This window comes from Sinohyriopsis cumingii, chromosome 1 (genome assembly GCF_028554795.1).
Source record: "Sinohyriopsis cumingii isolate HCF-2022 chromosome 1, ASM2855479v2, whole genome shotgun sequence".
Taxonomy (NCBI): Eukaryota; Metazoa; Mollusca; class Bivalvia; order Unionida; family Unionidae; genus Sinohyriopsis; species Sinohyriopsis cumingii.
Window position 1 is genome coordinate 124,771,059 of NC_142961.1, and position 72,089 is coordinate 124,843,147.

Consider the following 72,089-nt stretch of genomic DNA (forward strand, 5'->3'; position numbering starts at 1 on the left):
AGCGGATCGCGGAGAACACCACTCCGGTACAAACAAGTATGATATCGATAACGTCAACGAAGCCAGAATTCAGTGTGAACTTCCCGTCGCCGGTTCCAGTGAAGGAAATAGCGCTGGCAAAATTGCGAGTATATCACAGTTGGCCTAATATTCGAGCGGACGCATTTAACGGACAACAACCTAATAACTCGCTGGTTTTTGCGTGGACAAATAAGCCCGATGGGATCCCAGACTGGAATGAGGTTACAATACCAACTGGGTCATACCAAATGGAACAAATCAATGGAGAATTTCAGCGCAGGATAAAATCGATCACAGGAAAAGAATCAAAAATCGCTATTACGGTTCATGAACCGACGTTATCGTCGACGATTGAAATAAGCACACCGGGGTATATGGTTGATATTTATAACAGTTCAATAAGAACCATACTAGGATGGCCTAAGAATCCACCCGAGGACTTGCACACGAATGCGAAATCGTATCATGAAATTACCCCCCGGTATCTAGATAAATTATCTACTATAAAAAGCACGTTATCACCCAGTTGGTTTTTATTTCAAGACAGGAATATCATGCAGTGGTATTTTCAGCATAAGGAAACTACTGAATCGGTCGCCATATTAACATTTATTTTAAGTGATATCACTGATATGTTTGCCGAGATTGATTATTATTACCAATTACAACTAGAACAGCTACGGGAAACAAAAGAACGAAAACACGTTGAGGTGTTAAATCAACTTATATCAGACATGGAATATATCAATGAACGAGTCGTTAAAATGATATCCGATAACAGCGATGGTAGTAAACAAAAATTCCTAACCGAGTATAATATCACAGAAGCCGATTTACCCGATTTCAAGTTTCCAGGATACAACGCGCCAGAACTAAGAAAGTCTCTTAATGATTTTCTCGGTCCATCAACTTATATCCTCAAACACGATAACGGAGATGGTGGTAGGCATATTGCCCCGTACAACGTAAATATCGCATCAGTGATAGCGATCAATCTAGTGTGTGATGTTATCGAAGGGAGTTACCAGGTGGATACCAAGCAATCAAATCAAGCTCAACAGGGATATATCCTTTATTCATTTTCACCAACAGCCCCTCCGGGATTTTTGATCATTGAGAGTCCGATTAACCCGGTCTATATGCGATGCCATAATCGGTTTTTAACGAGAATTAATTTCAGACTTACCGATCAGTCAAATAACCTAATTGACCTACAAGAGGAGGAGTTAGTGATCACTCTGTTTGTAAGATCATAGCAGCGGGGGGGCGATGACATCGACGCGGTCGTCGATGTGCTTACCGGACGCTGACGACGCTGGGATCGGCGCGCAGAAGGCATTAATTAAACCAAATGACGTCCGGACGATCCCCTCGACGACGACGTCGTTTTTTTTTTACCAGGCGCTGACGACACCGGATCCGCTGAGTGCAGAAAGTAATAATTAAGCAAAATAACGATTGGACAAAATGTCGGATTCGCCCCCCCTGCTCTACTTACGGGCTATTACATCAGCAATAACTTAATACACAATGCAACTGTTAAATGAAATTAGGAGTCACGGATAATATAATGATCTTAAAAGAACTGCGTAAAACACGTTGAAAATCCAGCGTGGGTGTCAACTGTCATTGAGAAAGTTATTAAGCTATGTTCATGGCTCTATTTATAGAACTGTGTTTGTTTAGTATGATTTGTATATAATGAGTGTTGTTAACTACTCAAAACACGATACAGGTCAAATTATCGATTTATTAAATCCTCTGCTCTAAAGAAACACAAAATCAAAAGTAACAAGGTGCTCTTTGTAATAAATATATTTTCATTTCTAGTGCAAATATTGACCTGCTATCGCAAATCTTCGGTACATTCATACATTTGTGTGGTTTGGTTCTGTATGTGCTTGTATTTATAGAAATATAGTTCAGGCTTTAAACTGTATCAAGGTGAGAATGCGTAGCCTACCTTTACATTTTTTTTCTCTTTACTTGGTTTGTGAATTAATTACCCACTATCAGTGCAGTAACGGTTCATTAATTAATGGTAAATTCATTAATATGAATACAAAGGATATAACTTGCGTAGACAAAACAGTTTAAGAGGTACAAAGAGCAAAAAGGTTCAGTGTAGCAAAATAGCAAACACCTAAAAGTCGGTGAGAGAGATGAAGGGGAATTGCATCACTATCAGGCAACGAAATAAAATAATCTTATGTTATTTTAAACACAAAAGACATATGTATATAGGATAAATCATATAATGTCATTTACTGGTGATATGTGTACAAAGGGAAACAACACATTGATCTATATAGACGCAGTATATGTGTGTGACACGAGCCATTCAACCTACGTGTATGACATGTTCTATTCAACCTAAGCATGGTATGTGCCTTGCAATTTAAATGTATGGTTCGTGCCAGACAATCTAAATGTATGGTTTGTGCCATGCATTCTACATGTGTCATATGTGACATGCACTCTAAATGTGTGGTACATGCCATGCAATCTAAATGTATGTTATGTGCCATGCAATCTAAATGTAGGGTATGTGCTATGCAATCTAAATGTATGATACGTGCGTTTAATCTAAATGAAATGACATTTAGTAGTTTTTCGTAAAAGCACGCCTCCTGTATGCAGACTAATTACAACACAAAATGTAGAAGCATTGCTTTTTGTGAAGCACTGAATTAGCCATTAGCATTGACTTTTTATTTGACCTTCGTCATTAGTCGATGAACATAAAATATGGAGTTTATATCTTAGAAATACCTTACCTACCGTTGAAGGTTTTACGCTTTTTCACTAAGTTCTGACGTTGGAGATGGCTATCTGTTCTAGAGAAAATTACATATTCTCCTCCAGTTGAATGCTATGAATAATATTTGCGGAGATTGGCAAGTAGATAAATTAAATGAAAGAATGAGGAGCACAAAGAGGAATCTTACCTGAAAACTTTTACGATTTTGATAAGAACTTGTTCTTGCCTCGTGCATAAAGGAAAGAGGACGTGCTCGCATGTACGCGCATGGGGATAGTAATTAGATTCGAGTTTTACAAATACTTCATCCATACAGAAAAATTTAACCGAGACTTCTACAAAATGATGTTTCAAATATGCTTGACCTTGATCTAAAACAGTGTGAGGGTAAGGAAGCCCATACAGAAATAGTAGAACATACAGTTGCTACACTATGAAGCCGACAACAATCCGTTTCAGATTTTGCGGATTCATTAAACGTTGATTTAAACCATTATAAATATCATAAAATGTCCTGGACCATACATCGGGCAGAGCGTAACGGGTACAAGATATATCATCCGACCGATTTTTAGTCTTGGTATGACAGTATCCTCAGAAATGTATAATCCTTCTGAGAAACTCTGATCGGAATCGTATCCATAACGTTAGAATGAATAAAGAAGGCGAGACACCAATCATATCAACTTATTCACCTATACCATCCAATTAACGTACTTGACGAAATTTTGCATATAAGAAAGACACGGAAAAATGAGTCTGAGTTACAAGTTTGGTTTCTTTGTAATGCATTTGTTCATCTGAGATAGCAATAACATTTAAGAGGCATTACAGCGGGAATCATACGGTACTGTACACGGCAGATAAATCTTTTACAAACGTTTGTAACAGGAATGAACAGTATGCAAGTGATCTATATAATGTACTCAAAGGAATTAGTTGTTCCTAACCGATCGTCACCACCACCCCACCCCTCCTCGATCTGTTTAGATGTACCTTATTCTTGAGTATGTCATTTGGCTAATTAGACACTTACTAATGCAAGTATTGAGCTGTTCAAAGCATCCACGTAAATACTGAGCCATCGCTACATAGTAGTAAATAACTGTACGATCATGTTTATTTACTATCCAGAATATTGATTATTAGTTATTTTGAAGAATTTTTTCTCACTCTGTATTACATTTTCTCTGTCTCTGAAAGACATCATGCTCTCCGTGTATATACATATTTACATTGTTATGTGCAGTGTCTATATATCGTACAGGTTAACTTACGCTATCTCAGAGGAGTACGTAATATTAATTCAAATGGAATGACATAATAAGTAAATAGTATATACCAAAGGTATGTTATGAGCTTTACGGTAATGAAAAACTTCTGTAAAATTAAGGAAACCAGTATGGGTACCTGACACACATGAGACACTGCCCTAGCTATTGCAAAACTGTTGTCACCCGATAAAAGTAAATTTTATTTTCGTTGCATGGATTTCAATTTCGTCAAATGTGGATTTCTTTTTTTAAGTTTTAAGAATATTCTAGGCAGAGTGTTGTATAGCTTGGAAGACTGCCAAGTTATTTGTTACAAAAAGGAAGTTAAATGTTATGTTAAATCGTGTGTACATTCATGTACTTGTGTGATACGATTGATATGTCTATTTATATCTATTGAATTTAGGTTTAACTATCTTCCAGGTAGCCATATTCTACGGATTGAACATGGGATAAGTAAAAGGTCTGAGATGAATATTTTTCGATCGTAGGTAAGTCCTGATTTATCTCTCAACTTTTATTTAAAACGTATTTTCCTTGTATTTGGAATTACTACCACTATGTTAGGTTTCTAAATTAACAATCATTATGGAATAAATGTGAACTTTTTCATTTATATCTACTCTTAGGTCTCTATGGCCTTTCGTTCCTGTATTTGGGGAACAACTAAGAGAACTAAAAGAAGTCACGGTCATATCTGTACGAGCAGTTAAGTCCGGAAATTTAACAAGGACCAATGCAATATTACTTTTAAATACGCAGCTACGACCAAGGGCAGACCGCTCTGTTGGACTAGTGGTTAGAGCGTCCGACTCGGAAACGGGAGTTCGTGGGTTCGAACCCCGGTCGAATCATATCATACACTTACAATAATCGTACTAACAGCTGCCTCGCTAGGCGCTCAGCATTAACAGGTTAGTATTAAGACTGGTCGGCCTGGTGTCAGGATAATGTGACTGAGACGTCATGTTACATGTCTGTTGTATTATGCCCCAGTGCTATACATTTTATAAACTGCCACACTGCAAACATCGTAGCGATAGAATAGATAAATTGTGAAAGCTATGTTAAAAATTCTCTCTCTCTCTCTCACACACAAGGCAAGGGGGTGTAAAGAATATCAATTTTCGGCTAAGATAAATTTAGCCTTTTAACTATGCATTTGTGGGGGCATTCAAGTTTTATCGCTGGTCATCAATAGCGTCACAGAAGAATTGACTCAATAGTGTCAACATAATTGTGTCTGTCACAACAGTAAATTAGACGAATTAACAGTAAATTAGAATAAGTAATATCTCTATTTAAAATGTCTACACTATCGCTGTTAACTGCAGATTCATACCGAAGAGAAAAACAAACACAATTACACTTTGAGATATCCACATGATAAAAACTTTCATAGATATAAACGTCTAGGTGCGGTCATCGATGTTGCATGTGGAATATCAACCGTCTTAACTGTGGTTCTAGATGTTACTGGAATTGAAGGGACGATGACATGCATTGTCGATTTTATTGATTAGATTCTCACCGTAATGTGGACGATCACATTTATCAAATTGGATATCTAATCTTATTTCAGTTCGACAAATATTATATTCAGCAAGAGTGTTTTTCATATGGATATTTTCCTCGTAGAATTCCAAATGATATACCGAGTGACGCTGAAATATATCCACCATTTACATTATTTAGAAAGTTCTATTTTTTCACCTCACTACCGGTCATTGCAGTATAACCTTTGGCCAAGAATCATCCAGTGGCCAAATTCTATAAGAGCTATTTATTATTGGTATCTCAGGATCCAGGAAAACTCAACTGTTACTCATTTTGATATTAATATGGTTATAGTTGGATAAATTGTGTTTATTCGCTGCATCAGCTGATGATCAACAGTACTGCACTATTCTTATTCATGAAAACGGTAATAATAACGAAGATAACGAAACAGTTGAAATTATTACAGATGATAAAGATGATCGATCGGTTGATGGTCTGGTTGGAAATATAAATAATATAGTTGCTTACGAAGATGTGATAGTAGATAAAAAATCAAATGCAGCCAAATCTTTTTACGAAGTAAGCATACGAGCACTTTAATCATGTATACAAAACGACGATATACCCAAGTGATAAGGTTATTAGAGATGGCTGCACTGTTAAAATAACCGGGATTTTCGGATTCACAACATAATACTTGACATACTAGTTCATTTATCATGATTGTCCAAATATTTGATTTTGTCCAAATATTTGATTTGATTAACATAAGAACGCAATTACTTAATGATTAAAAATACAGATAAATTAATTTAGCAAATATAAAGACAAGGGGTGAATGGTTCACAACGATTTGACAATGAAACGATGGATATAGTTTACTCTGTTAGCAAACGATGTAAACATTTTACTCATGTAGTAAAATGCATTCAATCAGCGAAATTATGGGGATAAAAAAGAGGGAAGGATATACAACTTATCCTTACAGTCCTGAAAAATGCACTGGGTTTACGAACCACAAAATTAGCCCACGGCAAACAAACATGACATGTACGGAGATAAACTCCGTCATCAGTACACTGTTTCAGCTCCACGGCTGCTACAGTTCAGCTTCACATCTTCCACTGACTCCGGCCACTCGGAACACTTCTGAACACTCATAACATTAGACCCTCTAAACATTTGCCACTCCGGACACCCCGGACATTAGACACTCTGGTCATTCAAGACACAGACAGAGACAGAGACACTCTGTTCACTCCAGACACAGACAATAGTCATTCCGGACACCCGGACATTAGACAGTAGACATTCCGGACACCCCGAACATTGGACACTCGAGTCACAGACAGTAGACATTCCGGACACCCCGTACACCCAGATCACATACAGCTCTACAGCTGAAGACGTGCAAGTCCTTGAAGCAGACTACCCGCTGACAAGACTATTTCGTATTGTAAAGAAATGTACATACGGTGAGGTATTTATACACCGTCTGCGCGTTGTAGGAGTTCGGTTCGTCCCATCGTGAGCAATTCGCACGTGCTGCATGAGATAACCGAACTCACTATTTCAAAATACGACACAATATACATAAATCACCCTCGGGCATAGTGTACACAAAATATGAAACCCGAGTACATGTATTCAATAAATAAAAGAGTTTAATTCCGTGACAGTGATAATAACGAAGATAACGAACCAGTTGAAATTATTACAGATACTAATGGCGCTCGATCGGTTCGATGGTCTGGATGGAAGTATAAATAATATAGTTGCTTTCGACGATGTTAGGCTACATAAATAAGCCAATGCTGCAAAAATCTTTTTTACGAAGCAGGCATACTAGTTCATTTATCATGTATGTAAAACGACGATATACCCAAGTGATTGAGATTATTAAAGATGGCTGTACGTTTTGGTAGATTTTCTAACGGTGTTGATAGACAACCGCTGAGAAATATTCCTTTGGCCTGGTGCTCAGTTGATATGAATTACAATAGCTTTACAATTTATTGTTTCTTGGTAGACAACAACCATATGGATTTTTAATTTATGTAGCCGATCAACAAACGTTAATATCTGGTCGGTATTGATCGTATTTTTAAAACACAGATTGATTTAACTGTGATTTAATGGCCTGGCCACGTACAACTAATATAAATATAAAGTATTTTTGTTATCTTGCACGGAGTCGAGTAACAAAAGGATTTCTCATATGGCTTAGAGTTGGACAAACTTTATATATATATATATATATATATATATATATATATATATATATATATATATACATGCACAAGTTTCATCCACCGGGCTTTTTTCCATACACGGTCACCTTAAAATAGATGATCTATGCGCACAAATACATCTTGGTTGTAGGAAAAGATGAGGGCGCCCCCCCCCCCCCCCGCTGAAACACTGAGAGAGGACGAGAGAGAGAGAAATTGTTGTTTATTGACGTCTTAGAAAGTAAAAGGATATTTTACTCAGTCCAGCTCTTAACTTCCAGGAAGTTAACCTCTCTACTGGACCTGCTTGTGGAGGGATATATTTCATCAACGGCGTAGTAGTACACCGTTCCTATGTACATGAGTTTCTTGCGTATACAAAAGAGTCCTACTTCAAGTGAGCTCCAAATTGAACAACTTAAACATCACTAAAGACATGGTCATATTTATCATTCTTGAAACGAAATGTAACATTGAAAACACATCATAGCTTATAATAGTAAAATGCCTGTCGGTGCGAAGGGGTGGGGGCATTTTTACCCATTCGCCAGGCGAGGGCGCAGATGGGAGGTTTTCTCGGTTATGTTGCACCTAAAAGTTTCATAGTATTTCACATTCACCTTAGTTCAATTTTTCGCTAAACGTATTTGAGTTGGTGAGTGCATAGGTGACTGACATAAACATTGTTTTCTGTAGCAAAGTAGTGGCATTACTAAAGAACATTGTCTCCGGGTGACTTAAATCCTCGTGCCGCTACTGGTCCTAATTCGAACGCATGAGCTTACAGACTAGAGTTGAAGGAAGGAAACCAGTCAATGTTTTCGCTTCAGTTCGTCTAAACTGCCTATATATAGATACTGATATGAGAAAGAAATATAGTTAAGAAATTTAAAAAAAAACAAACAACAAAACCCCATCTATGAGCTTTATATACTTTGTTTACGTTGCAGTGACTAACGGGCTATTACATCTGCACTAACTTAAATACACAAAGCAACTGTTAAATGAAGCTATGAGTCACGGATAATATTATAATAATAAAAACTGTGTCAAACACGTAGAAAATCCAACGTGAGTGTCAACTGTCATTGAAAAGAGTTATTAAACTATGTTCACGGGTCTATTTAAAGAACTGGGTTTCGTTAGTATGATTCGTATTTAAGGAATGATGGAAACTACTCAAAAGACGAGAAAGGTCACATCATCGATTTTTTTTCAATCCTTATGCTCTAAAGAAACACAATATCAAAAGTAACAAGGTGCTCTTTGTAATAAATATATTTTCATTTGTAGTGCAAATACTGATCTGCGATCACGAATCTTCGGTACAGTCATATATTTGTCTCGTTTGGTTCTATATGTGCTTGGTTTTATAGAAATATAGTTAAGGCTTTCAATTTTATCAAGGTGAGGGTGAATAACCTAATTTATATTTTTTCTCTTTACTTGGTTTGTGAATTAATTCCACACTCTCAGTGCAGTAGCGGTTCATTCATCTTTGGTAAATTCATTAATATGAATACAAAGAATATAACTTGCGTAGACGAAAGAGTTTAAGAAGAACCCAGATATACAAAGAGCGAAAAGGTTCGGTGTAGTAAAATAACAAACACCTACAAGCTGCTGACAGAGATGAAGAGGAATGGCACCATTATCAAGCACAGAGAAAAAATATGACTTCTTATATTAAACTTACCACCCAAGACAGAAGTATATAGAATAAATCATATGCTGTCATTCACGGGTCCTAGGAGTATAAAGGAAAACAACAAATTGATATATATAGACTCAGTCTAAATGTATGACTCAAGCCATTCAACCTCTTTGTCTGACATGTTCCTTTCAACCTAAGCATGGTATATGTCATGCAATTTAAATGTATGGTACGTACTAGGCAATCTAAATGTATGGTATGTGCCATGCATTCTAAATGTATCATATGTGCCATGCAGTCTAAGTGTATGGTACATGCCGTGCAATCTAAATGTATCGTATGTGCCATGCAATCTAAATTTATTTATGTGCCGTGTAGTCTAAGTGTATGGTACATGCCATGCAATCTAAATGTATGGTATGTGCTATGCAATATAAATACATGGTATGTGCCATGCAATCTAAATGTATGGTAAGTGCCGTTTAATCTAAATGAATTGACATTTCGTAGTTTTTTCGTAAAAGCACGCATCCTGTATGCAGACCAATTACATCACAAAATGTAGAACCTTTACTTTTTGTCAAGCACTGAATTCGCCATTGGCATTGACTTTTTATTGAACTTCGTCATTAGTCGATGAACATAAAATATAAAGTTTATATCTTTGAAATATCTTACCAGCTGATGAAGCTTTTACGCTATTTCACTAAGTTCTGCGTTTGAGATGGATATGTGTTCTAGAGAAAACTACATGTTCTCCTCCAGTTGGAGAGTTGCACGTCTCATATACAATAATACATTGCTCTTCCAATATTAGACACAAGCAATACATGGTACTGTGAGATCTCGCTGTGTCTGTGTGACCTGATATTCTTTTGATGATATAAATAATATTTGCGGAGATTGGGCAGTAGATAAATTAAATGAACGAATGATCGGTTCTTCTTGCTACATAATGTTCAGTAGCTGAGGACCTATAACCACAAAGAGGAACCTTACTTGAACAAATTTACGATTTCGATAAGAACTTGTTCTTGCCTCGTACATAAAGAAAAGACGACATGTGCGCGCATATATGCGCACGGGGATAATAGTTAGAGTAGAGTTTTACAAATACTTTATCCATACAGAAACAAATTAACCGAAACGTTTAAAAAACGTTGTTTCAGATAAGCTTGACCTTGCTTTATGGACAATGTGAGGGCGAGGAAGCACATACCGAAATAGTAGAGCATACAGTTGCTACACTATGAAGTTGACAACAATCCGTTTAAGGTTTTTCGGATTCATTAAACGTTGATTTAAACATAATACATATCATAACATGTCCTGGACCGTACATCGGGCAGAGAGTAATGGGTACAAGCTATATCATCTTACCGATTTTCAGTCTTGGTATGACAGTATCCTAAGAAATGTATAACCCGACTGAGAAACTCTGAAGGCAATCTTATCCATAACGTTAGGATGAGTAAAGAAGGCGAGCCACCAATCATATTGACTTATTCATCTATACCAGCTACTTGACGTATTTGACGAATTTTGCATATAAGAAAGACACGGATAAATGAGTCTGTATTACAGGTTTGGTTTCTTTGTAATGCATTTGCTCATCAGAGATAGCAAGAACATTTAAGAGGCATTTAAACTGGAATCATACGGTACAAAAGTTTGTAACAGGAATGAATAGTACTCAAGTGCTCTATAGAATGTATGCAAGAAGGGAATAAGTTGTTTCTAACACGAGTGTCACCAAACCCCCTCTCCGATCTGTTTAGATGTACCTTGTTCTTGATTATGTCACTTGGCTAATTAGACACTCGCTAATGCTAGTATTAAGCTGTTCAAAGACATGCACGTAAATACTGAGCCATCGCTTCATAGTATAAAATAACTGTACGATCATGTCGATTTACGATCCAGAATATTGAGTATTAGTTAGTCAGAAGCATTTCTTTCTTTCTCATTCGATATTTCTTTTCCTCTGTCTCTGAAAGACATCATGTTCACCATGTGTATGCATATTTACATTGTTTTGTGTAGGGCCTATAAAACGTAAAGGTTAATCTCCGCTATCTCAGAAAATCTCAGAGGAATACGTAATATTAATTCAAATGCAATGACATAATAAGTAAATATTATATACCAAAGTTTGTTATGAGCTTTGCTTTACAGTAATACAAACTTTTTCCTGTAAAATTAAGGAAACCAGTATGGGTACCTGACACACATGACACACTGCACTAGCTATTGCAAAACTGTTGTGACCCGATAACAGTAAATTTTATTTTCATTGCATGGATTTCAATTTCGTCAAATTTATTTATCCCACTTCCATATGAAACTTCCATAATGATGAAAGGAAGGAACATACACAAAAGAATTGCTTACTTATAATATACTTTTGTCGGTAGCAATGAATAGTTTTAAGGAACATTAAACATGAATCTAAGAGTTAAATTTAGTCCGAAGATCTAGAATACACATTGTAGTAGTAAATACAAAATATACACATAGTCAGGAAGAGCATATAGTCTAGACTGCGTACTCGCACTTAATTTGCTCATCTTGAAAAATGTTAGATTGAGAAATATTGAAAACCAAGCAGGCAATTGTTTACATATTGAGATCAGACAAATATCAGACTGCATTCAAATGTTGTTCTTGAGGTTCCAGTACATTATTTAACTTTCTAAAATAAAAATAAAACTTTTCAATGAATACCTTGTTCCTTTCTAATTTATTTATTAGGAGTGCATTGATTACAATAAATCGACAACTTGACCTTTCTACCGATTTTGGAATAGTTTCCAGCAAATACAAACAAGCAAGAACCATGGACGTTGCTTGTTATTAATTTTCAGTAACAGGTGACACACGTCTTGTAGGGGTTTGATAGGTTGTAAGTTATGCAGATCGTGACTCATTGCTTTATATAACTACAACTGGAAACATATGTGCACATATCGTATGGTTAACCCAATGAACTGTCTTTCGAGAAACACGTTATCAAAGATGTTAGATCATTTTTTAATAACGTTATGAATATAGTCAGGCCCGTATAGACCTCAGGTTACACGAGTCGTAGGTTGTGAGTAAATTTTAAGTTTTCTTATTCCTTAGTTCCTAGGTGATTGTAATATGAACAAAGTATATAAAACTTAAAGATTCTTTTAATTTCTTTTGATCCAAATCTATTATTTAGCAGGTTATCTGAACATGAAACGGAAAATTTTGAAGCGTCATTAAACGTTGCTGTATAAACATAGATGTTGAAATTGGAAGAGTCGATTAAGTTAAACTATGTATTATTTCCAATGTTAACTTAATCTCATAAACGACAGCTATGACCTATTTTTAGTGATATTGGATGTCGATCTCAATTAAAGTAGGCCACTTTAACATGCATAAGAAATTCATCGAATAATTCATTCTAAAAGACCTTTATGCCATTTAAAGACGAGTACTATCAGTCTTAGTACCTTTTGACGAGACCATAATTGTGTCATCTTGACATATTTTTAAGACAACTACATCACCATAATCTAGGCTAAATAATGCGAAATAACGCGCGTCTGCTAGTCTTAGCCATATAAATTACCTTAGGGTCAAACTTGTTGCATTCTCTTGAAACGAATAGAATAGTTGTATCGTGTAACTACTTGCGTCAGTAAATATCTCACAAGAAATGCATGTTCGGTTCTCCCTACTACAGACTGTCTCATTTTAAAATCAAATGACGTAAGATCTGTTGCCGCAAAGAGAAGCTTTAATTTAAACTTGCACAATATTGTCAAAAAAGCCGACCCTGCCTCATGTATATAAATAAAAATGATCATGGCATGTACATAAAAACGGCCATTCCTACTTATTCCACTATTGGAATTTTACAGTTATTTCATCCAAAAGACTCGTAGCTTATTTCCATTCATACAGATTTAACGGAAAATTTGGAAGAGATTTTGTAAGTAAGCCCGACCTTGCTCTAGTAAACAGGAAGTAACTGAAGGCAACATCTTCAAGGTACAACATTATGGAAATGCGCAATTGTTTTCACTCCTAACATTACTTCAAGCAAATGACAAAACATCAGAAGCTTTAATCCTAACAATACACACGGCCTTCTATCACTCATTATATCATCAAATCCATTAACCACTTGCAGGGTAATTGTAGTTCAAATATCGGCTTTAACCGATAATAATTACATGGTTTTTGTTTTGCGTATAATAATAATAATAATAATAATAATAATGTCACAATAGCAAACATACATTAATAATCATCACGCATTAATTGAGAAGGAATGATTATAATTTAACAGGAAAATTAGTACATAAACTACGGCAGGGATGGTATGATTACCAAATGTTTATAACATCTTCAAAATGGTGTGAGTGTAGATTTGTAATCAGCTAATTACCTCCATCTTCTCCGCCATTTTATATTTCTCTAATTATAAGGCAATAAGGAACATTTTAATCTCTTGAAATAATTCTAAATTGTGTTTTACGTGTATTTCAACTTTAAATTAAAGGAATAATTGTTTCAGTTTCTGTATTAATGTTTTTACTATCTCATTTCTTTTTAATAATACTCAATGTAGGTGATTTATTAGAAAGAAAGGAAGAGATGGGAGGAAACACGTCAAAGAAGAATTTGGATATTCAACATCACGAGGGACTACAAACAACAGAAAACATAGAAGATGTCGAGAGAAGAAAAATGGGTTTGGTTTCATTTTATGAAGCAATCAACGTGTTATATCTAGATCAAAACGCAATGTAAATATATGACAAGGTGTAAAATATGTGGTTTATTGATTTACCAGATCACTCAACGAAAATAGATGCCCAAAAGGGACGCAACATAGTAAAACACGATAACAGATTTACAGCGAGGGCACGCTGTTTCCTAAAAATGGGTAGTTCCTTGGATGAGCTAAGCTTTGTGGAGAAAAAAAAAACGCGCGCAGTTGGTTTGTGGTAGGGGTGGGTTACAGTTATGCATCAAAATGCAATGCAAATATCTAAACATATTTCGTCAGGTATTCTTTGAAATGAAGTCAATTCACATATTTTAAAGAATAATGGTCTGCTCAGGTACTGATTGCTTTTAGTTTTTTTAGAACTGGTTTGGTAGGATCTTAAAAAGTGGACGATGAATTAATTCAGAAAATTAAAATCGTAAAGGAACTACGTACTGTGAAATGAACGATTCGATCTTGAAGCTGTTTGGTTATTGGTAAGGAAAAATAAGACCGTGAAATGAACGGTTCGATTTTGTAAATAACTTTACTTCATTTTCCAGTCATTAGAACAGTCAGTTAGAAAAGCAACAGACACAAGTTTCACAGAAACGTTCAGACAATTCGGAGAGATTTACGTTGTTAACGCACACTATTAGGTTTGCGTCATAAGTGCTAAATAGATTTACCTCTGCAAATAATTGATAACATTGATAGATTCAATGAAATATCAATATCACTCAAAGATAAATTTAGTCACTGGACGATTAAAACATATCAGTGACAATCATCAATATACACATGTGTTATGTTAATCTTCAGCCTTCAAACTTTATATGATCTGAACGACTATTTGGTAATACATATCGTAATGTTGTGTTATAATTTTGAAGTGTGCTAAATATAAAAGTACAATTTAGACACTACCCACTATTACAGCACATCTGTGTTAATCCATGATGCGAAGTTAGATATATATTGTGTTCAGTTATAACATTTAATAGCCCATGACGTATTTGTTGTGATTGAAAGTGCAATTATCATTGACATTAGTATGATATATCCTAAAGAGAAAAAAAAATAACGTATACTACTATCAAAAACAGAATGCGATAAACAGATGTGGTAGCTACAAAAGGACAGGATCAAGAGCGTGCTTTACACATCCAATAAAATTACTTTGTTTGGTTCAGTCATCAGCCAATACACGCCGGTAAATAACTTTAGGTAGGAAAAGGTAAGTATTCCCTGTACATTAAACTTTTCGAAGTAGAAATTTAGAGGAACCCCCGTTGTTACACTTCCTCACGGTACCTGATAATGCTTTCTTCACGTTTGCACGTAAAGACGCGTGACGTTCTTGCTCAGTACGAAATTCTTGGAAGGAGATATTAGTAATGGCTTCCGGTACTTTTAATTTACGTAATGGTCTGTTATCCTCATTTACCTTAGTTATGGTTTGCACTGCTTGGATGATCAGGAATCGGAAGTCAGACATGGTTGGGAGTCTAGATCCCTGGACATTGCCAATCGAAAGTTCATAGATCGGGTTGGCTATGCACAAGGCTTCCACGATTCCGGTCAAGAAAGGTGTTTCAGTATATATCCTTGGGAAAGGAACGCGGTCGATTGTTTGGACCCGTACCATACAAGGCGATTTAAACCCAAGCAATTGGTCATCGCGGACGAGACTCCGTTTCACGACTACATTAGTGCATCCTGTGTCTCGTAAAACGGTCAACTCTTGTCCATTGACAGTGCCATTTGCCGTCGGTACCCTTGCCTCTGGGAAAATACATGTGCCGATCGCTTGGATCGCATAGTCACTGATCTCTGCACGCACCACTGGCTCGTACACTGCTTTCCGCTTAGCCTGCTGGGAAACATCGAGTTTTCCATCTTCCGACTGTCTGCCTTCAATGGCTACTGCTACTCTCTGGACTGGTCCCTTCCGATTAAGACAATTGGGGGTGATATGATCCCACTCCTAGCAAGTGAAACATGTTCTTATGCCTTCCCTGTTTCAGGTTCCCTGGGATTTTGGTCCTTGACCTTATTCCCACCCTTGCCGTCTCGCGAGATGACGTTCTGTGAAGCTCCCCGAGCTTCAGCGAATAAATCCGCCTGTATGTCCAAGTCATATATATATTCGTGAAGGATTTCTCCCTCAAGAACAAATATAACTCCTTGCCACAAGTTGTCAATAGTTGGTTCCGAAGCAAGAAATCGATAAGACCCTCAAAATGTCTTAAGGACTTTGTCACATTTCACCCATCGTTGCAAGTAATTGCACGTCCTACTGACGAATTTGGTGAATGTCTCTCCTCTCGGGGTTGCTATACTAAAACTTCTTGCGAAAACCTTCCTCGGTTAGCTCGTATCTCTTCAGAATTGCGTCCTTCAGCGCGAGGTAATTCAGCAAATCGGCCACAGATAAATGCAAATAAACTCTAATGATTTACCTTTCAACAACGCGCTAAGATGCAGCGACAAATCGTCCTTTTTCCATTTTTGCACAGTGCATACATTTCGAGCCTGTTTAAATAACTATCCATGTTATGTTGTTCGTCCTCAAATGGGGGAAATTTTGGACCTCTCAGTTGAACACCATGTTCCCTTCCCTTTCAGTTTTCTATAGCTCAGAATTTCTTTGATACTCTCTCTGCCTATTTCTATCTTCTTTCTCCAAAGCTTCTAACCTCATTTGTTTTTCCCTTTCTAACTTCCTATTCTCTATTTCTTTAAGCAGTTCTAACGTCTCCCTCTCTGCTTGTTTTCTAACTCTATCTTTCCCTTCTCTAATGTTATAGTCTCCCTCTCTGCGTCCCTTTCCCATTCTATTTTTTCCTATTCGGCCTTTTTTCTCCAATTCTACCTTCTCCCTCTCTGCTTGTTTTTCTCTTTCTTCCCCTGCTCTAATTCTATTTTCTCCTTTACGGCCTGTTTTTCTAACTCTACCTTCTCCCTCTCTGCTTGTTTTTCTGACTCTTTCTTCCCCTTCTCTAATTCTATTTTCTCCTTTTCGGCCTGCTTTTCTAATTCTATCAACTCCCTCTTGGCTTCCCTTTACATCTCTAGTTTCTGCCTTTCTGTATCCCTCTCATTTAACCTCTGATCCTTTTCCCTAGCCTGTTCTTCAAGAACAAAATTTCTAAAGGACTCCCTCTCGCAGCCAAACTGTTTCCCCAGTTCTACCAGTTCTTTCATTGATGACATTTCATAAATCTGGTATGACCAACTTAAAGTGCAGTATTATACAGAAAATGCGTTATTACTATAATTTCAACAAACCGTATTTTCCTTCTTCAAAGGCAACAAAACGTGAAGTGTGTACCACAAAAAAAAGTAATGTTAAGTGTCTACTGAACCTCGCTGTCTTGTTAATAGCGTCTGAAACACACAAAAGATCATATAAGAATAACGAAACAATAATTTCAGTGCTCTTCTAATCCGAAATGATCTCACTTTTTACACCATTTGTAACAAGATAACCGGGTGGGATTTTGGATTTACAACGTAACACTTTTGATGGTGATATAAATACGTTTAATAACGAACGACTTGAATGAGCAAATAACTATCATTAATATGTGCGTGTATATGATCCAAATATTGAATCAGTTAACATAAAATGCACGGACTCTTAATATTGAAAATACAAATAAAAGACCTTACACAGTACAAGGGGTGAATGATTCACAGTGATTTCACAACGAAAAGATTGATGTGTTTTACTCAATAAGTAAAAAAATGTAGTAGTTTACTCATATAGTAAAATGTATTCACTTAAATAGTTAAATTATGTCAACAAAAGGGACAGATATACAAAATATCTTTACAGTCCCAAAAATACACTGGGTTTTACAAACCCCAAAGATTAACCCATGGCTAAAAGATTACATGTATGGAGTTATACAATCCGTCACCAGCACACTAGGCTACCGGTCACACTGAATAATCAAGACGTTAGTATTCCAGGTTGGTCAATCAAGCAGTCAGCGCCCACCAATCTCGGTCAGCAACGCCCAATCACCTGCTACTCGAAAAGCAGCACTGTTCATTCAGCTCTACTGCTGCTATGGTTCAGCTTCACAGCTGCTATGGTAGACGTCTATGGTTAGCTCTGCAGCTGGTACTACGTCGATATCTTGGATCGCTCCGGTCACTCGGGTCATTCCCACCACTCCGATAACTCTGGTCATTCTATGATCACTCGGGTCAGCTCTACAGCTGAAGGTATGCAAGTCCTTAAAGTAGACCGCTTACTGACAAGACGTTCCGTAATGTGAAGATTCAATCTTTCGGTGAGGCATTTATACGCAGACGAAACCGTCATTCATAGTCTGTGCGCTGGAAGCATTCGGTGGTTTCCTTATTATTCATTTTAATTTTACAAATAAGTTTGAGTTACATTACTTTGCTTCGTGAATCAATTCACGCAAAAAAGGAAACAAACGGCATAATAATGCTTTTCATAAGATTGAAGACTAATACATTTATGTTCACTTCCTTTTTTCAGAGTTACCAGTATGCAGTCACCCTTAGGAAAGTGTGTTGCACAAAATCGTCCCTTATGATGTGGCTGACGCTAAACAAGTTCCAGGTTTTAGCTTTGCAAAACAAAACATGAAACTCCTTTGATTGGTCATTTCGGAGTCAATAAGACTTGATCTTGAATCATTTATATTGGCTGAAATTAAAAGTGATATTTCTAAATACTGTATATCTTTTCATACCCTCCAAATGGTATGAAAACCAAATCATATGGTACCTCAAGTTCGTCTGCAACCTATTCCTTCATTTGACGAAACATTTAGTAGAATAAAAGTAGACTGTGTTTGTAATTTACCTAAGACCAAGACAGGCAAACAATACTTGCTGAGCATAATGTGTGCGTCCACAAGATTTTCCAAGGCACTTCCTCTGAGAAATATTAAAATTAAAACCAAAGATTGTTTGTACGTTTTGGCCTTCACAAATCAGTCCAGTCTGATAAATGGTCAAATCTGATGTCTGGAATTTTCCAACAAGATATTTATCAATTAGGCATCCAACAATTTAACGTTTCTGCCTTTCACTTTCAAAGTGAAACGGCGTTAAAAAGATTTCATCAAACTTTGAAGAATATGATCGGGTCTTATTGTTCCAATGCAGGAAAAGATTGGGACAAGGGTGTTCATTATCCTGTAGTTTGCTGTTAGGGAATCCGTTCAAGAATCTTTAGGTTTTAGACCTTTTGAATTAGTTTTGGTCCGGAGACTGTTAAAGATATTAAAATAGACGCTTCTTTCAAATGAAGAATTTTAGATTATTCTTCTTCATTATGTCTCTGATTGAAAATATAAGTTGATTAAGGCTTGTGAAGTAACAATAACTAATATTCAAACTACTCTGTCAAAATTGACATTATAAATGAGACAAATACACAGGAAATGAGTTTTCAGATTGGTGATAAATGTCTGGCTCTCTTGCCCATTCCTGAAATCCTCATGGGGATAAGTTGTACGGACGTTATACAATAAAAACGAAAGTAAATTACATAAATTATATCATTACCACTCCTAGGAAACTGAAAAAAATTGTCATATAAATATTTTAAATGAGTATTTTGATAGAGGTAACCGAGCTCATTATTCAATCTGTTTAGTTAACCTTGTAACACAGCGAGGACGTAAACGATGGAACGAGATTTGACAGTAGTGATTTTAGTTTAAAATCTTTGCAGATCCTTTGACTGACTCAATGATGCTTTACTGGGAGTTAATATTGGCAAATGTGATGTTTGCCGTGTTTGTGTCATATTTTTAGGACATATTGTGGTACACAGACAACTTAAACATGTAGAAGTCAAGGTCACTTCTGTCTTGAATTTCATGTTAGTATAAAGCAGCTGATGCTAATTTTAGGTATAACTGAATATTTTAGAAAATTTTGTTTAAATTTCTCGATAGTTGTCAAGCTTCTGACATATTTTTCGAGTAAGAAATTTAAGATTAATTGGTCTGAGAAGCGCCAAGAATTACGTTCGACAAATTAAAGGCCTAACTTTGATGTGCACCAGTTCCTTCAGCTCCAAATTTCAGCAAATGATTTAAATGTCTGTTGATGCAGCTTGTATACGGTTGATGGGGTATCGAATCAAGAAAAATGTGTGGCTTGGATACTGGTTTGCAACATTTTGAAGTGTACCTTGGCTCATATTCTTTTGTACTTAATACATTCGGTGATCATAACCCCGTTACTTTCATTACTAAAATGAAAAACAAAAATCAGAGATTGTTGTGACAGAGTTGGATGCTGAATAAAAACAATATTACATTAGACACATCAGGGAAAACGATACCGTGATTCTATATGCACTCTCACGTGTATGGATTTACCATATTGTTTTATTTTGTGCATATCTTGTGTCATTCATAAGACATCTGCCTATTTAACTTTGGTTATTATAGACTCATATGTATATCTAACTACTATGTACAAGAAAACTTTATTGTATATATCTATCTTATTCTTTTTGAGGGAGGTGATGTGTATATATATATATGTTGTGTATTTCAGTTTTGTCCGCGATTGAGGGTTGTGGATGTAATGCCTGCATTATATCTGTCATGATTATAAGAAGTAAACACGTTGTTTACTGTGAGTTAAAGACTGACCTTGTTTACGAGTAAATGGTTGTTTCCTTCGAAAATATATTACGTTGAAGGTATATATTGATAAACGAGTTTTTATTCCTCTCTTAATATCATTCTTTGGGAATCTATGATGAGTGTTTGCAGATGTGTTCAGTTATAATTTGAGAGTAATTATGTATTTCAGCTATTTATTGTAATTACAAAGTGGTCATTGGTCTTTTGGAATACAACAGTACCTTGGGATTAGTGAGGACCCATTCAAAGTCATTCTGAAAAATATCATTATGATTCTTTCTGATACACAGTATACCAGCATAGAAACGTTATCTATATTTCTCACTCATACATGCAGGCGTCTGTGAGTTGAACCATGTGTATATTCGTCCATTTTTATTCCAGCTTTCTGTCTCTAAATGATAACGTAAATTCTCTATATTTTATTTCTAGCAAACAATACCATAGAAGACAGGAAGAAATGCAACACATATCTACCATACCAGGAAATGCCCAAACAAGCAGGCAAGTTGGATCCTTCAAAGACAGGTAAAACTAAAATAACTCTTCATTGTGATTAAAAGATGAGACTACTTTAGTAGAAGATAACCGAGTAATTAAGGTAAAGTACGTATATGCAAAACGTAAGTTGCTTGTTTTCAAGAAACGTAATAGCTTATAACCGAATAAAGAAAAGCTAGATCGCGTAAAGAACGTTCACAAACTTGGGGTCTGTCCACATGAAGGATATTTGTCATCTATCTTTTCTTTGCAAAGATGTTAACAATCCACTTTTTCCATGTTATTGGAGGAATGGGTTGGGTTTGCGTTGGGTTTTAAGCCAGTGTAAATGGGACTACTTAATATTGCTCGTTTAATTAACTATAAGACTACATCAGGGATACTGCATGGGGATACAATATGCTGTAGGTATCACTACACTAAGTGCACCAATCACTTGCTATAATATCCTTATGTGATTGTCGAATTAATTATTAATGTTTTCTCTGATATTTCCAGGAGTAAAGAATGCTACTTGCATTCAACAGAAAGGGCATTAAGGCCTAACGAGAAAATGAAAGGTTTATCGAGTTTAGAATGTTAACATTTTGTGTAGAATGAAACCTATAGCAAATGTGATTTGATCGGGTCGGAAAACAATCACTTGAAGTAAAAATTCCAGTCATTTCATTCGAATGCATCTTTTTCCATAAGGGGCAACATAGACTGGTACACTTTTCCGTATGTTGTATCCACATGTGTCATTTGTGCACAAGCACGATAGTCTTTACAAAGTGTAAATGACAAAAAAGAACTTACGGCATTACAAATTAAATCCCAAATGTAATCTAGAAATGACAGACACAAGGCGTAATAATTTAAAGTCCTGAATAAAACTCTCTACAAGTCCAGAAAACCTCCAGAAACTGAAGGCGATGACGTGTCGGTGATAGCTTATAAAGTGTTTATGTGTCAACAGTCTTTTTTAGAATCACAGAAATGTAATTTCAGGTTTGAATTCAGTAAAAATTCCAGTGAATATCTTCATCCAAGAATTGTATCAGAACACGTTTGTCTTTTCAGAGAAAATAATCACTTGAATTCAATAATTTTATCCCAAAAAATTCCGGCCCGAAATAAAAAATAAACTGAACACAACATACAACTTGATTGTGCCAAAACTTAAAGCACGAATGACCAAGTCCTCACATTTATAAGATTATATAGTTCTCTACTTGACCTCAGGACACAATTAGCATTTTCTAAATAAACCCATTACCTAATGGAAAATAACCTTCTAGAATGATCCTGATGTTTACAAAGCAATACTCTGGATTATGTATAGTTCACTTAGGACATTCCAAAATCATGACCCATCTAATCCTATTTACTTCTATTAATAATGATACTTATTGTAAACCCATACATATAGAGAATAATTTAGCTAAGTATTAGCTGTTTACAATGTTTAAAATAAAAAGCCAACTTGGGTCCAGCATAAATAAACTCAGTTTTGGACAAGGTCAAGTTCAACATACAGTGTTAAAAAAAGCCAATTAAATATGCATAAGTAGGGAAATATATTATTTGTTAAATTTTATAAAGCTTGTTGTCTTTACTCCTTTTTGTTATTTATTATTAGATCATAGACTAATAACACAGGAAGGTTAGCATCACTTGCTTCCTAATTGTTTTTTCATGCCATTCCATTCCAGGTGCTGGGGACGATCCTGAAATAGTCCGGAAAAACGCCAATCCAGCAGGGGGTATGCAGTTTACGATTTAACTAAATCTAACGCATAAGGATATAAGTTTATGCCAAACTTTTTCAAAACGTAAGTAAAACTTTTCATTCACAAAGAAATTAAGTACAAAGTCTTCGGTAAAACCTGTATTTACTGGACGACAACATGAGAATTCTACAGCTTATTAAATGCACGGCTTATTGGATGAACATGTTTGTCGTAGCAGAAGAAAAAGAAACCCCAGTGCATTTATGTTATTACTAGGTACTTAGACGATATACGAAATTCCTATAAAAAAAAGAAACACGAATAACTTGAAACACATTTATTCAAAAACGCATACCCGGTTCCAAGGTTCGTGTACGAGTAATGCTAAAACACTAAACTAACAGGACCTGACCTCATCTTACAAGATAAAGTTATCATTTGGGTACAGTTACTGCTTAGCAACACTTTAATGGAGAACGTAATGTTTTCATAAGCGTTGCTTCTTCCTCGATTACTGATGAGTGTTTCTCAGAAAATTAAGTCTTCATGATGCGCCGTTGCTCCCTTAAAGTTTTTCCATCATCCATGTTATCGTATTCCAGATGTTGGAGACGACCCTGAAATAGTCAAGCCGGACGCCAATCATATAAGCAGTATAAATATTATGATTTATTTAAAACTAGCTCATACCATGTTTCAGGATATAAAGTATATTTACTATTGGAAAAGTAAATAGAACTTATCATTCACAATGATTTGAAATATGAAGTCAGCTTACAGTAATACATATTTGTTGCAGTACAAGTATAGAGAAAACCGTGTATTAATGTTATTTATATTCCTCTACGATGCATTACTAGACACATAAATTATAATCCAAACACCGAAACTAAACCCCACGAAATACGAATAACACGAAGAAACTATTTTCAAACAGCACACTTAGTTATAATGTTCGAGTACGGCTAACGCTAAAACACTAAACAAACTAGAACCGACTTAATCTTGCAAGGAAAACTACTTTTAGTTTGTATGGTCGTTGCAGACAAAATGTAGCTTAAACATTTTTGTTGGCAGGGTAATGTAATGATCATTGATGCTTTTCCTCAATTAGTGTTATATGTTTTTCGGAAACTTTAAATCACCACGAGGTGCCGGTGCTCCCTTAAAGTTATTCTGTTTTCCATGCTATTTATATTTAAGAAGCTGGACATGATCCCGAAAAAGCCAAGCCTGACACCAAGCCTACAAGGGGTATGAATGTTATGATTTAACTAAAACTAACACTTCATATCGTTCTCGTCCCTTTCTGTTGATATTTCATACAGATTTACAGTTAAATGCATACAGTTCAATGTCGATGAATCAATAACTTAAGTCTTGATTCTTATCACTCTGTCATTTAAACAAATGTCAGTTCACATCCGTGACTTAGATTTAATATCATGCAGCATAATCCACTGTCATACACGAAATAATTAATCACCTATAGTACAAGTCACACTGCCTATGTACTAATATACATTTATAAAAAAAAATTTAAAAATAATTTAATCGTAATATAATTATAAGAAAGTTTATTTAATCATGCTTTTTGAGTGATCTACACATTAATTGTCATACAAAAATTTGCCGGAGAAATTTGTCGATCGCCATAGACTTCTACAATGGCAGTTCGGCAACATACTGCTCAAGAAAGTCGATATTGGATTGAGCTATTACTAGTGCAGGGGGAATCAAGGTGTGATCGCGCGAACAAGAAGTCGCGCTCATCTTCATTTATCTCCTGTATGGATGTTCAACAATAAAATGGGATCAAGGAGTCACATACAATAAGTTTTATTCTTAGCTTGTACATGTGAAATTTATTCAAAATTATAATTTAGCACGATGTAAAATTTAACTAAAATACTTTTAGAATTGACAGCTGTATTTCATGTCTTTGACGTGCATGAAAGCACATATTTGAATGGAAAAAATAGGTATTACGTACGAATTGAAATAAAACACATGACATACCATACAGAAGATATATACGAAATTACATGACTGCCTCTTATTTATTGGAATCATGTGCCGATTTTGTCTTGCTGCCTGTGTTTTCCCAGGCGTTGCTTATAAATGGCGTCATTGTCGCGTATCTCTTAATGTTTGTAGTAGAGGCGCAGGCGCGTCCAGTCTTACATCAAAGCGAGCGACAAAGCGGTTTAAGCGAGATCACCACACTTTCTTGGCTGTGCTAAAATGTCGAAGTAAGTTGTCTAAGAATTTGCCGTTAAGTATTTTTTCTAGGAATTTGTATTTAAAAAAATCATCGATGGCCTTTTGATGGACAAGGCGCGAAATAATGTGAGTGAACGCCATTTAACCATATGTGTTGTCAAATTCTCAAAAATGACACCTGTAGCTGCAAAAAAATTGACTTAGAGCGCATACATGTGCTAATTGACTTGTGCTATAGAGAGAGCAGGTGTATTCATTTATATCAACTTCTCGACTTGAAATACAACATTTATAGCAAATGCACTATCAAACGTTCCTAGATATACATATGCGAATGCTTTACAACCCACGTTTGTATTGCTAGTAGGTAGACTTCAGTATAATGATGGTGTGGCTACAAGATAGTGCATACAGTGATGGAAGTAATTCGTCAGTATTTGTTTTCAAGTTTTTGTTCGTGGGCATAGACAAAATCTATACAAACTCAAATAACTGATGGTTCTTATCCATTGCGAATATCATACTATTTTTTTTAATGAACACCAGAACAGCAAGTAGTGTACAAATGGAGGATACGGTAATGTAAATATAAAATTGTTTTTAATTTATTGTTCTTGTACAATGCGCATACAACAATGGTGAAGTAATGAAACTATATAAATGTGATTTCACTCTTAATTTGTACATATTAATGCAGATATACAATCAGCTATCTATTTGATCATCACCTCTATCTCTCTCTCTCTCTCTCTCTCTCTCTCTCTCTCTCTCTCTCTCGCAGCCGACACCTCCCTTGTGCAAGTCGTCTATTTGTTCTTCCTTTCATGTATTTGTATAATAATCGAGGGTATCTTGATGTCATTTTTTAGCACAACCTTCCAAGCAACAAAATAAACGCAAGCCACGTCATGGTCATAAACATCTAAAGACAGTAGACGAACTAGAACCTCATAAGACAGGTGAAGTTGAAAACAATCTTTCGAAGACAGTAGAGGATGGACATATTTTAAAAGAAGGTAACATACAACTTGCAATAAGTCCTTCTTTCCAAGAATAGAAAATATCTGCATGAACAATCTGATGAAATTGTTTTTGTATATCAGTTGTAAAACTTTTCACGCCTTCAAAAATGTGGAAAGTCCTGGTGAAGACATCATCTGTTGAGAAATGTTGAAGTCAGAAGATACTGAAGCCTGAAAGAATCCCTGCATACATTTTTCAAATGATATGGGGGGAGCAAAGAAACCACCGCCGAGTGAAAAATTGGATTCATCTCTAAAATGATCAAAAATGGCTACCTTTGGAACTGTAGCAACTGCAGAGTTATCATCCTGCTATCCCTAACAAGCAAGGACTTCAGCAGAATCGCTCTCAAGCTGAGAAAGGAAAAAAGCTGGTTTCAGGAAACGACTATCCTGAATTAACCCGATTTTCACACTCCGACAGATACTAGTGCAGAAATCTGAATGAACAGTACCGCAACATCTACTTCATCGACTTCGAAATGACTTTTGACAGCCTTCACCGTGACTCCCTCTGGAAAATACACCGGTTTTATGGTATCCCACTGAATACTGCAAATTTCATCGAACTTCTGAACCATGACTTCCAGTGAAATGTCGTCTGCATCCACCATATCAGAGACTTCTTCCGCGTCAACACAGGTGTGAAACAAGGCTGTGACCTTGCACCGTTCCTCTTTGTCCAGCCATCGACAGGCCGACGAAAGCGACAACTGTTATATAAGATACAATGATGGGAATAAACAGGTAAAAACCAAATTAGTGAGAAAAAAGAAGTGAAGTGATTCCAGACGGAGACTCGGAGTTAGAAGGAGGAACCAGGATTATCAAATCCAACCAATCCTAGGATATGCTATAATACATGTGGAAGTCAGACAACATGGAGTCAAGACCTAGCTGGTGATTTACCGAAACAATTTCATTCGTTTTCTATTGTACGGCTCTGAATGCTGGAGGTGAACATTGGAAAATAACGCAAAACTTGAAATCGTCCAATACACGTTTCTAAAGAAGATTCATCTTATCTTCTGGCCCAACAGGACCAATAACGATGACCTCTATCAAAGGACAGAATCAATATTTATCGTCCATATTGTAAAGAAGAGAATATGTCGTTGACTGGGGTATGTATGCCGAATCTCACTGGGTGCTTCACCCAGAGCGCCTCCACTGGACCCCAAACGGGAAAAAGACACAATGACAAGGACTATTGAAAAAGAAATGCAGACATATTTCCTGCCATGGAACATCACCAAAGATTAGGCTACATACCAGCATTACTGTCGCTTTGTCAGTAATGATTTTCCCGTTAACTCCCTTGGGACTCAATACAAATTGGTTTGGCTCAGTTAGTGATGCTCGACTAGGGATAAGTGAGTGAGTACAAAGCAAATGTGAAATGACAGAAAGAGTTGCAAATGCGGTAGATTGGTAGCGATTCGAGCAATTATGAATACTGAGTCTGTCGACATGAATATATTTATAACGTGATTTCTCTTCCAAAAAGTTTTCAAGGATTTGAAAAACCGATTTTGTTATCTTTCCTGTCTTTTTTAATGATCTTTTATTCTTATTTTTTATGTTGTCCCTTTTTAGACACTGTAGTCGAATCGACTGAATCATATTGATTTCATAGATTATAATACTACACCAGTAGGTAAGCAGTCAATACAAGGAAACTGCAAGGTAGTGTACAAGATTCTAGATTCTACTATACTGAGCCAAACAGATTTATACTGAGTCCTACGGTAGTTAACTGGAAAATCATTATTAATTTTGCTCTGACTTTTTCTTCTTCTGAAAATGTTCTGATCGGTGAAGAATGTTATTTGCATCCAAGAGAAAGCAGCATAAAACTTAAAAGATATAAAATGTTTATTGGAGTCAACCTGTTGGCTTTTTTAGTATGATGAACAATGAATCGTGTAACTCGGTCAGTTCCAGAAAGCTCACTTGTCCGAATTATTCCAGTTATTTAATTCATATGCAACTATTTCAAGACATATATGCTTAATTTACATTATATGTTGTGTCCAAGTTTGTGTCTAACACCATTAATACAGTCTTGGTGAATTCAAACAGTACAACTAATGCTCTCAATTGTATCAAAAATGTAGCACAAGAGAGAAGATATATAAAGAATTCTGTTAGTGTAAATTATGCCTTTTAGATTTTTCTCGAGACAATGGGGAATATGTTTAAGTGAGTATCTGTCACTGGAATTAACTGAATGGGTTTCGATTAGTCAAGAGACTAATCCAATTCTGTCAAAATATGTTACTACAGTACAATAATGCCCTTGGAAGGAAATGAAAAAGTTGTCCATACGTGTGTGCTGAATGGCTACACATTATCTATTCGGCAATACATATTATATTGTCCTTATAACAAAGATGAGCTATTATTTTTTTTATTATTAACCTGCCAGGTATGCCACTGTCCTCTTAATGGATACGTAACAGGGATATTATGAAATGATGAAGCTATTCTATTGTCATGAGACGTGAAGTCATAAAACGGAATTGTTTTTACAACACTGCATTTAACCATTATCTTTGGGTACTTACCGGCGCTTACAGAGCAGAATAATGTCACCGCTAAACCTGATAAATCAACATTCCGGGTCCGTTTAATGTCGGAGCATAGCCATCTTGCAAATGTTTAATGATAATGTATCCTCTTGCTCCTTGGCGCTAAATCTCTGGTTTTACTTTGATATATTTGGAACTAATCTCAATAAAGAAAGATTACATTATATTGAACCACTAAATCGTATGTTTGTTTTGATTGATACATTTTGTTTTTAACGGGAAACATTACCTTAAAACATCATTGAACTTTAATTTTGTTTTATCTTTTAATTCGAGGAATTTCAGATTTAAAATAGTCAAATAGTTTAGGATGAAACATAAGTTTAATCGTCTGGCAAGTAAACGTTCATGCTAGAAAATCAAAACCTCTTTCGGCTTGATATGTGATTGAACTTCTGACTCTCACAAGTTCAAATTAGACTTGTTAAAAGAAGTCGTTTACTAATTAGCTGACAAAACCTTTCATACTTAAGCTTACGTTCTCCACGAATGCTGAAGAGTGCAAAATATCACTAGATCATTAAAGTTTTCTAGGTATTGTTTAAGTCGTGAGTGTACTTTCTAAAATTAGAGATAGATGCTTTACTACATACTGAGTGGCTCTTTTCTTCTTTTTAACAAAGTATCCGGAACATTCCTTATATTATTATCACAAAAATATGTTTACTTCGGTAACAGAATAGACACATACAAGGATACAAATATATTGAAAGTTTGCAAATTTCCTTTAAAAATAGACTTTTTAATACATGAAACGGCTCTGACAATTTAATGGATATGGAATAGGGAGATAAGGCTGGAGACGTGAAGCTATTAAGCTATGCTATTCTCATGAAAGACATGAATTTATGAAACTGAATTGTGTTTACAAGAAAACATTTAATCATTAGTTTTGGTACTTTTAATGCATAAAAGTGTCACCTCTAGACTTGGTAGGTCAACATTCCAAATCTATGTAATGTCAGAATATAGCCATCCATCTTTCCAATGGTGAAAGATAATGGATCCTTTCGATGATTGGCGATATATCTCTGGTTTTCCTTTGACACGCATTTGGAACTAATCCCAAGATAGAAAGATAACTTTATATTATACCGGCTAATTCGTATGTTTGTTTCGATTGCTAAATTTTGTCTTTGACCAAAACCATTATATTAAAACATCAAAACTCCTAACTCTAACGTAAACTATGTGTTTCCTACAAATTAATGTCACCATGTTGCTGCCCATAAACTTCTTTCAAGCTATTCCAGATGTTCCTGATCATGGAGATAATCTTCCATGTAAAACGGTCGATCCTGACTCGATACATACAGGTGGTATACCGTGTATGGTTTAGCTAAAACAATATCATGCATTCTGCATGAAATACAATGTATTTTCCTATCTATTTTCAAAATTAGGCTGAACAATTCATTTTTAAAATTTAACAATATCGGAAGTAGGAAGTCATTTGTAAATGATTTATTTCCTGGAAGCTAACAAGATAATTAAACCGCTCTTCATAAAAGCGGTAGTGAAATATTTACTATATGCAAATGTTTCTCAGAGGATAAGTAAGAAAACTGACGAAACTCTGTATTAATGCGGATCATAAAAATTCAATTATTCTGTACATATATGATATAAAAATACATCACAAGTGCGAAACTCGAATACAAATAAAGAAACATAATTAAAACAGCATACGTAACTCCAAAGTTCGGGTACGACTGAAGCTAACGCGTCAAACCAGCTAAAACTGGCTAAATGCTGCAAGTACGAAATATTTAGTTTCGTGGTATCTTTACATAAAGTATGTAACGTGAAAGGAGTACGCTTGACGATGTTTGAAATAATCGGCATGAAGAGTTACAGGCCTAACCAAACAATGACATAATACATCACACCCACAAGAAGCCAATATCCATACAATTGGCCACTGTGGAACAGAAAAATGAACAGCAATTTATGACTTTGTGATCGTGCTAAATTATTTTTCCTTTGACAAAGATTTTGTCAATCAGCCACCAAATATGTACAATGTCAAGGAATCCATTACTAAAATATTAGAAAGCGATTACAAACAAATAGAAATTCAAATTTTAAAATACCGTTTAGAAACAGTTTCCGATTGAAGAAAAACATGAATTATACTGGACAAAGTGAGTGAAATTGGTGAATAAATATACTGCAAATGACAGTTACAAATAATATACTTATCATTTAACTTTTCTATTGCTTTATCTTTAAATTCAATGAATTTCAGTTTAAAACTAGCCATGTATTGGAGGACGAAACAAGTTTAAGCATCAGATTAGTAAACGCCCGTGTTAGAAAATCATAAAGTCTTTAACCTAGAGTTTGTGATTGAACTTCTGAATCTCATCAGTTCTAAAGTGGCTTGTTAAAAGATAGTTGTTTTTCTAATAGCCTGACAAAATCTTTTAGACTCAAGCTTCAATGTTGCACGTTCTACGTGAATGCTGAAGAGTGCAAAATATCGCTAAAGCAGTTTTATTCGAAATTTTAGAGACATTAAAGTTTCCTTTTCATTGTTTAAGTCGAGATTGTGCTTTACCCGGTAGTGAGGTTTTTATTAAATTCTTTTTCTCCATCAGAATGATAAAAGACTTGGAAATCTTGTAATTCCTCCTGGAGAATTTCCATGGTTTGAATTATAAATACTCGATAATTATACAAAGGGTCATATGCATGGTGGATTACATCTTCAGGTACACATAACTAAAATACAATAAGTTACCATAAGCAAGTTTCCACGTTCCCAACGAACATTGACTTCTACTGTAATTAACAGTTTTGTTTGTAAAAGCAGTATTAATTATTACAAATATCGAATATGCTTGATCAGATATCAAAGCATTCAACATTGCCAAGAATGCATCCATCCATTAAAACATTTCTATGAATTTCAAAAGATCAGAGTACGTGTTATTTATTTTACATAACTTTTCATAACATAGGATCATGAAAATTTAAGCGTTCTAATGCAACAATTATATGATCATTATTTATTATCACACACATATTTTTACCTCCGTAACTGACCGCTCCGGTGGTCCAGTGGTTAGAGAGTCCGCCTCAGATGAGGGAGGTTGTGGGTTCGATCCCCAGAAGAGTCATAGCAAAGACTACAAGAATGCAAATATATTGGAATTTTGCGAATTTATGTTAAAACATAGACCATTAAAAATTTTGTTTTCCTGTAGAAGAATATGGAACTCTAAAAACGGGAAAACCTTAACTAACACTTCTTTTATCGGGAAGATTTTGCTGTATAACATAAAACTTAATTATTTTGTGACTAAGTTCAATACTATTTTGTATTATTAAACTTATTATCTACCTCGCCACATGTTTATAAACGATGGATATCTATGTAATGACTTTAAATCTAACTCTACTATTCAGTTTTCATTTGAAATTAACTGAAATTTAGCTGATATGTTACCAATATCGAATTCACTTGCAAACGTCACGTGTTTATATTGTATTGACCATTGCAAGATGACCTTTGCGGGATGTCATAGCCAAATTATTCTGGTCATTTCAGTTCATTCCAGCTTAGTTGTTGAAGGAAAATCAGTCTTCTCTCTCATACAAGGTCTCTCACGTCAGCCACCGTTATCAAAATGACTCAGTTCTCCAGGGTTATAGCGCTTTTTTATGTCATTGTTGCATTACATCCCAGATAAAATATCCCGAACCGGTCTCACTGAAACATGTATCACATCCAGTAAATATAGCGAGACGAAAATGAGACTTTTAAGGACACTCTGTTATTATTTGTAATTTTATATGACTCGTTTCTCTCTTAGAATAGTCTGTACTCATCATAATCAAACCAAATAAAATATAACTGTCGCAGGTTCTTCAACGTACCCTTCCGCTGCCATTAGAAATTTTTCTTGTAATAAAAGAAGGGGTCTCTTTACTGGGCTAATCAAACATTCGCGTGAAGTCCAGGGAAAATCATGTTTTCCCCTTATGTCCAAGGATTTCTTGACAAAACCCATTGTCTACTGGAAGTTCTGATAACGCGTCAAGACCGCAAATCAAACAATGACCACCAAATAGCCCAACTTCATATTAAAATCACAACTTCACAAGTGTATGACAACCTCACAACAACATGGTTTATCCTTGTTAGCGCCAGTACTTAAATACTTCAAAATACATATCACATCTCAAACACCAGAATACAGGTAACTATTATCCTACTCTATCCCTGGGTCTTTAGAAACACGACTATAAATCAGATGTTTCCTGTATCACTCCACCAAATTTACGAGATAATAGAACAATCCCTTCTCAATTATTCTAGTGGAGAAAAAAGCAACCTCTATCACAATTATTTCATATTGATATACACAATCAATCAACACAATTAGATTTTGATAGGAACTACTTGGATCCATGCCCACATGTCCGGTTCTGACCTGAACCCACTACGAAACCAAACCATGCCATCATGAAATCTCATTGACACTGCACTCTGGGACGTTTACCCTTAGATTGTAGCTAATTATTCGGGCTGGGGAATATTTCCCCAGTACCGAATCCCCATAATAAAACAAGTAGCAAATAAAATCAAATAAATCTACAGAATGAGACATAAATACAAATGGAACATACTATATATATATATATATATATATATATATATATATATATATATATATATGACTTAGAAAATCAGCGGTGACTTCGCTTGTATTATCTTTGTCATGTTTGATTTTTCTATATATTGCTCGTTTCAGTATACGGAAGCGGAGCTACTGATCTATACGTGAATCTGCCTCTTCAAGGTAAGAAAACTTTAATCTGTCTGGAAATGTTTTTTATTATAGCAGGTTTATGTCGTTACTCAAAGTAATCTAAGATGACTACAACATTTCTTGGATAGACAAGTTTAGGTCTTCACGCCAATTAACCGAAGATGCCTTCAAAATTCTTCTTGTATCTTTTGACACATTTTACTGAGGTTACTCAAAATATTTTCAAGAAAAGTTATAGCAATTAAAGGAGTCATTTTAAAATATTTGAGAAGTACACGTATCTTTTAAAGCTGCAGTAGCTCGGTTAGTATAACGTTGGACTCGTAATCCAATGCTCGAGAGGCGGTACCCTCCGATGCCAGCACGTTAAATTCGTCACCAAGAAAAAAAGAAAAGAAAAACAACTCCTGGACTCTGTATATCTATGATCTATATGTATAGACTATGTATGACTAAAAACTACACGTTCAGATTCTGTATGACTAGACTCAATACGACTAGCCTATATACGTCTAGTTTCTGTAAGACTAGATTATGTATGACCAGACAATGTATGTCAAAACTCTGTATGTCTAGACTTTGAAAGACTCGACTCTATATGTCATGATTCTATATTTCTAGATTATGTATGACTAGACTATTTATTTAGACTATATATTTCTAGACTTTGTATGACTAGACTCTATATGTCTAGAATCTGTATGACTTGACTCTATATGTTTAGACTCTATATATCTAGACCCTGTATGACTTGACTCTATATGTCTAGACTTTATATGTCTATAATCTATATGAATATACTCTATATGACTAGACTCTATAAGCCTAAATTCTGTATTACTAGACTCAGCGTGATAGGGATACTTGCTACGAGTTAGTCGTTTTCAAATGACTAATACAGAAAATTTATGATCTGGATAACAAAGTTAATATCTTGATTATAATGCAATATTTTGTGTCAGCATCGAGTTGGTCATTACAAGGATGCAAATCCCCATGATTCATGATGATTTAGTTCTGACAGGTGGAGATGCGAAAAACGTTAAATATCATTATCTTCGTTCACACCAATATAATAATATGTTTGAGATCAAGTATTTAAAACATTTCATCCTGGAACTGAGGCAATCAACGCATACCAATTAATGTGGCTCAAAGTGTTGGGTTAAAGTATCTGAATTTATAACAAAAGCTAACGACATGAATGAAACCTAAGAAGAGAAACTTTGGTGATCACCACTGGCCTCTAACAATTATTTTTATACCATATTCGCTGCCCAAAACAACAAACAACACCATTTGAGAGCAGCCTGACAAAGACAAGTAATAAGAATCACTGTTTCCGACTGCCGATCCTACGATCGATGATCCTGATACGAATGATTGTTTCCATATTTCGATCCTACGATCGATTATCCTGGAGCTCGGAAAACAAGTGCATGACCAAGGCAAGGACGCAAAAACAACTGGTGCGAGATAATCTGCACGTCCATGATGTTGATGTTGCCACGTACCGGATGGAACGAGGACACACAGCAAACAGATATAGAGAATTCAGACCACTCAGTACACCCAGAGTCAAACAGTGAGCAGCTAGGGTTAAATACACTTTCCTTGTTGGAACAACACTCAAAATCTGGCGCGTTTGCTACTAGAATACCAATGGGACATTTGGCGAAATATTTTCATCTATAACATTTCCGTTTGCTAATACAGAACCCTCTGTCACTCGTACCCACACGAAGCAAAAAACAGTTTTATTTTAAAAAGGCACGCTTTGTCGCATCAGCGTAACCTGCCAGAAAACAGTCATTGCAACTGCTGACAGAAGACATGGTATTTATGGTTCTTGACGAACGTCCTGCGTGCACGTTAAAATGGATTTATTTCCAGGTCTAATGGTATTAATCAAACTGGCATCTTTGACACCACCGCCGCGTAACAAGCACTGTTGATAGATGACTGTCCTCACCACCATCTAACCTAAACCATTGCTGCCCCCACCATGACTTATCTTAAAAATACGCCGTTGGCCCTCTGAGACCCATCACCACTCATCCGGACTACCAATTAGCCTTGTGAGAAAAAACCTGGTAGTCTCAACTTAGACCTATCTGGAAACATGGACTCCACCCGCCAACTAACCGGCTAGTCACTCTGCCGTATAAGGCAAACCCTTTTCGTACTACTTTGGATTATGGGGCATACTTTTCCCGCATATTTACGGGGATTGCCGTATATATTTACTAATGCTGGATTGAAAATAATGCCACCAAGACATGCACATCAACTGTTTAACAGGGTGTATTTTATGAAACAAATGTTTGGGCTGAACATTTGCACATGTATTTGTTCCTCTCTGTATGTTAGACCATACTCATTGCTGACCTGGTGGTGGTTGGGTATTTTGTATGTATCTGCACTGTGACGGCTTTTCTCATGTTCATCCACATGTTTCGCTGGAGAAAATGCTTTCCCCACTTTTGTTCAGAACATCGTAACCAAATGGACGGAATCCTTTCCTTTTCAGGCACTGGCAGGAAATCGCAACAATCAACAACATATGAAAATGTTGATATACATCCAGGTAAGCGATTCATGTGTTAAGGAAGAATATTAGTCGAAGACATCTGAAACATGTGGTGTAAAACCTTGAATGCATATGTAATAAATCAAGATGAATTTAAATGAACCGTCAAACCAAACAAATCCCATGACAATATAATAGCTGACTCTAAATATATTCATGTGGCAAAATTGCATACGTATGAAAATGTAATGATTAGCAACCAAGATCTTTAGCAAAATGGACACAATATAACCACAGAAGATTACTTAGCTTTTGACTTACTACCTTCCTTTCAGTAAAATTAGTCTTATCTATTCCTTTTCGTTATTTCTCGTCTATTTCTGTTTCGTATGTTTAAACAATCTCTTCTACCCATAACTGTTTGTTTCGATCGCCTCGAAGAAGTTGAAGAGCACTGTTTTAGCCTCCGAGACCCGCGTCAGCGTCCATGCAAATAAATGAATAATCATATCTAAATCCTCTCTGCGTCTCAACCTTTCTTTCTTTCTTCATCCTTGGCAACGTTTTGGAGTGTTTTTCATATTATGGCGCTAAGGTAGGCTAACTTTATATATAAATGTATATTATTTGGGTTTAGTTCAGGTTTTGTGCACCCTGTGTACTAATAAATCTTACTGTATTTTGGGACCGTGTACATATATTATACAACCCTCCTAACGTTCTTATTTTTCGTAGGCGTCACCCAATGGAAGTATGAAAAGTATAAGTGTAGTAAAATCCCATCTCAAAAGATATTGTAACGAATTCAACCTCTGCCCTTCTCTTAGTCCGTTTGTTTTATCTTTCCTAAACTTAGCATTAAGTTAAAATCATTTTCTCTTTTGAATGGGAGTCAATTCGTTTTGCGGACTAATAAAAATTTTCTAGAGTTATGTCCCGTTGATATAATATCGCTGTGAAGTTAGTGTATAATATTTATATTTGATTCAATTATGTTAATGATACTTGGAATATTACCAATATTTCGAAATAGTTAAAGATTGGCCATTTATTTCTTTACTTTTATGGCAGTATGAAATGAAAAAATAGCTGTCCAAACTGTATGATCCGAGAAGCGGATTGTACTTAAGTTTGCATAGTTTTGTTAAGTTCATGTGCCAATAAGAAAACAACTCCATCAACTGGTCAATCCTTGTTATTAAATTTTGCATCCAATAAAGACAAAACAGTCAAATTCTTTCTGAAAAGTGTGTTAAATAGACCATTCTAAACTTTTTGATGTGTGTATTGATACATACAAAATAGCAATATGTATACGTCATTTTACATACAGACAATCGTAAGACTGCAGCCAGCTCCCTAACAACATAGCACAAACTGACCCTTGGTCATTAAATCATTATTAGAGTAGCCTTCATTGAACTATACATGTATATCGTTCAAGCAACCAAAATGAAATCTGTATTGGGGAAATAAGTGTAATATTAAACTGTAACATTAATTTTGCATTGTGTAATTAGTTTAAGATAATTTCCAGACGTCTATACTTGGGAGTGGCACTGACATGTCCTAGCTAGTGTAGAACATTAACTATTAAAGAAAATATGTTTTACTCCTTATCTGTTGCAATGTTTACTATACGGCACTGGAAATAACAAATGTGTCTATTTAACAGGATCACTTCTTTCTCTCTTCATTTGAAAGAGAAAGAAAGTGAGCGGGTGGGGTCTGTTCGTGATTCATATCAATTAGGAATCCTTTCTGTAAAAACACAACGAAAACAAAAGATCAAGCAGTCGTTGTTGTTTGTGTTGTTCCAAAAACACATCCTCGATAACTGTATTATGCAATTAAGATCCATGCATTTTTTTAATCGATAGTGTCTTTGGAAATATGTAGTGTGTGTGATATATATATATATATATATATATATATATATATATATATATATATATATATATATATATATATATATATATATATATATATATATATATATATATATATATATATACGTATATATATATATATATATATATATATATATATATATATATATATATATATATATATATATATATATATCATGAAAATAGCACAATAACTTGCGCTTTGAGACCTCTGTGATAGAACGCATCAGTTCCATTCATCTTGTTTTTGCTTTGCTTCTTGGATGTAACGCCCAGATCCGGTAGGGGAAAATATTTAGTTTACTCAGGTCCTATCATTCATATTGCCTTATACGTGTATAATTTCGTCATCATAGAATTTCTCAAATGAATCTTGGAAAATTTTGGGAATACATTTCAACATGCTATTAGTTAAAATATTTAGTTTGAAAACAAACATAGCAGTCTAGAAGGATTTTCTTTGCTGTCAAAGACAAAGGTCTAAAAGGTTAATAACTGAGTGAATCAAATGAGTCAGCGGTACTTGATTGGCTGAATGCTAGTGATGATGCCATGTCGAAAGTATCAATTAAGGTCTATCCGTATTAAATTCCGTCTATATATGCGCTTACCATCTCTGTTTAAGTTTCAACTGATTTATTTGCTTAGCGACAGTGAAGGACAGTTTCAAAGTTTTCATGGCTAAATATGCTGAATTCCTGAGTAGTGAAGGGAATGTGAATGTCTTGAATTTTTGTTTTCAGGTTTCATTTTATAAAAAAAAAACATGAAAATACGCATATTCAAAGCATGTATAATCTCTATGGCAAATCAATTATTAATTCCTGCCTGAATTATCGTTTCATTTTGACCATACTATATATAACAGTTTCATAACGTACATGTCAGAATGTAGCTTCTCTCTCTCTCTCTCTCTCTCTCTCTCTCTCTCTCTCTTTATGTGTAAGATTTAATTTTCAGAATCTAGTGAGGTCGAAATTGCTGGCGGTTTTCTTTGATGTTTTTTACCCCATTTACAACATCAACATTGGTTATTATGCACCGTAAATATGACATAATTACACTTCCCCATCTTATTGATGTCAACCACCATTACTTCAATGTAACTTGCAAATATGTTACACATATGAAATTTACACGCGAATATTGGAAAAAAGAGTGGAAGGGGAAAACTATGATTCGTTTATTTGTCGGTTCGTTCAGGAATAAACTAAACAGAATGCTCAAAAGGGCACGGCCAACCAAATTATTAACAATCGAAATGAAGAAATAAAATTTTGTTTAAATATCTTAGAATCGATTTTCAATTTCCAATCGATAGAATAATGGAGGACACTTTATACGGAAGCCGTTGCTATTGACACTGTTCGTTCAAGACTTGAATAAACGACATTATTTTATCCCACCCCTCCCGGACAAAATTCTGTTAACTCAGTGTGATCCAAACGTATCGTGTCCTATGCATTAGCTACTCACCATTCACATACCTGTAAATTCATGTTTGATAAAAATCAAATCAATAAGGTGGAGGTGCTTCTTGCGGACAACTTCACCATCATCCCCAAAGTGAATCACTGTGAAACATTTAACCCCTCGCAGACTCGGGTTTAATTTTGTGTTTTCACAGTTCATGCTTCAGTCATTACACATGATGAGATAAACATGTACTGGTCAGCTATTAAGTTGAACTGATGTAGACAAAAACATATTTAGAGGTGTTATTTAGGTAATGACTATGCTTGACATGGGAATGGCAGCATTATTCTGAAGTTAATTGCAGTGGGATCGAACAAGTTGTTACAGCTTGATGATACAGATTTGTTAAGGAGAAGGCTACTTATTTCCGTTTGTATGTCAAAGGAAGCAAAGGTATAGTTACTAACTCTTGTTCATTTGTAACCAGAAAGTATCAAGGAAAAATAGTTCAGCTTCGTTTGAGAAAACGGTAATACAGAATCAGATGACGTCAGTTTCGTTTTCCTATTTTTAGGATTGGACAGTAAACGTCTGGCTTGTTTTGAGGAAAAAACGTCGGCAGGTATATAATAAAAGAAGGAAACTCTGACCTACATTTAATATTTGCTCTGTTTTATTATGCTTCCGGATTTAACATATTTCCACACATGTGTCTTCTATGTTGTTTACATAGTATTCTATAAGAATCTCGCAACTTGTTGAAACTTGACGACGCTACTCTCTGATCACATTAGTAGGTAGTTATTGCTCATATTTTAGCCATCACTGTTTTGGGGTTACATGTTTTGTTTGATGTACATTTCTTAGTCCGTGTCCATGCTTTGATCATGAAATTGTTGGATAGAAATAATATACCCTTATAATAAATGAAGTTCATATCTGTGTATATTCAGTCCCTTGTTACTGTTGGTTAGGTTATGCATTTAGTTCGTTACTAATTTTGATACGCTTTATTTATACCACGAAACCCAGAGCCATGAAAATTGGTGAAGGTGTGCATCGTGATATGTTCTACATATGTATTGCAAAAAGAGATTTCACTGATCTATAAATCTGCTTGAGCGACTGTACCGAAAGCAATATTTCGGTAGAGTACCTCAACAGGTTAAGTGTTTATTTATTGTACATTTGAATGCGCGTAGAAATTAGGTGAGAGGAATTACATGTATCTAATTGTTGCAACACTATGGTGGCAAACTAAGTAAAAGACAAAAAAGCCATACTAACAAGTTTTGTAAAACTTAACAAACAATTTAATTGTCAAAGTTATAAATGAAAATGTGAAAGGAACTTACTGTATTAAAAAGTGAATCAAAAACCCATCAGCCACTGAGAAAGTAAGCCGTAAGCGCCATTTAAATCTTATTAATAAGATTTTTGCAAATAATTGTGAACACATACGTTAACATCTATATATAGATCCTATGCAACTACTAAGATAGTCGGGTCACATAGGCAGAACTGACTAAATATATTTTGTATACATTACAGACATGAATATAAAAAATGAAATCAAATTATGCTCCAGAAGTTGCTGTTGTTGTTGTCTTCGTAGGGTTTGACGCCATTTTTCAGCACACGATAGGCTATACATGGCAGCTAGTATTAATGGTGGAGGAAAAACCCGGGAAATCCCCGGAAAGAACCAACGACCCTAGAGAAGTTACTGGCAAGTTTTCTCACATACCCACATTGGCCGAATCCGAGATCCGAACCGACGCAGACAGAGGTGGGATTGCAGTGATCCGTAACGGAGAGCCCTTTAGACCACTCGGTCACTCGGGACCCCTCCAGCAGTTTCAAACATACACTTATACATAACACTAATGTACAACCTCTACTATAGTAGCTAATCAAGGAATGTACTGGTGCATAATGAACTGTGCTTCTGAAAGTGATGATACTGGGTGTCACGCACAGGTTGCTTAAACCTTTGACTTTCACGAAGTAAGTTATGGCTTCTATAGGTGGTCAATAATTAATACCTTCTGATGCCTACTTTATACACAGGGTTACGTACATATATATATATATATATATATATATATATATATATATATGCATACATACATAGGGTACCTCTACTTTTATATCATAGACAGGACCATTGTTTGATTCTTGAAATGTAAGAGAGATAAGTAGCTGTAAGTACTAGCAGTCAGTCCAACATGCTATATGATTCAGTGTCAACGAAACATTAAGAAGACTCTCTCAATAACGAAATATCAGGCATCTTTCTGAGCACATTACTTGTTTAAATCATCATATTGTCCTAGCTTGTATTGAATGTTCCAAATAAATATTTGTACTTTATTTAGATTGCAGTGGAGCACAACGTTCAAATGTATCTCAATGTCGCCTATACGCTGAAGCTGAGATGTCAATACGAAGATGTTATCGTGAACTGAAGAGAAGAATTCCAGTGAAAGAAGTCATTGACCATTTGATTCAAAATGACATTCTAATGCAGGAAGATTGCGAAGACATAAAGTCCGACAAACAACTCAAAGGTGCGGATAGGCTTCTGCAAATAATCTTGCGAAAGGATCAGTCGGCTTATGAAATTTTCTTAGATGCACTCCGATGTACAGATTTCCAAGACTTGGCTGAGAAACTTCAAAAACCTGATCCGACAATGACAGGTATTCTCTCTTTTTCTATCTACCAGAACAACAACGGTTACTCGAATATGGATTTTAAAAACAAGTTGTCGAAAAGTCCGTATATATATATATATATATATATATATATATATATATATATATATATATATAATTTATTTAGAATGTAAAGGTTTCGCATCCTAAGCGATTATATCAGAGCAAACATTTGACGAGTTCGCATCCTCTATCCACACTATCTGCCCCAATTCTTCAAAGAATTGCATCCAAGTCTTATAAATTTTAGGCTATATCAGAGTGGTTGTACATCATTAGACATTTGATGTCCTTTGCTGCAACAAAGAACAATTTGGTTGTACTATTGATTCGTACCGTTGGTTTCACGATAAAATCATTTGTCTGATTAGATATGTTAGTATGGTAACTTAAAAGATTAGGGAACTACCTTGACGTGCATTTTTCAATTAATAACTACTTTATACTAATTTATTATGTAATTCATATTGAAGAGCAAGACAGATTTATTTAAATCATGTGCACCATTGAATCTTACTTAAAATATGTTTCTTTAATAAACAACGGATTGTTAGCAATATACACCATTTCTCAAACTTCTTTACGATCAATAAATATTTTCCAAATAATGTGTCACTCGACTAATAGTATTTTGAGGCTGCCTTCTTTTATGGTCTAAACAGTAGCAAATTAGCCAGCAGGAATTTATACAAAAGACGTTACTGTATCAAAAAGACACCCACCCCCCTCGACACTTTATGCTACTTAATATTTTGACTTGTCTCAAACCATTCCTTACAATTCCATTACCTGTAAATATCCTGTCATAGCTTAATTACTCCCCTCTTGTAGCTACACCATTCTTAATAGGGTTATTAAATTTACCCCTGAAGCAAGTTTTTATTTAGGGTGTACAAATTTTATACTCTGACCGAAGGGCATAGCGTATCATGTTATACCAATGTTGATCATTCTCACTATGTCCGTTACTCAGTGAGTTTAGGTTTCTACAAGACAGCTTGGTTTCTACTTCATGCCTCTTTGTCATGCCTCTTTGTCAAGCACTGTCCATTGCTCGTTTTCAGCAAGAATGTTTAATTTTGAGTGATAAATGTCAAAAGTTAAAGTCAGATGACGTGAAAAGGAACAACGGGATACACACGACATCTTAAGTCCTCTTGTATATACTTTCATCATAAATGGTACTAAATATAAACATGTATAACTGCGGGGTTGAAAGTTTAGAAGTAAAGATCATTGTGATCTTACATAGTACAGCACACTAATTTGAGTCTCAATACGGAATACCTTTCCTAAATGTCGTCGAGATGGAGAAACATAATAGGACGAGCATATTTGCATTGCTAGTGAATAGGAGTGCGGTTGTAAATATTTTGGTCATAATAATTCTGATGCATTCAATTTTGCCTTGATATTCATGGACTAAAGATACAACGGCAAAACATACTAAACAACTTCAACCTTTATACTGACAAGGAACGATGTAGAAATATGCAGGTCAAAACAATATGAGTTTTGATCATTTGGTTTTGTATATTTGTGTAATTAGAGCATCTAAATAGTTTTAATTATTCTAGTTTTTTTAAGGTTTTGAAAATTGATAGAGGTTTCTGAGTTAGATCCTAATATCATGCACGTTATATGTTGCGTTTCAACCAGTTGCTAGGTTGAGGTGAAAAGGGAGTTCAAATAATAATAATAATAATAATAATAATATGACATATATTTCCGTTAGACAATTTTGTTCTAGTGTGCAGATGAGCAAACAACATCCCCTGAATGTGATGTACATGTCGAGAAAATTAAACCCTTAGAATCTGAAAAGAGTCATCTGAAATAAACTCCTGACTTCTTCAATTTTGGCTCTGTTTCTTACATTGTGCGTCACAACGTGCATAAGAACGTAACGGCATTATCAAACAATCACAGTCCTTCCCTTATGGAGGTCACTTAAGAATATGATCCCCTCCTTTCTCAACCTCAAATGACTTGCAATTCTTTCTATGTGTAATTGTAAATAAGGAAACGAACGTAGCAAAAAAAAGTACAATCAATCCGTTATTTGGGACACGTCGCTTTCTGTAAAAGAGTCTCATGCTGGGAAAGGGAAGGGCGCTTTGCTAATAACGGATAAAAAATGTCATTACACCTTGGGAGCCACTTATTGATCCTGCACTTGGAAAATATCTTACAAAAATGTCCGGAAAAGTATAAAACTATTGCTGAATTTCACGAAGAACAAAGAAGCACAATGACCCACAGTATAAAACTTTCTAGCCTAAATATATTGGTGGCATTATATCTGAGTTTCTTTAATACATTCATGTATCATAACATACAAGGTGAACATCAAGGAGTAGGGCTTTTTCTCTCTGTCTGGTATTTAAGCGTCAAAAATATAACTTGTATTTTTCTGTAGAAATCCAGTGGATTGGTGCATATAGCTGAGTGTTAAATTACCTTTGTACAAGAGAGTTCTCGTGCGCATTCGATATGATTTTTAACGTAGTTTTAACAATTTCTCAGTCATATCGCTACGATATCTGCAGTGTAGCATTTTATAGTGATGTCCAGCACTGGGACATCATGCAGCAGACATGTAGCATTATGTCCCATCCAGTCACATTATCCTGGCACCAGGCCTTCAAGTCCTAACATTAACCTCTTAACGCTGAGCGCCAAGCGAGCAGCTGCTGTTACCACTTTTATAAATGGAAATCAGAAATACATGTGTACGTTTTCTTTCAAGCGATGATGCAAAAACGCTTTAAGGAATAAACTATCTTTATATTAATTTATTGATTTCCTGCTGAATTAACAATTTTCCCTATGTATGTATGTATGTATGTATGTATGCATGCATGTATGGTTATGATAATGGATTTGTCTTGCTAAATATTATTTTGGTAGGTTTAGGTTTGCTAGAGATTTAGCTGCTACATGTGTGTTGCTTGAATTCTCTTTTCAGAACGTCCATGGATGCGGAAATGGGATGAAAATATTATTTTAAAGGTCTGGCCGAAGATAGGAGCCTTTCTGATAATTGAACTCTCACCTCAATATATAATTGATTTCTTTATGCAAGAGAACATCTTCTCTGTGGATGAGTATGAAGTCATATTTCTGTGTTGGGGAGAAAGAAAGAAGATGGCGGAGAAGCTCGTGGAAACAATTCATCCAAAACTTCCATCGTCGTTATTTGTCCTTGTGTATGCTCTGAAAGAGATTGGCAAAAGTAGAGAAATATTCATCGCACAACAGTTGGAAACAATCATCAACGATGAATCTAATGTGGAAAATGTCCCGAAAAGTGAACGTACGTCCTTTTGTCATATAACAGCGACATACCAAGTGAATATCGCTTACATCACTAGTTGAAAAGCTCTTATTACAGTAGCAAGTTTGAATGATAGAAATCTGTTTTTGTTAGTGATAACAAAAATCAATAATGTGAGCATAGTCCCATCAGACCATGACATTTGTTAAAGTATTGTACAAGATCCAGGCCAATAAGAATATTGAAGCAACTTTTTTTGCTATTATAAGCAGAAGATTTTCTCTGGTATGTATTGGAAACTTCAAAGCTTACTGAATTTATATCTTTAATTTTATTATACGCCACATATGGATGTTGGAAGTTCAAAACCATTTTCCATACTTATTTTTGTAGATATGCAGAAATTGTTTCCTGATAGTGTAGCGGCTTCTACACTAAAGAGGAGTTCAAAAACGACACAATTTCCTTAATAGGAGATATTCCCATTAAGCACACATAGCTATTGATTTCTCCATAGTTAATTAACTGAAGACTTCATTTGTCCTCAATATGAGACTCACTGTTCCTACATGTTTTGCGTATATAATGTCCTTGATCAAAGTACCATTTAAAAATATTCAAATATTAAAGTAGGTGGAAATATATAGAGGGTTTTTTCCTTGTTAAATGTAGTTTGTAACAATTTGCAAAATGATTGAAAACGTATGCTTCAAAGACATGAGAGAAATAAAATTTCCTTTAAGAAGACATTTTGTTAAAGATCAAGTTTCTACAATAAGGTTTGAGTTGTTCTGTAATTACTTCGAAAGTAATCATGGCTTAAATTTGATTTAGACTTACTTTATAGCCAACTAGAGTATGGGCTTCTAGCTTCAAATTAAAACAATCTCTTGAAATTCTGACTAGTTCCTTCTAGTAGAAAATATACTGAAAGTAAGATTTTGATAATTTTACTGCAGATTATCATTTGAAGAAAACATTTTCTTGTCATTGATGACAAGGTTTTTGAAATATCTGGAATGAAACTATTACGTATCTTATTAATGAAAAGTCTGAAAATGCTGACGATTTTCCATTAAGGACACATGCTTTCGCTGCAACAAGATTAAAACGTCCATCATTCATTAATTGTTATGAGATGTCCTTGCACTGGGTTATAAAACATACATATATATAAATATATATATAAATATATATATATATATATATATATATATATATATATATATATATATATATATATATATATATATATATATAAAACCTCATTCCCTCATTCCAGGTGAAGATGAGACAGTAATCAAGGTTACGAATAAAATGGTACCTGAACATGCGTGCACTGCAAAAGGTATTACAAACCTTGAAGATGATCGAGAAATAACGCATTGAAAAATGTCATTGCAAGTATGCCTTCGAAGCTGGATTTACAAAAGCTCACTATTATGAAGCAATAATTACACAGGAAGCAATTGTATGAACAAGCTTCTCACGTCTCGAAACTGTAAACTTGTTGCTGGTAATGTAACTCAGTGCTGAATTAAACATTTCCTTTTGTTTAGAAAGTCACAAGAGTAATATAAGAAGAAAATAGTTCGACAGCATCGTTGTAGAGACCAAGCAAACACTTTTTTGAAGGAATCGTACTTTACAGCTAGTGTTAGAAGTTAAGCATTTACTGGCATGCATCATTTTTAATTTTTGTCTTCGTAAGGGCAAGCACGAAACAGATACCATTGTTCACAGTAATTTATGCACTGTTATTAATACGATGTCAATATTTTCAGCTTCATTGTCAAGATATGGTCATTACACACTTAAACTGGATTTGAAGAAAGACGGACAACCAGTAGATACGGCCGAAATTGAAAAAGTTTTAAATACTGCTGACGTTGCAAACAAGCTCCAATCGTCATTGAAATCAACAGACTGTAAAATCATAAGCTCTGAACATGGTTGTGTTATAGTCCATCTATGGCCGGAAAGTAGAGATGCATATAAGAAATTGTCAGAATTCTGCAAGAAGGGTGAAATGGAAAAGTTCGTGCTGGATTTATTACGCGAGAACGATATTATCTCATCAGTCCCAGGGGGTGAATTGTCCATAGATCTCAAGGTCTGCTACCATGAGGAAGCTGAAGAGAGAGAAGGTATAATTTATTTTAAAGCAAGACATTATTTGCAAAAGATTGGAACCTAGTCGCGTTACCAAACTTAATCTATCATTAATTGATTTTGATGTAGAGCGTTACGTGAACGAATATGCTTAGTTCCTCAGTGATCTATGCATCTGTTAATATTGAAGAATTCTTTGCATTTATTTCAAACTGCTACAGAATATCACAAATTTGATTAAGCAACGAATAATTACAAAAGTAAGAAGATTGAATAATTTCTCATATTTCTGCAATTAAAATTTATTTCATGCAATTTTATTTGTTACGACTCTAAAATATTTATGTCTTCAATGATTATTTCAGTCATGGATGTAAATTAATTTAAATTTCAGTTATATCTTCGAAACTGTGTCCTTCGATAAGGAATTTAATGTCTGAGATCAGTAACTAATTAACACAACATTCCCACTTGTGAGCCACCCCTGTTGCGTTCAGATAGGTTATTAGTTTTTCTTCACTTCTAATACCATTGGTCTGTTTCGAAATCACTTTTAAAGTCAATTCATTATTCGATAAAGTAACTTCAATACTTTGTAAACAAAAACAATCAGAAATACTGAGATCTTTTTTATACAGAATCCGGGGAACCTCAGAAGAACTTGATACAGTTGATCAAAGACAACCGCGTGTTTCTTCGAGAGGAAATCGAGGTCCAAACATTGATTACCGAGAGTTTGGAAAATAAAATGTTGACGAAACTGTTCAATGATCAGGATATTGTTCAGCTGAAGAATCTTTTGGCAAAAGATAGGCTTGAGGCTGCAGACTTTTTTTTGGCATGTTTGCTAGACGAAGATCCCAAGAAAACAGAGTCTCGTATCAACATATTGAAACGGAAAACGAAGACAAAAATCTTTGAAAGACTCCAAAAATCAAAATCAATGTACAGTAAGTACATTTATCTATCAATTATGTTTCTGTGTGCTGATACCGGTATAAACCAGGTCCTCAATTAACCAATGTCTCTATTTTGCGTTCATTTTCCAATACACACAGTAAGAACCAGGATATAGTTTTGTAATTTTTAGTTTTGCGATCAAAAGGGCAAATCAACTGGAAGAATGCAAGGGTAATTGTATTACTTAGGAATTATTAAAATAATTCATATTCTCAATATAAAAAATATATCGTGCTTTGTAATATGAAACCATGCAATTGTTTCTTTACATAAATTTAAATTCCACTGCAGGAAATTCACAAGCGATCAAAGAAAACATTATTCACCACTATGACTTAGTCGTGGATGAAATCGATCCATGTCATTTTGAAGACACCTTCATGGACAGAGAAATTCTGAACAATATGTTTTTCGAGGATCTAAGAAAAAGACAGCCCAGAAGGAGGGCTCAAGCAGCCATCTTCTTAAAGGAGGTATTGGACAAAGGCGGTAGAGCACTGTTTGCCCTCTTAGACGTTTTGAGGGAGATGGGATGTGATGAGCTCGTGGAAAAACTTACCACTTTTGATGCAAAATGGCTAAAACCGGCGCAGCAGACAAACGGTAGATCCAATATAAACATTATTTTATACACACACACACACACACACACACACACACACACACACACATATATATATATATATATATATATATATATATGAACAATGTTACCCATTAATCTGATACCTATTTCATCCATTTCAAATTTTAAACATATAAAACTGCTTAATAACTTCAAATACAGTTTCAGTCATAGACCTACAATTTTCTATTTGAGTGAAGTAAATAAATGCACTTGATCAATACAGTTTATCCTGTGTCATTTCATTTATAATGTTGAATAATATTGCGGTATAGAATAATATTTGATATTATTAGGGGATGTTTAAGTTGACAAAATTATTAGCTGATTATGTTATACTAATTTTACACAGTGCGTGTGTGCAAAGATGACGGAAAGGATTACGTAAACGTGGAAGTTTACCATGGAACTGCTCCAGAGGTTTTGATGTGGTCGTGCTGCATGACAGTAATTGTTGACAAGAAACAGAAAGGTACAGTTAATTATCTAGATGAGAAGTGACAGAAATTTATTACAGTAATTGCAGAAAGAGGATTTTAGGGTTAGTTGACAGAAAAACCGTCGAATTCATAGGTAATGAGTCGATAAATGTCTAAACATAAAATTACACCAACTTAAATATATGTTATATTTTTTTTCGATCACATTAGATAAAATGTCGGTATGGGCTATCATGAAAAAAGTAATTCAGTTTTAATGATGCAAAATAAGTTTCATTTGTGATCAGTTTTGTTTTAATTAACAGACAATGTAATCATCATGTTATAGGAAAATAATGTTCTGCATGCTCTATGACGACTTTTATCTGATATAATTATTTGTTGAAATTGTAACCGACTGGAAAATATTAGCAATATTTTATAAGTAATTTGCACTCTTGACATGTCATCAACACGTTGCTTGTATTTTACTTCAGTCTATCTTCTATTTATTGTCTCCTTTAGTTCTGATATCAATTCTTAAAATGTTAAAAGAAATAATGGCTAATTTAATTCTCTCCTTTGACAATGAGTTTCTTTTGTAAATTGTTATGGGCAAAATTAGGCATTCCAGTAAATCAATAGCAAGCCTGTCTTGTGTCGTCTTGGGTAATGCTATACAATTTTTTTTCAAAAAGTAATTTGAAAATAAGGTTTATTGATAGTGTCCTTTTTGTGACATAAATTGTGTTTAATTTCTGATATATGAGTGGGGACGACAGTTCAATCCCATCATATTTTCCTTATTAGGTAGACAAATCTACAAAAAGCTTGAGATGAAGTATTGGATCTCAAATGAACAACAACATCATTGATACATTGCAAATCACAATAGAACGCTGCGGCACTCATGAGCCATTTTCAATGAATTGCAAGACGAGTCAAATATTGGGATCATCTGTTGACAAAAGACGATGACTGTGTGAAACGCAATGACAGCTACAAGTTAATAGTGAAAAGGAGAAAATAGGAAAAAATTTAATTTGTACTTTTCCATAGATAGTCCATAGTTAAAACAAGAAAATGGTCTGATATAAATATTTGACACGATTTGTAAGATGTGTTGAACTACAACTACAAAGGACATTAAATTCAAGAACTGTATTAACAATACGAATTAGACAAATTGCAATCATACAAATGCATGACTTTAATTGCTCCTAACTTCTCAAGTTGGTTGGTTGTTGACTTTCTTGGTTTCTGCTTGGAGCACATTAATTACTATAACATGCCTAGGAAACTTAGGCAGCTGACTCAGGTGACCTACGTGGTTGCAGAACTGCGATCCTTATTATTTGCTTGCGTGTTATAACATCAACTGGCCCTATAAACCCAACATATAACTCTTATTCAATGCTGACCGATGTATCAGCATCAACAACTAACAGTTGAAACTTTATTGCTTTTATGATTGTATTAAACTATAGATTGGTTTGGAATTTGTCACCAACTAAGTAAATCGAAGTTCATAGAGGTGGAGACACATGCAAAATATTGTTGTTTAACATTATAAACACAAATCGTTTAATTCCTCTTAGCCACCATTGATAGCTTAAGTATATTATTAGGTCCATTCTATGATATGAAACAAGAGAAGAAAAAAAAACACAGAACAAAACAAAACCAAAACACATACTTACATTCATATGAGACTTGAATATGTTAGCAATATCTCAATAATAATCCCGTCCGTTTACCCCACAAGTAACGACACTATCTGACAGAGTCTAATTCCATTCCATTAAGTCAGGATAAGTTCCACTGTCAGTATTACATGGTATGTTTTTCCCCACACGAACGGGTCTAATTGAAAATGGTCTTACATCACATGAGACGTATTCCAGATGCTGAAGTTATATTTGTATGGATAATTATTGTATCCCGAACATAACTGTAAAATTAACAGCGTTCATTTCTTTTCAAATCTCGCTGTCCCTTGGTATTTTCGTTATCCCTGTGGATGTAAAGCTAAATAATATGCAGTGCTTGTCTTTTAATTTTCTTGCGTTTTCTGTACATGGTAACACTTTGATACTTGATTGCATAGGTCCTCAGTATATCTGACACATAATATATTTGTGCTTTTATAGATGAGAAGAACGCAGATACTTCAAACGTTTCAAATACGCATAAAAAGCACATTTACGAAAACTGGCAGATTGAAGAAAAATCTTATGAAAATTTCTTTCCAACTGAAGTAGATGAGGGTATAGACGTCGTTCTACGTTTAAAGGATGAACTGAGCCAGAGTGACCGTCCAGTCACGCAGCCAGAATCGTCTTATACTCCTGAATCGAAAGAAAAATCAATCAAGGGTTTGACATTCCCGCTGACAAGAGGAACAGAGAGAGAAAAGCAAAGCATACGCACGCAGATTAATTCGACGTCAAAGTGTGAAGACGACAGTGCTATTGATATCAGACTGTAAACAGTGGAATTCTAATTTACACTGTGCACGACAAAAACATTATGTGTACATTTTCTTCCGTCTCCTTAAAAAAATTTGCGGTAAAATTACTTTAATAGATGATGATGATGTTCATGTATACTTTAATAAAATGACACAACCTTAGAAAACAATATTAAAATGAATTTAAAAACAACGTCTTTAATGCGATATTGAGCGGTGCTATGGATCAGTGTGTTCCGAACAAATCCGAACTTATATATATTTGTTCATAAAAGAGGTTTTATTTTATACCTAACCACTGCAAGTCGAGATTACAAAATGTTAGAGATATTTTGTCATTATCTGGTCCCTAAGTTTCAAAAAAGTATCTAAACAAATAGCATTTAAATACCCACCATGTCAAAATAAAAATAAAAAATAATCAATGTCATAGAATACATCAGAATACATTCAAAATGTTTCTTAACAAAGAATTGCTAATTAAACGCAAGCATTTTAGCAATACATTACGGAGATACTTGTATATTTGTTAGAGACATAGACATTAATATCAACGAATAATTATTTTCTCTTTCCCTTTTTTTATAAATGTCACATATGCAACAGTACACTGGTTATATACATCATATTAAAATAACCAGTCAGTAAAGACCTTTACCAAAGGGAATTCCTTATAAACTCGACCGCCATCTTAACGAGACTTAATGTTCCGCTTTAATAAAAGACGTGAAATTGTCTATTTTATGAAGTTATCTCTCGATATTTGAAATAGAGCATGACATTCTGTTTCACAACAGTCTTGAAAAGTCACGTTTTCATTTATGCTTAAATGTTTAGTTGCGATTAAAGAAGCACAAAGAAACCGACTATTCATTGAAAACTCACACTATACGAACTGCGTAAATGTTTAGCCACGCAGCCTAAAAGAAAACATTTTTCTAAAGGTTTAGACATCTAATCGGGTAACAGACGTATTATTATATCAGTTTTTATCAATATTACAATGCATAGTGTGAAGTGACTGCTAGTGAAAGTTAGACTGAAACGATATTAAAACATGCAATTTGTTTGATTATCATGCTTGTTCAAGATATGTTATTATATATGCATTGCATTGCTCGTTTATTCAAAACAAAACATTATTTTTTTGTCATCCAGTATGATGAATACAGATGATATCACATTTATTAAACACCACTGTATCAATAACATTCGATCGCACTGATAGTACTCGTAGTAGGATTATATGTACGAGTTTGTTTATTTATATATGTAATTGTACGTCTTGTCCTTCTCGTTCTCGTGCCTGTGCAATTTTACTGTTATTAATATCTGAAAGGATGAAGTAAAGGTGGAATTGAATTGATACGGCTGAATTTGCCACTGTTCATAAAGTAGAAATGAGACACTGGCTGAATCCCACGTAGTGTTGCCTATGTGCAAGGATACGAGATAAGTGAGCCTTCTATCCATTAATCCTACGAGGCAAAACTCAAGCTAAAGCTAAGTGTACCGGCAATGATAAATTACCAGCTAAAGGAATAGGACCTGAAACTAAAGAAGACGTTTAAAATTGACACATTAATACATAAACAACATGATTGGAATCTTAGTCTAAGATACGAAAGCATTCAGGAAATACATCAACGACCCCAAAAAACTAAGACTCGCAGGGCAGTCCTGCACTTACGACACTACCGAATTAGTAGCAACAGATACCAATAAAGCTGAAACATTGAATACATAATTCTGCTGCCTTGATTCAGTAAGATTGCTTCACCACGTAAATTCTCAAAAGTACCGAAAGTGAATAATATAATATTAACGATTTTAGAAGTTCAAAAGTCGCAACATGTTTTAAATCCAGCAGAAGCTTGTGGTCCTTATCATATACATCCACAATATCTTAGTAACTGTCTTTCGAGTTGGTATCATTATTTACACAGCTACTTCAACAAAGTTTGAATATTTGCAACATACCGAAGGATTGGATTCTAGCAAATATATGTCAACTGTTCAAAAAAGGTGATAAAATAGTTGCTATGTTTTGATAAATAACACAAAAACATGGTTTGGTCTAACTACTTGAATGGTTAGATTGCAACTGACTATAACAGAGAAACCACACGCACACTAGTTTCTCACGCTAATGTTATCATAAGGCATCTAGGGTTACAACTGAGTGAGACCCTGGAGCTGACCTCAGGTGACCTATAACTCAGTTCTTTTGTAGCGACAGAATGGTAATACCGTATATTACCACAAATCCCCCTAAAATGAGTTTTGTGCTTTTCTTTTAAATTCACATATTCATTTCTCATTTTCTTTTTAATAAATTTGTAAACATTTTCAAACTTGACAGAGTTCTATTTTGCACATGAATATATATTTCAAATAGTTTCTGGTGAACTGGAAAAGTTCTACTAATTGTAGTCAAAAATAAGATCTAGTCCTATGCCATTCACAATCATTCTTCTACTCTTGAAAACGAGTACAATATGATGTATTGGCATTGACACTAAAATCTATGTCCTAATATTTTTGTTTCAATCCAGTTGTTATCACTGCAAATAAAATGACGTGATACAACACATGTATTATTATACCTTTAACCGCTTTCAGTTTCTAATATTCACAAGGCACAATATAATTCAGAAAAAGTATCAAGTTCACATAACACAATCTCGGTATCTTGCAGGCTTATTTATTAGACGTCCACCCCTTGTTCGAATCTCTCCTGTCTGGTCTGGCTCATTGATGACTAATGGCATCTTGTCATTCGGTTCAGTGACCTTGTTAGCATCTTCGTATGTATCATATTTCTGGTAATGTCTCTTTTGCTTGTAACAGTTGTCTATGGTTTGTCCTGTATATAGCACCATCCTGGCTTTTCACGTCATATGACCTTGGAGGGCTATTCTTTCAGACGACCACAGCTGGTTCCTAAAGATTTTGTCTTCTGATTCTTACTTTGTCTCCAGAAGCTAGATCTGAAAGCTCTTTAGCTATTCTGTCATACTGTTTATTTTGCTGAATTTATTTTCACCCAATTTACACTTAAGGCTGCTTTCTTTTATAACTTGCGGACGTAGCTGTATATTGGTAGTAGTTAAAGTCGATCGAAGAAGATCACGGTATTGATAGCATTGGGCTGTTTCATTGTACTTATCACGGTATTGATAGTATTGGGTTGTTTCATTGTAATTATCACGGTATTGATAGTATTGGGCTGTTTCATTGTACTTATCACGGTATTGATAGTATTTGGCTGTTTCATTGTACTTATCACGGTATTGATAGTATTTGGCTGTTTCATTGTACTTATCACGGTATTGATAGTATTTGGCTGTTTCATCAGTATTTGTGCCGGAGATTCTATATCATCAACTGGTGTATTTCGAATCTCCAGTATTGATAAATATGGAACTTTTCCATCTCTCGTTTCCTTATTGAGAATTCCTTTGACAGTTTGAATGGTTGTTTCTGCTAAACCATTAGACTGTGTATAATTGGGACTTGACGTGGTGTGTTTGAATCCCCGGCTTTTTTCAAATTGACCATATTTTGTTGAGGAGAACTGTGGTCCATTTTCACTCCTTACCTCTCGTGGTATTCCATGTCATGCAAAACTGACTTTATGTGTGTGATTACTATGCTTGCTCGTGTATTTTCTACCTAGGCAACTTCATAATATCTGGAGCAATAGTCTACTATCAAGACATAGTTGTAATTATTCCACATAAATAAATATGTTCCAACCATTGCCCATGGTGCAGAAAGTTGTGCAGACAACAATGGTTCGTATTTCTTTGACTTTCTGTATTCCTGGCAAGTAGAACAATTCGATACAGTCTGCAGTTTGTGCATTCAAGCCAGACCAATACAGCATCTGGTATTACAATCTGTTCTCCTTTTAGAACTAATCTGTCCATTTCTGAAAGTTCATATCTGCAATTCCAGACATTTCTGATTTCAAAAGGTACGAGATGTTCATCATTTGGTCATCCTATTAGAGTCATTTCTCGTACTTTGGTCATTTATTATTACGTTTAGTTCCATTATTTATTAATTCTAACTGTATATTTGACATGATCATGTGCAAATATCACTCAATTTCACTATTCATGTTCATCTCAGATGTGTTGGTATGTCTGTAGTCTGGACAATATGTAAGTCAAAACTGTACTTCTGCAGTCTTTAAAGCATTCTCTGACGTCGAGGAGGTGCAGCAGATAGAGGTTTCTTGAGAATTTATTCCTGAGGTTAATGATCCGATTCAACTTGTACTTGACGACCATAAGTATATTGATTAAACCTGAAGACCGAAATAACATAGCAAGCAGTTCTCTTTTAATCTGTGCATATATTGTCTCTGCATCTGTCAAAGACTTTGATGCAAATGTTATGGATTTGCCTGACTGCATCAACACTGCTCCAAGTCCTGATGTTGATGCATGACAGCTCAGAACGACGGGCTCCTTAACATCGAAGTATTTCAACACAGGTTCGCTTTGCATCTTTTCAAATGCATGTTTATGTGCAGTTTCCCAAACAATTTCAGTGTCACTTTTAAAAAGTGCTCTGATTGGCGCTGTGGCTGTAGACATAGTTGGGATAAATTCCGCTATGTAGTTGACTGTACCCAGTAATCTTTCAAGCCCTTACTTGTCCGTCGGACCGGGCATTTCTGTGCTTGCTATATCTTTTTCTGTGTCCGGTTTAATACCTGATGATGTCAACATGTGTCCCACGTAGCACACGTCTGTTAGTCCAAATTGTCATTTTCTAAAGTCAGTGTCAGATGTATTTCCTGGCATCGCTTGAAACCATTTTTTAATTTTCCATCATGATATTCCATTGAAGTTCCACAAACATGTATGTCATCTGTATCAGTCTCCACCCCAGGCAGGTCCTCAAAACACTGTGCTATGCGTTTCTGTAACACGTCTGGAGCAGATTTAATATCAAAAGGTATTCTCAGGTAGCAATATCTACCAAACGTGGTCTTAAATGTTGTCATTCATTTTTTGAAAGAGTGACATCTTCCTAGTATGAAGCTGATAATGTAGCACCGACAAGGAACAACCAATGGTTGGTTTTAGAACGTTATCTGTCACTCTGGAAAATGATTTAAAAAATACAGTTTTGTTATTAATGTAACGTAAACACGTATTTGTCACATTACTTGAAAGCTGAGCATCCCATGTCATAACAAAGGATGTATGACCAAAACAGATATTAAAGTCTAACTGCAAATCTGTTTAAACTTAATGAAGTGCAGAAATGGGTCTGACGCGTTTATGTTTTTGACCAGTTATGTTAGAGTTAAAATCAATATATCTGTATGTGTCTTTTAAAACTATCGAATGTGTCAGTAGTTTTTGCTATAATACTAGTTCAACGTTAAAAACTTTGACATTAGTACCTTTGTCATCGACGAGGAAAGTGTATAGAAACTGGAATGATGCAAATGACCTTGACATTGACAATACCGTTTACATTTCTCTATTTCAGTTACAAACATTCTTTCTATCTTCCTCTCGCTCACATACACACACACTCACAAACACATACAGTGTATAATGTATTGGAAATAAAATGATTACTGACATGTCATTTTTTTAATCTGATGCGTTTAATTTTTCATATATACTACCTTAACTCGTTTCTAATTAGCAGGATTTAATATAAGAAAAATAACTTCTAATTAATAAACAAAATACATTTTCAAATGCCTTGACCTTGACCGTGCAACAGTAACAAATGCGCAGTAAAATATGGGAGCATGTTGATTTAACATTTTCATTCATTTCCTCTCAGTACATTGTCTCAAAGACTCAGCCGAGATCTCTCTTGATAGAGAAAATGCACAATTTTCAAGTTTCTTCAACTTTTTCCTTGTCTGATGAATCAAAAAATGTATAAGGTCCTTTCTAGATGCGCTCGATTTCTTCTTGCAAGACCTTTCTCGTATTCAGAATTTGAAAAGTGTGACAGCCTATGATGAAATCGTTTCTTACCCTGAAAACAAATATTTTATTTCGTTACATCGTAAATAAACTTGCGTTCCTGTGGATCGTCACGATTTAAGCAAAAGTAAAAAAAGCTGTAAAAAGTTCTTTAATAAACAATATTTTCGTATTTGCAAGAAAAATAAAAATAAATCAGAATATATATATATATATATATATATATATATATATATATATATATATATATATATATATATATATATATATATATATATATATATATATATATATATATATATATTATATATATATATATATATATATAAAACTTAAGAGGACTAGCAATCGGTGATCTAATTTTGGATACAACAAAATGTGATGACGGTTTTGGTCTCTGATAGGAGTTGTATCTTCAGGGAAAAGTAATTTTCTCTTCCTTGCTAAATACGAATCATCTTGTGTTCTTTCCTGCAATTACTATCTGGCCCTGACACAATCCTTTGGCAATTCTAACAAGCCGATAGCACTCATGGCATAAGAAATATCCTAGTCTGGGAGCACTAGGTGTGGCTCATGGTCATTCCTTACCCAAGTCGTTTTGTACCTTTTGAAAATTGGTCGTTTCGTACCCAAGGTGCTAGTCGTTTCGTACCCAAGGTGCTAGTCGTTTCGTTTCGTACCCGAGGTGCTGGTCGTTTGGTACCCATTAATTTACAAGGTCAAATATACAGTATTGTCGTATTTACCGATCTCGATCTCTTTCTATGACTAACTTTTCCTACCTTAAAATTTGCGTGAGCAAAGCATATCCGGGCATACAATTAACCTAACAAAAATAATTATAGTAATGGTAATGTTTTCACTGTATAATAGCATACAAGTGCTATAAAGAATTACCAAATATTCACATTGCCATTAAAAATTAAAAATAAAACGTCGTCCGTTCTTTTTCCTTAAAGCATGCAAACATCTGCGGAACGACGTTTTGGCTGCACACATCGGTGCAAATGTTTATCCTATCAAAGCAACTAGACGTTCTGCGATCTTTTTTTAAGCGGGGCTGAATGCAGATATAAAATTGTTGATTGATTAAGATTCTCTTCTCCAAGGACCAATACTGGTGTTAATTTCAATTTTTATCGCCTGATTTTAAGTGTTGAGCAATACGGAACGCCAAGCCATTTTTGGGTACACTGCCGGCCGCATTAACATACTTGTGCCACGTTTAGGACACCGATCACAAGAAACTAACAAGTTAGCGGCATAATTGAAATTCTCTCTGTTTTCAATTAAGTATAAATATTATTATTGTTTCATGGTAAGTTAAAATTTGTTTTTATTATTTGGCATAATCTGTTTTATTTTGTTATCCTCCTAAATATAACGGACATAAATAATCGCGCACAGAGAGAGAGAGAGAGAGAGAGAGAGAGAGAGAGAGAGAGAGAGAGAGAGGATAATTTAACTCAGCACTGCATTTTACAAATATTTACTTCTGTGTTTTATAACATTTAATTATTTCAATAATCAAAGACATGTATGCATGCTTTGATTAAGTCAATATTGAAACGTTTGTAGCACAGCATCCCAGTTAATACGGCATATATTTTTTAGAAGTGGAACATATGTCATTTGCAACCGACAAAGGGGAGGAAGAGCAGGAACAATTAGTAACAGTGTATGCGTCCAAGAGAACTATTGAATACATTTTCTAAATGATTCTTTTTGGCTTAAAGATAAATTTTAATTCATTATATATAACTCCAAGTTTGCCTTCTGATCATTATGCTACATTATAAGTGCCTCAGTAAAACAGATTTAAATTTCCGACGATGAAGTAAAACCCCAGTAAACAAGTGAGGTAAATAGACTATTAATGTCAAATAATTCTTGACACGAATCAAAAGACTGCTGAAAAACAAAGATGTCGTGTAATCTGTTCAAAGTAAAAACCAAAACAAATAAAAATTCAAACACTTGTGACATTGAATTAAGCTTGAAAGCTTTAACTTACTCGATATCCGTGGATTTTAACATTTGATAACCTAACATTTCAAATATACTTCCCTTCTGAAGTGCACAAGGTAATGTAGTATTCATATAATATTATCCCTTCATTATGTTCCTATTATTAATCGTATTATTATTATTATTATTATTATTATTATTATTATCTATCACAAAGGATAAAAGCAACATAGAAATAGTTTATTCTGATGAAATGAAAACTATAGCATTGGGTATGAAACGACCAGCACCTTGGGTACGAAACGACCATTGATTTGGGTACGAAACGACTTGGGTACGGAATGACCAGTTACCCTAGCTGTTAGCATTTCCACTCCTAAAATTTCCTCAATTTCTTCTTTTAAGTGTAAAACTAAATATCTCCTACAACTACTTTTCTCCTTCAAATTCACGTCCACGGTTTCTGCATTGCATTTCAAAAGTGTTATTGGTAGCAAAATAAAAAACATAGAAGATAGAAGCTGAAGACATTGTCCGTTTTGTACGAAAATGTCATCAAAATAACATACAACTTCATATTTTCACTGAAATCGGAATAAGTTGCAGTTAGGCACGCTGTTATGTCAAAGAAGGATTGTTTCAAACTTTTACCCAGAAGATTCGGAAATAGCATTTGCTGCAGGTTTCTGCCACTTTTACTAGACATTGTAAGATCTCTCTCTCTCTCTCTCTCTCTCTCTCTCTCTCTCTCTCTCTCTCTCTCTCTCTCTCTCTCTCTCATATGCACATTCAACTAAATTTAACTAAATGGAAAATTGTATGTCCTGACAAGAACTGGAAATCTGTTATATTCTTCTGAGATATAAACATGAAAGTATTGTCTTGAGAACTGCTAAATACAAACCCATACAGCTTCAACACATTACGATAGTGATTGTACATATTACTAATGAAGTCAAATTAGTATTTTAATAATATTCTTTCTTTCTTTTTCCATATTTCTTTCTTTCTTTCCTTCTTTCTTCTTTTATTTTTTTATTCCTTTTCTTTTCTTTCTTTCTTACTTTCTTTAGATTGAACCATCTAAGAGGCATACTTCGTTAGCGATTTCGCCTCTAATAAATCTCATTACTGACCAGTGTCAAGATTTAGGCAAACATGGGATCGAGTGTGCTAACATCTCAAGGGATGTGAAAGGCGGTTAGATATCAATGATAACTATCTTTGTTAGAAAACCATAAATCTATTTAACAATCAATCGTCTATTATTCTAAACATTCGCCTAAATCATTAATAATGTAAAATTCATTTGATTGATATTAATAAAACTTACATCTTGCTTAATAAAGCGCATATTCGCTTTAAATATTAATTAATGTGTTTCTTTATGTCTCCATGGCTTTGTCTCCTATTAATTTTTATAAATGATTATTGCATCCAGAGATTAAAGCTTGTCTGACGAAATATAGAATTTGTGAGTGACTTGTACTTGGTGTCCTTGTTTTTCTTAACCTTTCGCTCACTTTCGCTGATTTCATTACAGAGAAAAGAAGTGCATCTATCAATATTTTCACAATGATGCAAACTTTTCAAATATATCGCAGATGAAAGTTTGGGTTTCAATGGTTGTCATTGTCGGAGACGGATGTGAGAGATAAGCAGCCACTTCCCTTGGAAATCTCCCAATGTCTTGCGTCTGATAGAGCCTCGGACAACCAAATCCAGCTCCAGACCTTCACGAGTTGCGGAACCTGTTTGAACTGACTGGAGAAGGGATGACAGGCGAGCTTTTGGCGCCTCAAAACCAGATGCTTTGGGCAGATGGGGCTTGTTAACCTTGAATGGTCGCCTCTCTAGGAGAAGGTAAACTCCGATTTCAAACCTTCGCTGCCTTGCGACTATACCCTCTCATGGGAAAGGTTAAGAAAGTAAACCCCAACAGAAAATCCGGAGACGATGTCACTAAATCGACTTGGCATTGATTTTAGTGTCATCTTGACAACTCCTGGGACGCAGCTGGTGCCATGACGTATCGGCTTGTCCTTTCCCTTGGAACCATAAGCTGCGTGGAGAGGGGGGATCAGCTGCATGGGCAACAGTTGATTCTCCATATCACCCTACCCAGGCTTGCGCCCTGGAGAGGACACTCCAGCTTCACTCCACAGCGTCGACACAACACGAGAAGCAGCTGTTTACCGGTTGTAAGTCACCACTCGACTGGCATAGAGCCAGACGCTACGGGTTGCTTCTGACGGTGGGAGAGACCAACATGTTTCACTGGACAGCTACCGCCCGCCTCAAACTGGGAGCCCCATGCCAATAAGGTGCCGTCCCGCCACAGTTCGCCTGCCTTGCTGGGTGCGTAAGGCTTAAGGTACGCGAGTACCTGATAAGCGGACTGCAACTACTGCACCAAGAAATAACAAAATAAAAATAAAAAAGAAGACTTAAAATCCTCAAGCTAGGTACCTGGACCATGCTGACTGGGCTTTCAGATGATTTCCAGACAATCAGTGATATTCGTAAGACTTCAGTCATCAACGACAAACTTGCAAAGCTCCAGGACGACATAGCCTCACAACAGGAGAAACGACTACCAAATTCTGGGTCCCTCAGAGAAAAGAACTACACATTCTTCTGGCAAGGAAAGAGCGCAGATGAAGCCAGAGAGTTTGGTGTTGGATTCGCTGTCAGGAACACTCTGCTGGGGATAATAGAACCCTGCCATCAAGGAAATGGATGACTGCTATCCCTCCGCCTCCACACCACAAACGGGAATGTCAGCCTGATCAGCGTTTACGCTCCCACACTAAGATCCTCCATAGATACCAAGGATGAGTTTTATGATGAGTTAAACTCGATCATCGACAACATTTCCAAGGAAGAGAACTTGATTTTGCTGGACGACTTCAATGCTAGGGTGGGTGCCGATCACGACTCTTGGCCCTCCTGTCTTGGTAAGTCTGGCGTTGGGAAGATGAATGAGTATGGGCAGCGCCTTCTAGAGATGTGCTTGTACCACGACCTCAGCATCACCAATTCATTCTTTCAGACAAAACCAAATCACAAAGTGTCTTGGAGGCATCCCGGTCTAAACACTGGCACCAGCTGAACTTGATCATTACAAGACGGTCAGTCATGAAGGGTGTGCTTCTTACCCGTACCTTCCACAGTGCTGACTGCGACACCAACTACTCGCTGGTGTGCTGCAAAATGAAGCTTCAGCCAAAGAAGATCCACCGCTCTAGGCAAGAGGTTCAACCACGCATTGATGTGAGCAGGACATCATATCCAGGCAAGGCTGAGGACTTCACCTATGCTCTTTCAAAGACGTTTGACACAGAACCCCCTAACGGCAGTGCCAAAGAAAGATGGGATCACATCAGAGAGACTGTATACAGCACAGCCACATGAATCTTTGGTACGAAGCAATCAAAGAACAATGAATAGTTTGAGGCCAACTCAGCCACACTCATGCCAGCCATAGAAGAGCGTCCCAGTGCTCACCTGCAAAACAAGCGATCCCCCTGACAGAAGACACTACAGGCATACCGGTCTACCAGAAGCATAGTGCAGTGATTAGCACAGCAGTGTGCCAATGAATACTGGCTTCAGCTCTGTCAGAGTATCCAGTCAGCAGCAGATATTGGAAACATCAGAGGCATGTACGATGGCATAAGGAAAGCAATGAGTCCGACAAAGAAACTGACAGCACAACTGAAGTCGGCCACAGGCGATACCATCCACAACAAAGGCAAGCAGATGGAGCTTTGGGTGGAATACTACTCCGAACTGTACTCCAAAAGAACCACGTGACCATTGAAAACATCCCTCTCATGGCCGAACTGGACGAGAAACCTACTGTAGACGAACTAAAGAAGGTCTTAGAGAAATTGTCCCTAGGTAAAGCCCCAGGGAAGGATGGCATCACAGCATAACTCATCAAGTGCGGATGTAGCGTGCTGATCACACACCTGCACGACCTCCTCTGCCAGTGCTGGGAGAAGGGTGCAGTGCCTCAGGACATAAGAGACGCTAACATCATAACCCTGTAAAAGAACAAGGGCGACTGAAGCGACTGCAACAACTACAGTGGCATATCACTTCCCAGCATCGTGGGTAAAGTTTTCGCACGCGTCATCCTGAACAGACTGTGGACGCTTGCTGACAGAATATACCCAGAGTCGCAGTGCGGGTTCCGCGCAGAGAGGTCCACAATCGACATGATCTTCTCTGTGAGGAAAATACAGGTAAAATGCAGAGAAAAACACAGACCAATCTTCCTGGCTTTTATAGACCTCACCAAGGAATTCGATCTGGTCGGCAGAGACGGACTTACAATCCTCGCGAAATTTGGTTGCCCTCCAAAGCTCCTAAGCATGATCCAGCCTTTCACGATGACATGAAAGGCACAGTGCAGTACGATGGCTCAACATCCGACCCCTTTGACATCCGCAGTGGAGTTATACAGGGCTGTGTCCTTGCCCCCACGCTCTTCGGAATCTTCTTCGCAGTCCTGCTCAATCATGCCTTTGGGACGTCCACAGAAGGGATTTACCTGCACACACGATCAGACGGCAGACTGTTCAACCTTACACGACTGAAGGCAAAGAGCAAAGTGCATGAAGTAACCATCAGGGACATGCTCTTCGCAGACGATGCTGCTCTAGCCACCCACACAGAAGCTGAGCCTCAGCGCCTAATGGCCCGCTTTGCTAAAGCATGCGATGAGTTTGAGTTAACTGGACAATGCAATCATAACTAAGCTTTCATCACTCTGCTAAACAAATTGTCCTTTATGAGCTCTAGAAATCATAAGGTGTAGTGCTCTCTCATTTGTCCGTGTTTAAGGTTGCAAAGGGACACATTGCTCCTTAGCCAAAGGGAGCAGAAGTGTCTCGTACTTGTGTGAACAATGCAGATAACCTCTGCTATGTTTGTATTGAAATTACTTTCGCATCACAAAAGCGCAGCATGTTTACTGTGGCTAAGAAAGCATATCACCTTTATTCTGGCTGCAACATTGGAGATCAGGACAAGAGTGGGCCCCACACATATGCTGCAACAGTGGTTGAACAGGAAACGTAAATCTATGCCTTTTGCAGTGACAATGATTTGGAGAGGGCCAACAGATCATATCAGCAATTGTTGCTTCTGCATGGTGCTTACAGTTGGAAAAGGTGTATCAAAGAAGACAAATGGGACTGTGCTTTATTCGAACATTCCATCAGTCATACGTCCAGTACCCCATGGAGAAGGACTGCCAGTTCCTGATGCACCAGAATCATTCTCACTTGAGTTAGACGGGAACAGGAGAAGGATGAAACTTTTAGTCTTGAACAATCAATGTCACATGACCCAAATTTTCTACCATCCTCCTCCTCTGAACTACACCTCATAACACAAGGTGAACTGAATGACCGTGTCAGGGATTTGGAACTACCCAAGAGCAAGTCAGAGCTGTTGGTCTCCAGACCACAGCAGTGGAATCTCCTGGTGGGTGATGTTAGGGTTTCCATGTTCCGTGACCGTCAAAGGATCTTATCCCATTCCTCTTCATGGAAGGTAATCTTGTAGCCTGCAACAACGTTGATGGTATGATGGCAGTCTTCATCATTCTTATGATCCAGATGAGTGGAGACCGTTGAATGATTCATCGAAGACAAGTTTTAAAAATGTTTTGCTGCATAATGACAATATGTTTGCCGTATCTTCCGTTTGGTCATGCAGTCCATATGAAGGAACCAATGAAAACAGGAAACAAAACCTTTGCGGTGCATAAACTATGACCAACATCAGTAGCAGCCCTATGGCGATCTGAAGGTTCTTGCACTCTTTCTTGGTCTGCGACTGGATACAGAAAGTACTGTTCTTTCGTCTGTGAATAGGATCTTAGTGCGACTGATTCCGACTACACAACAGAGATTAGCCACTCCGAAGAACTTTGTCAAGGCCATGAACAAAACACAAACATTTTTAAGTACCTCCATGGAAAATATCCAAGGTCGAGTGAAGCTAAGATAAAGAAGGTGCCTTTATTGGTCCGCAGGGTCGTGAACTTCTTCAAGATGATGCATTTGTCTGTGCTCTGCGTAGCAAGAAAAATGCGTCATGGTATGCCATCCAATCAATGGCAACAAATTTTCCCGGAAACAATAAGGCAAACGATTTCAGCAGGACATTACAACAATGGAGAAGCGCTATCAGAGCAAATGGAGCCCATCAATGCTTGCAGACTCTTGCTGGACAGTGAAAAGAGATGCACTATTTATTGAATACAAGAGACAAGCCAAGAAACGCAAAGTAGACACTGAATAAAGACTAAAATATATTCTTATTTATATATAACAGTTTTTTGCCTTGTATTTCATAATATATTCTACTTATATAACCCTTTTGCTGTTTTTAAAAGTGTTACATGCACAGGACATGTGAAATAATATCATGTAATTCATCCTTAAACACATGAAAAGACCTAAGTTTATATTTTATGATTCAAACTCTACTTCGCAATATACATTGATGTATATGTTAAAACATAAATATCTTGGAAACAGTAGCCAAGCAGTAGTTTTAATTGTCATATCTGAATTCACCACAACAAAATCCATGGCACATTTTATCTCTCAAACAGAGGACTTATAAAACAATTTGACCAGTATAATTCATTAAATATTCAAGATTTGTTCATTCGTGAACATTTTGTAAATATAGAATCAACTATGAATCTGCACAAATATCTTTTCTCATGTATGTCATTTAATTAGTTGCTTCGCAAGTCCATACTTGTTTTACGTTAAGATTTCTGGTCTTTAGTCATGATGTCTTTGTTTTATTTCTTTAGGCTGTTATTTGCTAAGATCATCAAGTGACTCTATAGTTCATGCATTATGTCTCACCCCTGCCTATAGGAATTGTCTCAGAACAGTTATTTGATGCAGCCCAGGTTTCCACACCTATTGTATATGCATATTTACTTACCAGAGCTTTGTTGTAAGATGTAAATTTCAAGGATAAACGCATATGTTAAAACAATCCATTGGAGCCAAGAGTGCCACAAAATTATACTCCATCATGGTTTTAGTGAGGTATATTAAAGTCAATGTTTTCAATAAGTAGATATTAAAACTACTCTGGTCAGACTGCCCTGCTGAGGTTAATGCTATGGACAAGTAGCATGCATTTGAGGTGGTAAAATGAGTCTTATATCGAATAATAATTAACATATTTAGATGAATCTATTTCCAAGTGCTTTACTGTAAATCTTGAGGATTAAATAGTTAAATGCAGAAACGATATGCAAAGTTTGTAACTATTGCAACACGAGATAGATGCAATCTAGTGATGTAATCACACTAATACAGCAACATTTTAATTTTATTTTTTTTAATGTGCAACATTTGCTGATTTGAGTGTCACGAATTTAATATTCTATTTGTATCGTAACTAAAGTTAATGAAGATTTGACACTTTGCGGTAGCAATTATAAATTAACTGTCAAATCAAGTTGCAAAGACGTTTTGTGTAGTGAAAAGTAACCAAATGCTAAAGTTACATACTATACATAAAGTCAAGTAGTCCTTTATCCGTGTAGAATCACAAATCAGTTCGGGCAAAGAGTAGGAAAAGTGTCATGATCTGATTGTTTAAGAGGTTAGTAGAGGTAATAAATAACTTCAGCTGTATTTGTTTTAAGCAAAAGTGCTGAACTTAAAGTACATTTTAAATGTGTTTATCCTCCCGCTTTAAATTGTTTGTAAAGACAGGTTGTTAATAAAAGTTTTTACCAAATCAAATATATATACAAGTAATTATTATTATTATTATTATTATTATTATTATTATTATTATTATTATTATTATTATTATTATTGGCTTTTTGGTACATATGGGTAGACAACAGGGTGAAACTAGAGTTAACTATTCCGTAAATTTGATAAGTACAATATATTAGGGATTGGACTTGAGCCACATACAATAATACGTGCTTTGTTTGTTTTGGTCTGTCAGATGTACTTAGTTGAGACACAGAGGATAATGAGATAGGAGTACACAAACTGCGGTTAGGTTTCAGCAGAAGCCCCACCCCACCCCCTCTTTCTCTCTCTCTCTCTCTCTCTCTCTCCCTCTCTCTCTCTCTCTCTCTCTCTCTCTCTCTCTCTCTCTCTCTCTCGGGAATAGTGATCAACCTCATTCTGAGAAAGAAAGTTTTGAGCAGTTTATCGAAAACCCGGAGTCTGATTTAGTCTTAGAAAACATCAGCGTAACTCCTCATACTGATGTCTTTCAAACATGAATCAGGTCATGGACAATTCAGGCCAAAATATTTCTCACATTTTAAATTTACCTGTTTAAAACTCATTCTAGACTCTTTTTGAACATCGACAATTCCTGCGATTCCTAGAAAAGTTAAATCACCATACAGTGTCTGGATTCTCTTTCATATCTGGAATTAACATCAAATATTCATAAACTGAATTTGCATGTTTTAAAGCACGTGCTAACCTGCACAATAGTGATTAGCAGGTTTGATGGAGAATCTAAGTCTTCTATAATGTATTTGAAAAGCAGTGGAGAGTGTGGTTGGCAAGGTATCAAAACATTATTGCAAAGCAGGTTACAAAACAAACACATCAGACTTATCCCGTGACAGATAATGAAATTGTAATCTTTACATGGCTATTGTATTAAAAAAGCTCCGGTTTTGAGAGATGATGTTATTTAGCTGGTGATGCTCATTGCTATTACCTTAATCCATCGCTAAAACCTTAATCCATCGCTATCACCTTAATCCATCAACATCATCATCTTCCTCCCCATTCAAATTTCAAACACCCCTTTATCACATAAAACTTGTATTTATCTCTTACATTCGACACCTGATGAATATAGTGTATCGTTTCAAATTATTTCATGCAGGAACGAAATGGCAATATGGGGTAAAACAGATAAATTTATTCACTGTATATAATTATTTATTTGTATTTATTCTGCTTGTTAATTTAACGTTTGGCTATAGTTCTTTATTTAGGAACATGGCATAAGGTCATGTGTCATTTCTACAAAATTAAAATTGCTAATTTACCTTAGAAGGTTTCGAAGATTAGAAAAGGAAATAGAAAGATCCCAACAAGAAAGAGTTTTAAAGAGAATTTTAACAAACTAGATACCGATTGTAACAGTAAAAGACTAAAGAATTTGACCTACGTACCTACGTACATCTATGGCGTTTCAGTTAAGTTCCGGCTGTGGTTTGTACCCACCTTTAATCCTTTGCCTACCTTTCCTACTCAGATACACAAAGACGAGTGTGCGGCCTATTGCCAACCGTGTATTAGTCAAATTCGGATGGCGTCTTGAGTGAGATATTAATCCTCATCGTTCGTCTTATGCCCAATATAATAACTGTATCAGGACCAGTGTTGTGTATGGTTTCGAATCCCAGTCATCTTAAATTCTGACATGTTGATTGGGGCTTCATTGCCCTTACATTTCACTAAAAAGCATACATTCTATGCGTACACGTATGGAAAAGATACATCGTGCGGACAAAAAATAAATTCTCTCAACTAGTTTTTACATACAAACACACTATACTACAACAAACAAATACCTTAGATAATCTCCTCTTTTGCCAACAAAATAAAGACAAACACACGCATACGAATACAAATCACACACTATCAAACAAACAAGGATAGTTAGCGTTTGCAGACACGTCATTAAACACTTACATACAAACAGAGACTAGAGAAAATAAATGAATTGTATTGGGGGAAAAACAAAGACTAACATGTACGAACGCACACGCATACATATACAAACATGGAAACACAATATTTTGGCAATAGATCATTCTCTTTTCTAGAGATCTCTTAGCCGTAAAAAGGGCAGTATTGATTTGGCGATTTCTCCCTTCATGTACGGGAGGACGGCCCCGTCCCTCTGAAGGATTTCCCACTGGAAAAAATCTGCTTCTTCTGAAAGAGAAGAAGAACTCGTTCATGTCGACTCTACGATTTACAATGCCTCTCTCTTGATGCTGCTGTCTCTGCTGTTGGTCTTGCTTATACTTGTCTGTATGTCCACTCTTTTCTCTCCTTCTCGATTTCTTCTTTGAAGACCTCTTCTACGAGGTCTTTCGCCACGCTTAACATCCTCACGTTCGCATATTTACAGGGTTGACAACGATGTGGTGTCAAACTCGACTTTCACTGATCTAAGTCATCTTTCCCATCGATACACACTACGTTTCTTAGCTCAAAATGAACTATAACCATAATGTTCATTAAACATATATCTTCTTTATCATGTTACTAAATGTTCTAAGGGATATCCAAGGCTGCGTTGATAAAGAGAATATACACAATATATCAAGCACCCCATGGCATACATTCCTTGTAATTTCACATTATTGAATCGAGCCGAAACAGCGTTTCTTCTCATATAGCTGATGAAGTCGTCTTCCAAAGGCAACGATAAATTAAATAATGTTACGATTGTCGTTAAATCCCACAATGTGAGGGCCTTTATATCCGGTCACCACTATATCGTTGAACGTATGAGGTTTCCTGTGCACGAAAGAATCTAAATGGGTGTTGTTGGCTTCTTTTCCGTACGTACAGAGATTTTCAACTTACGCTCAGTAAGGGTAATTATCCATGCTACTGCTGTCCAGATTGTTATTCAAGTACAACTCCACTTCGCTGAGCAACGGATGCATGAAATTGTTCACGGCAGTTACTTGATCAACGATATCTGGATTACCGTTATCCGCCGTTTTGAGAGCTTTGACTTTAAGGTACAAGTACCTGTTATTCAGATCGTTTTAAACTTCGGTAGCAGCAATCCAAAAATTAAACCTCGGAGGATATCATTTCCAACTCACAATCACTCCTTTGACTCGGCGTTCGCTTAATTTACGGGTTCTTCGCTTGAAGATTTGTTCGATGTCGTACACATCGTCTTCTTTTCTGGCCACTCGTTGTAACGTAAGTCAAACGTTTATTCGCCTTTCATGTCTTAAAATTTTGACGGAAGGATGGCGGCCACGGTGTTCCACGTAATATCTCGTAGCTAATAGTCCATGTTTTTGAGTGTAGTAAGGGATATTCCAAACGAGAGCGTAAATACATTCACTTCGTTTTCGGCTGTGACTTCTTCTGGGGGCGCATCCGATGCTCCGATGGTACTATTTGTGATAAGCTTTGACCAGACACGGTAACACGTTAATGTATTTGAGAGTGTGTTGATGCGTAAAATATTTCTACTTTGGTATCGGGATTCTCGGCGGTGAAAGCTTGGTTCATAATTTAGGTGTCTTTTTCTGTTTGCCATCGGAGAGGGTGACGACCGCTTTGTTTCAGCAAACTTTAGCACACCCACTAACTCTGTTCTCCTTTTGGAAGTCAAAGGCACGACTCGTGCGAATTTACAAAATGCTTTGGATGGAAAGGTACTCTTTTGTACATTATTCTTGGTCTTTAGGAGTCTGACTTCTTGATTGTTTTTCAAACAAGAATTGACGTTGCCCGAGAAAATGCCTTGGTAAACTTCGTTGCAGCGAAAGTGGTGTATTTCGTATACTTTTAACAAAAAATATCCCAGATCCAAAGCAATAAACAACTCCAAAATGACCCACGTTCCTGCCAAAGTGCATTCATCCTGGTGTGATGATAAGGCTAGTCTTGGGTACAGGTTACAACACAGGTAGGGTACAGATAAAACAACCTTTTTTGGCAATGGTAGGGTCATACAGGATGATACAATTCGGTGGGAGTCAAGACTTTCCACGTGAACACGCCTTCGTATAGACGACTGTGATCTTCTTAGATGGGTTCCGTCATCATTTGAGTGCCTAGTAGGAAAGCGACAATATTTGCACATCCAAGGATACAGCGAATACACTTAAAGTTATTAGATCTCTTCTCCTGCATATCCGTCCGCGTCGGGTCATTGGTTCGTCCTCAAAATAAACTGTTACGGGTTTCAGATGTCACATGGCCACAACGTCGTAACTTTTGGCAACTCGCATAATCTCTGGAT

At 35.8% G+C, this 72,089-nt stretch overlaps 1 protein-coding gene across 1 annotated transcript; it reads left to right on the forward strand.

The window, feature by feature from the left end:
- Positions 1-4,463: 4,463 nt before the first annotated feature.
- LOC149807811 (uncharacterized) lies at positions 4,464-53,472 on the forward strand. The gene is made up of 16 exons (XM_089970707.1): positions 4,464-4,547; positions 14,048-14,170; positions 21,274-21,369; positions 23,037-23,087; positions 24,258-24,308; positions 26,147-26,293; positions 33,651-33,698; positions 36,199-36,255; positions 41,903-42,226; positions 45,210-45,557; positions 46,801-46,866; positions 47,303-47,665; positions 48,269-48,580; positions 48,882-49,193; positions 49,568-49,687; positions 51,785-53,472. Exons 2-16 carry the CDS (start codon positions 14,074-14,076, stop codon positions 52,120-52,122), a joined length of 2,730 nt encoding a protein of 909 aa, XP_089826833.1. The 5' UTR covers positions 4,464-4,547; positions 14,048-14,073; the 3' UTR covers positions 52,123-53,472.
- Positions 53,473-72,089: the final 18,617 nt, after the last annotated feature.

Excerpts from the sequence above, each read along its gene's own strand:
- LOC149807811 (XM_089970707.1), top strand. The coding sequence starts at position 14,074 with ATGGGAGGAAACACGTCAAAGAAGAATTTGGATATTCAACATCACGAG. Across the intron at positions 23,088-24,257 it reads AAACGCCAATCCAGCAGGGG|AAGCTGGACATGATCCCGAA; the intron begins GTATGCAGTTTA and ends TTTATATTTAAG. Across the intron at positions 42,227-45,209 it reads ACCTGATCCGACAATGACAG|AACGTCCATGGATGCGGAAA; the intron begins GTATTCTCTCTT and ends TTCTCTTTTCAG.